The sequence below is a fragment of the Psittacula echo genome (assembly GCF_963264785.1).
Source record: "Psittacula echo genome assembly, chromosome: 18".
Classification (NCBI taxonomy): Eukaryota; Metazoa; Chordata; class Aves; order Psittaciformes; family Psittacidae; genus Psittacula; species Psittacula echo.
In genome coordinates this window covers 3,451,948-3,522,877 of record NC_137754.1, presented here as the reverse complement: position 1 = coordinate 3,522,877, position 70,930 = coordinate 3,451,948, and the positions used below count along the sequence as shown (strand labels likewise).

General features: G+C 43.1%; 1 protein-coding gene across 1 annotated transcript; it reads left to right on the top strand.

The window, feature by feature from the left end:
- Nucleotides 1-36,148: 36,148 nt before the first annotated feature.
- CLMP (CXADR like cell adhesion molecule) lies at nucleotides 36,149-70,347 on the top strand (the record flags this gene model as incomplete). The annotated part of the gene is given in 8 exon segments (XM_080631739.1): nucleotides 36,149-36,255; nucleotides 36,257-36,294; nucleotides 64,544-64,701; nucleotides 65,383-65,584; nucleotides 66,360-66,524; nucleotides 66,859-66,981; nucleotides 68,533-68,674; nucleotides 70,053-70,347. Coding segments are annotated over 8 exon segments (1,230 nt in total).
- Nucleotides 70,348-70,930: the final 583 nt, after the last annotated feature.

The window sequence follows — 70,930 nt, the reverse complement described above, 5'->3', positions numbered from 1 at the left end:
ATGAAGGGATGTCACCAGAGAGTGAAGGGCACTAGTAAGCAGATCATTTCAGCAATAATTACACTTGCCATTTAAATTATAGCCCAGAATAATTTCATTTAGAGCTTCACCTAATAACAGTAGAAAAACAACCGATAAGCAGCATTAAGCTCCTTCGATGGCAACATTTGCAGAAGACTCGCCATTAGGGGGAAGGGAAACTACAAAACCAGCCTAAAACCCTTACCTGTAGAACTCAAATCTCCTCTTAAAACCAAGCAGATTAAAGCAGCCAGTGCAGAATCTGATCGTAAGACGTGTGTAAGAACTCAGCTGCATTTAGAAATAAGCAGAACAGTAATCACTATGCCCCGTTTGGGTTAGGAGTGGCTTTCCAGGGCCGGAATTTGAGCCACGGCACTTAATGACATCAGCTTTAGCGAAAGGGACTTCACAACACGTGTTAAACATCTCAAAGGTTTCTTTTGTTGCCCGTAGAGTGTTGACATCCACAGCCACCCTAAACCTTTCTTCTCCAGAGTGTTTAAACTGAGAGTACTCAATAGTGCTTAACCAGAGATCTTGAGCCATCTCCCTTTTCCAATCCAAATTTAAGCTTTCTTTGGTATTGACATTTCAACAAGTCCAGTGGAAGGAGATAGCCAACTTGGGAACAGCACTGGGCCTATTTAAAGAAGAATTTTGACTTCAATAGCAATGCTTGCAGAAAGCAAACTAAAAGCACTTATTCTCCTCCTTTGGAAAGGCTCTCACATGCATTGTGTTCTGCACATCCGATGAAATACTGTCAGTAATGCCACCTGGCCGACTTCATTCAGTCTCAGTCTCTGCAATCCCCAGTCAGAGGAGACAATGAATAAAAAGATGTGGCCACAAAAGCACAGACTTGCATTAGCCCTGCAGGACCACATTAAAAAGCAAATCACTCCAGGCAAAAGTTCTTAGCTGGCATAAAGTGGAGCAGCTCCACTGATTTCAGAGCTGCAACAGATAGTACTGAGCAGTGGGGTGCTTGGCTTTATGTCCCCCAGCTGCAATCCGTATTATCTGTGCTCTGGCACCAAGCGTACTCCACTGGAAAAAGACACCAGTTTGGCATATAAAGCAGTAGTGAGATTAAAAAGGTCCTTTTTGCTTCCTCCTCCAGCTATACTTCCTGTTCCCAAAAAATTCCTCATGTCCATCTCACCCATATAGGAATAATAGCTACAGCTGAACAATGCCGCTGTTCGTACAGTATTATAGCCAAGGAGCTCATGTAGATGCTAGGGGCCCATGCCTTCAAATCTTAACTACATATGAAAGATAGGCCCTTCCTCAAAGACACATTAAGAGATAAAAGGCTTACCTACACAAATAGTAAACACACAGCTGGCCTGATCTGCTTACTCCAGCAATAGGATTGCAAGGGCTTAGAAAGGGAGCACAAACCTCCCTGAGCTCTCTAAGGGCTCGCTAGCACAGGGGCAGCACTTGGTACAGATGGAGATAGCGTATTTCCAGATCCGAGATGCCCATACAGCACTGCACAGACAGCACCAAAGCTGCCAAACCCCACAAGTACGAAGTGATCTCATAGCAGGGCAGAGGCTGAAGCATTTCCCAGTCCAAAGCAACAGACTGCCTTGCAGATATTCAAAGTTAGAAGCTCTAGAGACACTGCCCTATTTTGCTCTCTTCCTGCTTTGCTATATAACAGTTCAGATGCAGTCACCTTTGTACCCCAAGGTCTCATTAAAACCAAATGAGGAGCTTCTCAGGCTACTAAGATAGCCCAGAGCCTCTGTACACACTAGTCACATTTTACTTTCTCTCATTTGCAAAACAAGGGGAAATCTGGTCTAATACTAAGTAATCAGACTTTCCCCCCTCTATCTAGCCTAGATCCCCAAAGCTTCCCCTGGCAAAGGCAAGGAAGAGCAGATGGTCAGTTCAGATAAGCTTAAAGATAAATGTTACATATTGGTTTCCCCTTTCCTGTAAAAGAAAAGATAGAGACCAGAATGAAAACCTAAGAAAAAGATCTCAGATTTGGTAATGGATTCTGCATTTAAAAGAAAAACACAGGAAAGTGGCCAACTTTGCCACCAAGTGGAAAATGTGGCAGAAACAAGTAATTTGGCTACAAAAATTCCCTTGGCCTGAACAGGCTGTTTCCAGACTATTGATTTGATCTTGTCAACTACTCAAGACTTTGAAACCAAAGCGTGAAATACTGATTAATTGGCTATCCCAGAGGCAGGAAAAGCTAAATATTGGAAGGGAAAACCAAAACCGGTGGAAGAAAAGAAGAGCAGAGGAGAAATTGATAAATCAGGCTAGAATAACAAGTGTATATGTGTACATCTTGGCTGGATGACAGCTGCAGTGACTCACATGGTAGAGCATCACACAGCCAACAGCATTGTTTAAAGAGGTCTCCAGAGTGTGAAGCAAGGCACAACAGGATAAAAATGAACCAAGACTGTTCTTCAGTCATAACACTTCTGAACTCGAGGGTGAAAAGGTGGGCAAGGAGGGTCGGTTGAGGCACAAATAAGGATTAAGGCAGTGTTGTAAGCGTTGTATCCATATACAGTTTGTGATTTCCAGCCCGTTGATCAGAAACAGATCGTTCTGCAACCATTTCCCAGCACGAAGGGTGGAACTGATTATGGAAAGAAGCCATCTTTCCCATGCGTATTGTTAGGGCTGCACTAGTCATAACCATGGAAAACATCACAGCAAACAACCACATTGGCATAATGAGCAAGCTGCTGATTTTCCCCAGCCTGCTGACCATTTTTTCCAGGTATCCTGTTTCAAGAGGGTTTCCTAGCACAGGGAAGCCTAAGTAATAAGCACAGTCACTGACCTGGCATTGTCAGGCGAACAAGTCTTAAAACCTTCTCTACAGCAAGACTGATTGTAAACCCGCCTGGGTTGGCTTGAGGTTTTGAGCACACTACTGTCACCAAGCTATTCATTTTCATCTCTACTAATCCAACCCACCTCTTGTTTTTTAGTCATAAAGTGAGGCCCTTGAAGCATTTATGCTCTGAAGACTTACAGCAAGTCCAAATTCTGTTCCCACTTTACTGAAATACCAGTTTGTAATGGCCACAAAGTTCTATCAACAAAAGGAGAAACCCCACGTTGGTTTTGTTACTTCAAACGTGCCTGACATTACACAAGTCACTCGCTCTCTCTCCACCAGTTTCCTCATCTGTAGAAGAGGGAAAGCATAAAAAGCATTGAGGCCATAAAATATGGGTAACTTCTAATTACATTCAACAAAAGCTTTCAGAGCAAACTAGGACTGATTGTTTCTCTGCTTGCAGCATTTACTGCGTAGAGCATTCCTACTTTTAGGATCACAGATGCCCTGTGCATCTCATCATGCCAACTATAGCATCAGATCTTATCCTGCCTAATCTCTATCAGAATCATGCCAGTTTCCTTTCAAGTCACCCAGACACTGCTCTGAGCCCACAGTCTCTGAAGCACATCATCATGTGTAGCCCAAACAGGCTGTATCACAAAATGCTATCTGGATGCAACTTTTCCAGACTCACCCTGTACAATGTGTCATGCAAACTTTGGTATTCAAAGAGTTCATACAATTATATCCTTAACAGTATCATGCAGGTAAAAAAGTGGGTTGTGCTGTTTTATATTTACATGACAACATCAGACTTGATCGAGCTGCCTTCACAGCACTCTCCCTTGCACAAAGTTAGTTGTAATGTGGAGGTTTGTAGAAACTGCAATCCAAGGTCACAGTTGGGTGCTTTGCATATAGATAATTATGGGTATAGAAATAAGTGCTCCAAAGAGCTTCAGATGGAATAAGTATACTTCACACATCTCCCTTCCTTTCTAGAACTTATAAATACTCTACCAGCAAATACTGTGAGCTGAAAGATCATGAATCATTTGGGTTAAAAAAAGAATATTAACCCAACAGTGCTCTCTCGTGGGACTCAAGCCTCAGCCAACTAGGAAGTCATTAGCTAGACTCTGCAGTTTCACCTCAATCACAGCAGTGCATCAGAGCTGCTTCTTGATTCATCTTTCATTTCAACACAGATTATCTGCTAATGTTTGTCCTCTTTCCCTGGCACAGAGTTAAAAGCATAAGAAAGTAACACAGTTCCAAGAGTGAGTTTCTCCTGTGGTATCATCACATCACCTAATGCATATATTGGGACCTGCAAGCGTGCCAATTCTGTTCTCTCTGACATCCCCTACTACAGATTTTTACACAAGAGCTGCTTAAAATAAATACCTTTTTCATTAAGTAAGAATTGGAATAGAGGAAACATGTGGCTGTACTGCAGTCAGCAGGCCTGCCAGCAAGGCATGGTTACTGTAAATGACCTAGTTAGAAATGGAAATGTGAGAGAAAGCTGCAGAAATCTCACACTCAATCAGCACTACAGCCTACACTAGCACAGAGCCTTTCATTTCATTTCCTTGCCCAGCTGTGCTCTGCCCTACCAAAACCAAAGATCCCTCCAAATACCACAAACGGTTTCAGGTTCCGAGCCACCTGGTTAGTTTAGCATTAGATAAGCAAGACACAGGGGAAGATGCATCTTCCTTTCCTGTACATGCTCTGTTCCACGCGCTATACAATTAACTTGCAAACCAAGCCTGTCAGATCAGGTAAACTGTTCCTTTCTGGATGGGTTCCCTCCTTGCTTAAGGTGGCAAGAGGGCACCAAGGTTCTACAGCTTGCGGGTGTCTGCCCTTTCTACTGTGTCATGTGTCACAGTGATGAGTGTCACACTGCAGGCTGAGACAACAGCTTGTTCTTTTACATTAGCTTCTCTTAGAAGACGTAAGGACTGAAGATGGTCATAATTAACATTGCCGATCCCTCTTCCTTCCAATGGAGTACACATAGGAGATAAGTAACACTATTGATCCATTTGTCTCGCAAGGAAACAGCTGGCTGGGATTTGGGTGTACATTGTAGAAAAGCCCAACACACTACAGCACAAAACATGGCAGCTACAGGGCTAGAACACAGCATGATCATTCTCATCTGTTACTCTTGCCTCATCTGTGAGTACTGCAAGTTGTTCTACTGCTGGATCTGAAACACCTCCATCCCCACCGCCAAATTCTTCCTTGTCATCAGCAGGTACAGTCACAGGGCCAGAGCATGCCATTTTCCAACCCGTACAAAAGTCTTTCCATTTTAAGCTATTTTACATAGCCAATTGTCATCATCCTTCTAAAAGCCCAATTCCTTAATGTCCATCTTGCCAAACACCCAAAGGACAAGAGAAGGGTGAAATAGGGATGTAGAAAAATGGGGACACGGGAGAGAAGTGCTGGAAATGGAATAAAAGCTGATAACAGAAAAAAAATTGGATCAACAGGAACTAGGTAGGCTGCCAAACAGTACAGCTGAAGAGCATGACATGATTCTTATTTTACAGGCAGGAGACGCTACATAGGACACCACACACATTTTGTCAATCTTGTGGTAGCAGAATGCCACATTTTCGTTATACAGCATACATCTTCAGTGGCTCAAGAGACCCCACAGCTACATTAGCGTAGGACCCCACAGCTACATTAGTGTAGCACCCCACAGAAGAAGGGCAATATTCACACATCCACAGCACTGCTGTACAAGGCTGACAAGCAACAGGCAAACAATAGCAGTACAATTCTCTGACACGGAGCACCATCAGCAGGCACTGCCACAGGCAACAGGGCTACCATTTTCTTTCACATCAAGTAAATCCCATACCCTGATATAGGAACGACACAGCACGCAGTCAAAGCTAAGTAAAAGGGTCCACAACATGTGATGTCTTGGAGGCAATAATTGGTATAGCTACCACAAGGCAAGAGAAGAGATTGACTCTGGAAGAATCAAATCTAAGCAGTCCGGAGGAAAGCAGAGGAAAGGAATAACTATAGTACTAGTCTAAAAGCAATAACAACTCCAGTTATCAATTAAGATGTTCATCTGGTTCCCATTACAACTATACAGCATTTATCTATTTCTTCTGTATCTGTTACAGCATCCTCTAGGATGATGCTGGCATTCTCCTTGCCAGAAGCTAAGGGTCAGCACTGCTCAAACTCATTCAACAGTATTTAGATACTCAGATGCCACCAAAAAAAAATCAACACCACTGTATTCATAAAATGGCAGACCTTATATGACCTACTTATTGACACTCCTGAAGCCTACAGTGGAGCAGAGACAAAACTCGCTCAAGCCTCTGTGTCCTATTAGCTTCCAAACCAAACTGTCATTGCATCTTTAAAATACAGATCTCACAGTTCATCTGCCATCCAAGAATATCAGGCTTGATCCTGCCTCTCACGAATAGCTAGACTGCAGACAAAGCCAAGGCTTTCAAGATCACGGACATAGTTTCACACTGTTAATGTGTATATATGGAATGCCATGAAATTCACTATGTGTACACCCAGTAAGCTGCTGACCACAGGCTTGATCCAGCTGAGCTCCCATATTATTTGATTACCTCTTTTAAGGAGGTAACATTTCAAGCTACAAGACTGACAATGTCTTTAACTTTGCCCTGCATCTGCCTTCCCAGTAAACTTGCAAGAGCATGGAAGCACAAGGGATTTGCATTACTGATTTGCATTTCATTACCATCGAAACTTACACACAACTCTGTTCTGAGACCCGAGATCTCTCTATTTCCAGAGTAGATTACTAATAAACCTGTGTACTACCTTTGCATTACGTAGCTTAGGACAGACATGAAGTACATAGGACAAGTGAGCATCCATATGTAGCATCAGGGGAATACAAACAGGTCACAAACTCATGGGCTGCAGCATGCTAACGGGTGAAAGCGAGGTGGAATTTTGCTCTGCTATACACAAGAGTCATGCATATAGAAGCAGCATGATACACTAAAAGAAAAGGCTTATCACAGACATGCCAAACATGTTGTCAAATATACAGTGTTACAATACTGAACTTCCTTTTGATCAAAACACGCCATAAAAGCTCATGAAATTATGACTGCATTCCTTGTCAGGTGAGGCTACGCTTTGTTTCTTCTCTTCTACAGTTCATAAGTCACTCACATCATTCGAGAGCAACAGATGCTTTGGAAGTAGTACATGGCATTTCTACATAGAATTGAACAAGTTCCCAAATTCTCTGCTTAAATTCACCTCTGGTCTGAGCACATTCCAGTCCAGCTGCAAGCACGGTATTTTCCAGACAACAGGCTGCTACAAATTCTTGATCTTTTATGAATGGAACCTTCATTGAAAGTTTAGCCAAGCTTACAATAAGAGTACTTCCTGCCAGGTATGGCTCTTGCTTCATTTTCTACCTGGGGACAACGCTGTCCAAGATTCAACATTCTTTCAAGATGCAAGGTAATTGGAATGCATTTTCTGCCCTTGAGCAGCATGCACAGCCTTGCCATAAATATCCTTCAGTCTAGAAATCACTTACTAGCTATACATGGTACTGATCACCAAGGTCAAAATACACTCCTGCTCAAGTGAATAGGCAGAATCCTTTTTCCTTTGTGGAATTTAAATGAAAAAGACACTTTAAGCCAACATTAAGGCATGGTGCTTGATGGGGTGTGAGCCTTAGAGCCTGTACACAGCCAAAACATTGAGGGACCTCAACAGCACACCTTCTTGGCACACACAGAACCCTCCAGAGCATCATTAGGTGGTGCTATCCCCTAACACTCTTCTGTCCCTAGACAGAGTCTTTGATTTTTGACTTATTAATAGGGAATTGATAAGTTAACAGATTAATTTCATTCAAACATTCACAAAAGAAAACTGATGCCATGAAGTACGAAGAGACCAAGTTCTCTCTAGGATAGGCCAAAGATTTAAGTATTTGCTCACTTATTTCCCTGTTAGGGGAGGAAAAAGAAACAGGAGCTTCAAGCCTTAAACCTTTGGTTTACCTGAGCTCCAGTTTTATAGTTTGCAAACAGAATATAGCTTGCAAAAGGAAAGAAACAAGAACCATTCAGAGCTCAACTAGTCCAGATAAAGCAAGATCCAAGTCACTGTCATTCTTTAATATATGAAAATTCATCTTATTCTGTGGCAAACCTCTTCTTTAACATTTACCCAGCTGTTCCAGGCTTCTTATATGGGAAAGGTCAAAAGCAGACTGGGAACAGCACCTGATCTCTCCATATTGACATTAAATTTTCTTGTTCCCTATTTGCTTCAGTATGTTTTCATGAAATAGGCACGCAGGCACAATGGATCATACAGCACATGGTGCAACCTTTGCTTATTAGATAAATGAAAGACAAGCAGATCAGCTCTGGTCACAACTCACTGTATTCTTTCATCTCAGTTTACATTACTTGCAATTGCTATAAGCAGCAGGGCACTAAACGGCTGTGTAAAAGACTAAATGAAAAGGAGGAAATGCTTCCTAGGCCTTAAGTTAAGCTTTCACCGGCTTGTTTTCTTTCACAGTTTGGCAATGCTATCAGAATTCCAGTGGCTTATGAAGTTTGCAGTGTCTGCATTTACTCTGTACTCAACATACAGGGCTAATATTTTAAGTCTTCTTTGCCAACCATTCAGAGAACCACAGCCCGCTCAAAACCAAGATTAACAGTGTCATCTTTTATTTAAGGCCTAATGCCTGCTTGTGAGGAGGATCACTCTTAATAAGATTAGGTGGGCATACATGTTATGAGCCAAGAATAATCCATGGGTGGTCAAATCCTCACCTAGCTCAGCCCACACTCCAGCAACTCTATTCCTTTACTGTGCTATGTAATGCCTCCTGCCATATATTTATGTGTATTTGTATGAAGTACACAATGTATTCAGGAGCCTTAAGTTCATTCTAAAAGCACATAGACAGCTAGCTATGAAAAGCGGGGTCAGACTGATATCCATTTGTTGCAATAGCTTTTCTGACAACTCAGATGAGAAGGCTAGATTAACCTGCTGCATTTGGTAGCCTAACTCACGTTTAGCATACTATTTCCAGGGCAAGCACTTAGATGTGTAAGCTAGAAATATGTGTTGAAAGAGCTAAAAGCTCTGTAAAAAAGCCACAACTAAATTAGAGGCACAAAAAAGGCACAAAATTGAGATATAAGAACAGAATGAACAGCTTGCATTTAAAATTGAAGCAGTATCTGCACAAGTGGTTTGCAATATACAGGAGGTCCACAAAACACAATGTTATTATGCATATAGCTATTTGAATATACCATCCTTCCTGTGTGGAAAGACACATACTTTCTGTTCTCCCATGGTATGTACTATGTGAATACTGTGATTCTCAAAAGACCCCTCTCGAAGATATTTTCATCTTGTGAAATGAAGCAAGTGAAAAGTAACGGAAATTTCTTCTCCCTCCAAAAATACAAGCCCATCTTTCCCATCACAGCCTTTTCAACAGTCCATGTTAATAGCTTTACTATTGACTTGCAGTAACTTCAATGCTTCAAATAGAGAACACAGCTGATCAGACCATGCAAGTCCCCTCATAGCCACCTCCAGAGGGGACAGCATAACAGTATCGCCAGGATCTGTACTTTTTTATTCCATGCTAAGAGACCACTACCATCATATATCTGCCTGGCTGCCCACAGACCATCGCAACCCAGTGCCTACAGCACTGCCACTGTCTGCCAGCTGGAATGGGAACAAGAGTAAGGCTGTCTTACCTGGCTCTGCTTGGAGCGGCACTCATTCATCAGCCAGCCAGCACCTCACAGCAGCATGCCCAGGTCAGACGCCACCATGCGAAGAGGGGAAGATCCCATTCCTGAGAGGCGGGATGCAGGCTTGGGAGGCGGGGACCCTTCAATCAGAGCCAGACACCAGCTCCGGAGATGCAGGATCAGTCTGAGAGCCGACGAACGGAGCAGAGCTGCTTCGCTCCTCTCGTACTGTAGCACATCTCCCACTGCCAAGTGCACACACTGCCTGCACAGGAGCTGTGCGCCTGCTTAACCCTCTTCTGGCTGTAGGGTGGGAAGCAGGAGCTCTCTTAAGGGGTTTTCCTTCCCCTGTGCTTTCCAATCCATCCTCTCTTTGAGAAGCCCCTTTTCCACATCAGCTGGGATTTTCCAGTGTAATCTGAAAGAGAGGTTTAAAGGAATGACAAGAGGCTGATAAACCAACAACCCCCCACATACCCCCCCCCCCCAAAAAAAAAAAGGAGCTGCAGATGTGAAAGGTACAAACAAAATCCATAATCAGCAGAAGCAGGGTCTGCTATGGAAAGAGTGTGCCTAGGCTAACCAAATTCCACAGTTTCCAAACACACAGGAATGAAGGTGGAAAGACTCTTACAGTGCAGTGATCTGAATACTTCTTCCATTTACAGAAGGATTTAGAGAGGGGTGAGAGGTTTTGTACATCTGTCCCCACCACCTATAGGAAGACTACAATTCTTTGGGGGTTTAAGTATTTATTTGCTCCTAGAATGAGAGACTAAGCACGACGATTAAGTATACCTGACAAAAATGACATACAGAAGATACAGATATAGAGCTAGAGCAGATTAATGGGTAATCAGGTTTGTTCTAGCATTAAGCCACTTTTGAGTCGAGCATACCAACCCTCTCTGCCAAAACAAGCTGTGATCCTCTTTCCCTGATTGTTATTTAGCTTTTTTGCACATTGTCTTAATTTGGTGACCACAGACCAGATCTTCCCCTCCTTAAAAAACATGCCTTAGGGACTTGGACACCAAGTTTTCATTAACTGCTATCAAGGCAAAACCCATTGTGTAGCCTGAGACTTAGATAGCTAAGCCTACTTTTATGCACAGTTCAGTACAGTACTCAAGAGCTCCAGCTCTGACAGCAACACTAGATCCCATCCTGTTGTTGACAAGACTCAGGAGACAAACTGACTTGTAGTGCAAGGAGTCTTGCAGAGCAACCTTATCTAGCATAAAGGAGTTCTGCAGCAGCCAGACAAAGCTGTAGGCAGGGACTAAAGGCTTGTCTACATGCAGCATAGACAGCCAGGTTATCCTGGGTAGCGGATGCAATCTAAGCAGAGACAACAGAGCAGCAGGGTGCATTAGCCTGCTCAGCAGGGAGTGCTCGACTCATGTACACAGTAGCAGGTATAAACCAAGTAAAAGCCGACATCTCCCAATCCTTTCAAGCGGAAAGGACAGCCTCCCCCTAACACTCAGTGTGAAAGTGCCCCTTCACAGAGGGTACAACTTACACTTTGTTCTGATCTAGCACAGAATAGAAGCACTACCCATGCTAAGATGCACCAACACTGTGATTACTGCTCAAGTTGTTGCCTGTGAGCTGCTGCACTGTATATCTATGTTGCTACAAGGGTAGCGACATATTGTTGTTACAAATGTGGCTGTGCTGCTTTTTATTATTCTCTCCATGTTAAGCAAGAAAACTTGCTCAAATAACTTTTTCCTGTGATTTTGCCTTCTCCTCTTGGGAGCACAGCCAGCGTTCAAGCCCATCACAGCAGAAAGTACTAGTAGTTCACAATACAGTCCCATCCTTTTACTGAGGAAACTGTTTTACCTTACCTCCTTGCTACATACAATCAGAATCAGAGGCACTGCTGTCCAGCTAACTGGGTATATGCAAGGAAAACACTGTTCATGCTCTGCAGGCTAACAGCACTGGTCAATGCAAGAGACCATCCAGGCATACTGTGAACCGCACATTGTAATCTGTGCCTTGAGTTAGTCTACCCATCCTTGAAGAACAGCTTCTGTGCTCAGAAGCCAACGTTTATCAGGGGTACAGCCAGTATTGAAATACAGCCCTTACTGAAATGAGTTTGTATGTTAAGATTACCTTCATGTCTCATTTTGAGTGCTCATCTATAAAAAGCAAGACTGACCCTTCCCTGAAGCCTACTCCTTCATGCATCACCTGATGGCTCAGAAAAGCATTGCTGGAGACAGAGCTGTCAATGCACAGCTTAAAATATCCTTAGGATGACAAAGCCACAGGGATTTCCATAAGATAGTGACTTTTAAAAGTGAAAACATACAGGAAGAGTGCCAAAACCCATGTTTCCTGTGCTTACACTAATTATGCCCTTGGGCATCTAAATCTGTTCCCTTGGGAAAAGAAGAAACATTTGTACTCCTGCAACCAACTCTACCATTTTACCTCCCACAGGCTCTAATCTGCCTTCTGCAAGCAGGGAGTCAGCACAAAGCCAACCCAGTGCTTTCGAGAATGGAATTTGACCTCCAAGACTTATGTGGACATTGATAAGCTGCACAAGAAAAGCAGTTTTACAAACAGGAAAGAAAACATTTCCAATTGCCTACCTAGACATGGGATTGAGTCCTATTGCACAACAGGCTCCTATTTATTCCCCTAAATATGAGGTTTTCTGCTAAGATTCAACTCAAGGGGAAAGCCAGCATTTCATTTTTACCCAGTGTTCAGTTTCTGACATGAAATTATGAGTCAAGTGATGCTTTATTACTATACAAATATACCATTGCTTTTTCCTCTGAGCAGGTCCAGACAGCACCTCTCTCTGTCCTGGAGAAATAAACCACAGAACTAGACTTCGCGCTTACACAGCCTTTCCTACTTCTAACAGGCTGCAACAGTATCTCTTCAAGGCAGAAATACACCGTTGCGTAGAAAGAAAGAAGAGACTGGCAGAGATGAATTTAGGACCAAAACCCTATCCACATTAGCAAACTCTTTCAGTGATCCTATTGCTTTGCTTCTCAGACATCATTAGTTTAGGGCCACATGTTCCTTTCTGTCTCAAACCAAGTAGCAAAAGCAGCTGGAAGCTCAGCACTGCAAGTCCAGCTCCTAAATCACTCCCGACTCCAATTGGCTCCATCCAGCTAGGAACTGCTGTGTCTAGCTTTTACTTTTTCAGCTGCCAGTTAGAAAGAAGAGCCAAAAAAAGACCTCATTCTTCATGTGCAAGTCCTTAGGGGAGACCTGAAGGAAAGTGAAATCTGGCCCTTCCATTCCAATAGAAACCAGAGCAGTGGAATTTATCCCCCTCCCATCACCCATAAATTTGAATGCAAACTAGTTACCAGTGAACTGGAGTAGGGAAAAAGGAAAGCAGCCTACTTAGAGACAGGAAATTCAAGAAGAAATTGAGTAGCTTCTGGTGCTGTATAAAGCAGCTGGAGCATGGGATCTGAGTGATTTCGTATGATTTAAGAGGTCACTAGCCATCTATTCAGGCCCCTTGGGCATTCTGCAGGATTGTTCCCCACTGGAGATTGATAGAATGGGTAATCCAGTGTTCAGGAGAGCCTAATGTGAAACGACACAACCAAAGACAGATTCGCCTTCTCTCTTGGGAAACAACAGTGTGCTCAGATACCACCCTAAGGAAGCGCTTCAGCAAAATCTTACTGTTTGCTAGCCCACTATAAGTATAAACTATCGAAACACCCTTACCAGAAAAAAGGTCGGCCACCAATCATAAGAATTTAAGTTTTCCAGCTAATAAATACTATACAAAACTTAAAAGGAGTTTGTTCAGGAAGTGGCTTCTTTTTCTGGGATACAGTGCTTCTATTAAAGCAGCAGGACCTGATCTCTGACCTTCCATATAACCAAATCTAGTTTCAAATGAAGGCATCAAGTGAATCGGAAAACAAAAGCTATCTTAGTACCTGTGAGTGCTGAAGCAGAGAAATTAATGCATATGTAGAATGCTGAGAACTTGAAAACACAAATATTCCGTTACTGTGAACCACTTTCATGAAGAGTTTTTGGTCTACAGGCTATTTAGACTAGAACTAGACATTCCTCAAGTTATGGAGGTCAGGCCAGCTTGGAAAGATACTTGTAACAGATGCATCTTTTCTTCAGTTGAATACTCTTGGCAGCAATGCTCAGCTGTAGGTGCTGAGTTTCTTCAGTGAACCATTGCATCCTACTCTTAACTGGTGTTTACTTCAGACTACCCACTTAAAACAACAAAAGAGCACAGCTAAGTAATTGGATGCAAAGAAGGTAGAGTCTCAAAAGCACTACAGCCCTAACAACACGGGTGAGCAAACAGACCTGACAGCAAAGAACGTGATAGCTTTGTGCTTCCTTCTCAGGAAAAAAGCCATTATCTAAGCCTTCCATGCTGTAAAATGAGTCTGTATCTTATATTTGGCAGCATTCTACCAGAACTACACATCAGCAAAACTTCAACATCAGTTCCTCTTCAATGACACTTTGATAAGGAGAACAAAGATATTAAGGCAATCAAGTCCTTGACAGAATGTCTGGCATCTTCCTTTCCAAAACTGATGTCAAACTTATCCACTTTCAGCCTCTGCTACTATCCATGAACAGTGAAAAGCCTGAAATGGCATTTAAAAGTTTCATTTAGGTATGGCAATTCCACAGATTTAGGTATGCCTATGAGTAGTCTTAGCTCCCTGGAGTTAAAGGTAAACACCTTTTATCAACATTAACATGCCTCAAAAGGATTTTCCTAGTAACATCAGTACTATAAGATCTTTAAGTGAATAGATGCATTCCATCATACATTGCTAAGGAAACTTTTCTCTCTCCCATTTCTTGAGATGCTAGCTATGTTAGACTTAGCACACTGCATGATATAGCCAGAACTGTGCAACACCTACAGCAATGAAGAGATTTCAACTACATCTCAGGGGAAGACCCTATCTCCCAGAACCAGATAGTTAATCTACCTGGACCTATCCAAGCAGATGACAAAAGCCTATTCTCTAACATTACCACTCTCACATACATATCACAACATCAGCAGGTTTAGAACTACTATTTGAACTGTAAAAAGGCAAAGATGTACCAAATTCTCCACAAATAGAAGCCTTATGCAAGTTCAGATATAAACTTGGTGCTCCAAGTTTGTTCCTCTCACAGCTCATTGCGCATTGTGGACACCATACACATACCAGCTGCTAAACTTCTGGCAGTGTTAGGAGTTGTGCCCTCTTGTGCTGGAATCCAAGTCATTTGCCAGAGTAACAGCCACAGTTAGCAACTTCTGCTTTAAAGGCCAGAAGCCAGGCACAGAAAAGAGTCGGGACATCTTCACTGTACTCCTTTTCCTCTCATCCAAGTGGTCATTGCCATCAAAGCCAAGACAAGCATGAAGCTGATAGATTACATTAGAGACAGAGAGGCAGCAGTAAACAAATACCAGAGATCTAAAGGTTCATGAGGAATGCTGTGGCCTCAGGGCTTCTTTCAAGGACAGGGTGTTTAATAATAAATGCAAGATTAATACAGCTCTCAAGCACCGGGGCAGGCCCTTGGGGAAGAAGATGGGGCTTGAGCCTGTTTTATTAGAGTCATTTAGCATATTCACAATGTTTGTTCCATAAACACTCCACACAGACAGATGCATTGTCCAAATTTAGCTCCTCAATTTCCCCTTCTTTGGAGCATTTCCACACACAAAAAAAAAAACATTCTTCAGGAAGATCTTTACAGCAGCGAAGAGAACAACAAAGCGAGTGAAAAATCATCAGTATATCAAGGGCGTAATTCCTGCTGAACAGTAAAACAGTTCCTCTTCAATATAAGCTAATGAAAAAGCTTCCAACATGATACCAGGAGAAAAACCTGCATTGAGCATATGGGGAGAGCACTGAGCCATCAAAGCTCAAACCTTCCTAGTCCTTCTGGCACATAGCTACAACAGAAATCCCCAGACTGACACTGGGACTGCAAAACGCTATTGACTGAACTATCAGGTACCTGGAGCTTCAGCAGGACCACAGTCAAGGCTGGTTTTTACACCTATGCAAACCAAGGCAGTTTCTTTAACCCTACACGGAAAGTTTCCATAGGAAACCCTCTGACTGCTCACATGAGGAGTGTTCTGCAGAAGCTCTCCAGCAGGTGCATTGATTACCATTGCTAATGCCTTTGCTCAGATGCTGACAGTATTTTTCAACAGCTAGGTTTCTTTCATCTGAATTCCCCATTGCACCACATGAATATTTACCAGATGAAGAACCTTCTCTGTTTTGTCTTTGCTGCCACATTGCATCCTGAAATACTAAACTAACTTCAAGTGAGCACCAACCTAGCCCTACCCAATACATAAGTCAAGAAAGAAGGTTGTTTTATACCATTTCCCCTCCAGTTCCACAAATGCCTTTCTAAAGCCCCCAGAGAAGACTGGTAGCCTTGCAAGATTATGAAACACAAGTATTCCTATAGGCCAGTTCCTTATTTAAGTCTGAGCTGTTATTGCCACTGAAAGGATCCCGAGAGGAATTATATTTAAGGAAAGGTTACTGTAAGCTAGATATAAGTTAGATGTTAGTGACAAAGCTCCCCAGGTGGCACAGAGTCAGAAATAGAGCTGAATTTCCTAATACCTTTCTTTAACTGCTTGATCACATTATGAGCTTTTAACTTCTTGTAATTCATCTAAGCACTGGTAAAGCTATGTCCAGATAGGGACTTAAATGGAGATAACATGCCACAATATCTTTTTCTTTCCCTTTGCAAGAAGGCTAGGGAAATATTCCTGCTTTAAGAAAATGACAGAAATTCTGTCTTTGTGACTGTCACTGGTGCACAATAAGATCGTAGAACCATGGACTTATCCAGACTTGTGTTCCTGCTGCAGTCTTTCCCTGCTAGGCTTTATTACACAATTGCATCCAGTGCATTCCCAGAAGCTAAGTTGCCCACTTTATATAAGGCAGTGGCAGATGCATTCCTCAGTCTGAATGGAGGAAGAACTGCTATCACATCATGTGAAGTGAGTATATGCATTATCCCTTGACAGCTTTCTGTCATAAGGTTCAGTCCTTCCAGCCCCCTTTAGTAAATCCATGCGTGATCTGAGTTTATTTATGTAGACTGGAAAAGGCATCAGCTTTGATACACAAGCCACAACACTGCACTGTACAGCACTGGAAGGCAAGAGAGGCACTGCATTCAAAACGTGAAGACCTGTCCTTAGCATACCAAGATCTTAACGCAAAAGCTGTAACTGAGCTGGAGACCTCCACCAGGACACAGAGGTAGCAAACAGGAGGTAGTTTGTGTTATTCCCCAGAGACACACAGAATTTCCCACCCTGAACCGCCACACTGCATTCAGAAGCTGCCACCCACAGGCGGCTGTCACGGTGCTTAAGTTTCAAGATGCTTCTACAAAGTATTTGAGGGTTGCAAAGTCAATATAAATCCAAGCTTACCATCACTTCATCTGCAAATCCTCCTTTGTTTTCAGACCACCTGGCTGTGTCAAGCCTCACTCACTGCGTCTTCCACTTTGGTCAATAAAAGCTTATGTGTAAGGGATGTTTCTTCACTCATACCTCACTCTACATCTAAAGAGAGCTCAAATTCATCTCAGTTGTGTTCAAGTTCATTGTTTTCCAGCCTGAAGAGTGGTTCCTCATATGTCCTGGGCTGCAGGAATTTGTGTGTCTTTTCCTGCTAACTTTACAAACCACCTAATTTCACAGCAAGCCTTTGAATCCCTTATTTCCATCACAGATACACTCTGCCTTCCATGCGCAATGAACGTGTTCAAAGTACAGCTTGACTCACTAACCACTTGAAAGGCACACTGAGTGCTACTGACAACACCGATTACTTTAAATCATCTGCTCTCTAGGGATGCCAGCAGGACACCACTGGCAACTGGGAAGTCAGATTTCAGGACTGAATACCAGAAGCTAGCAGAAAAAGGAACATTGAGGAACAGAAGCAGTATAGCACTTAAACACAAGAGCGTGATACTATAAATATAAACTCACATCATTGAGCGGGCACAACTTAACTTCTTAACTCATAATACAGAGATTATCTTCATAAACGAATACCAGAGCTCAGCTGAGGATGTCAAAGCCTTTACAAGTTTTGGCTTTACTTGACAAAGCTCTATCTTTCACACTACTCCTTTATCTGTACTGAAGAAGAGACCATCACTGCAAGCACAGTCTCTTCACTAAGGAGTTATTCCAGCACACCAAGGTTTTCAAGTGGGCTGATCACCCTTCCCACAGGGAGAGATTTCAAAGCTCTACTGGGAAGCATCATTGTAAAGGAGCAGAAACTTTCCCTTTGGGGAAGAAATTAATCGTTGTCCTCAGAAAGAGGAACTCCAGCATTCCTCAGCCTTCTGCATCTTTCAGCCTGGAGAAGCTGCTCAGATGTCAACCACAAAGCTCCAGTGAACAGGATGTGGTAGGGCCTTGCCCCTTTGCAGCACGCCAGCAATTGCTCAAGTTATTTTAAGCTTTCTGTAAGTGACTTTATTTGCATGCAGAGTATACTCGGTAGGGCAGGAACTGTTTTTTGTTCAGTGTTTATACAGCAAAACAGATTCCTTGTCCATGCTTAAGTCTCCTACATGTTAAGTGATGATAGAAATAGTCAAATGGACCATCAGACAGGGCTTCTGTTCATCTCCTCCAGCGATACAAACCCTTTTGCTGTCTACCTCTTCTATGAAGCTGAAAATCTGGCAGTTATGGCACTGAGGAAAGTAGAGAAGCAACCTCAAACAACACTGTCATACAAACCCCCTGCCAATGCTTAAGTGTCACACTTCCAAACACCCTGTGCTATCGGTGTACTCTCTACTCCATACCTCATTTTAGACATCGGCTCTAAGTTCTTGACTGTCCTTCTGTCATATGGGAGAATCCACAGTCCTTATATGCCCTCTTACACCTTATTATGTAGTCCAAAGCACAAAAACTATACCTCTTGAATCCTACTTATGTTCGGCAATTCAAAAGATGTATTTGCATACATTTACTTGCATGAAATTCCTTTCCCCAGTAAAATGTCCTTTCCCCACAAGCAACACAACACATCAACCAGCAATTAGCATTGCCTAATAAGCACCTTCCAGCTTGAATTTGCTTTCCTCTTATGGTAAAGAGCAGCCTTCCCAGCCAGCCTTATACAAAGGACTTTCACCCAAGCAGCGTAGGACTGCATGAAATCTCATTAATTGCACAAGTTCTGGCTCCTTATTTTGCCTTTAGGGGATTCTGTTAGGATCCAGAAACACATAAAAGCATACACAGGTATTTGCTGTGACATCTGTGAGCAGCTGAAGCAGCCATCTGTTTTCTATACAACCTGGTTTCCTCTGTTCTTGTTAGTGTCCACCAAGACATGCCTGTGTAGGAAATAGCCATTCTGGGAGCAGACAGAGCTGCAGACCATCCTGGTTTGCCAGCGTGCAGAACCCAGTTATTTGCTTGAGGGTGCAAGCCCTGACATTTGGCAGCAAAATGATGTTTGCTCTCTGGAGCATTTATAATGCAATGAGGAGCATGTTTTACATTTATACCACTCCTAACAAGTCTTCTAAGCAGCAGTGGAAAGCAGCCACCAGTGCAGGTCACTGAAACACTGCAGAACTGTAAGAATGATCAGGCAATATTTGCCTTTGATGGAATAACCGAGATGACGAGATGCTATCTGCTTTGAAATGAAGCCAAAAAGAACTTGAGACAGAAGTACCACATGCTATAATAACAATAAGCATATGCCATCAGGACCTCACTTTTTCACACCACAAATGCATCTCATGCAGTACATTGTCCACCAAAGTACTGTGGCAGAAATCCAGCATAAATAATCTCTCCTCAGAATTTATGGGGTTGATTTAAAGCTCTTTATTCAAATGTTAACCTAGGCCAACCCTGCTTAACTTCCACTGCTAGATAAAAATCATGACCTAGAAAAAATTTACTGTGGAATGCTGCAAAAGAGCATGTTTGCAATTGGAGCACAAGGAAAGAAAGATAAAAGCACCAGGGAAGGGAACTAAGTTTCTTTGGAGGCCTGAGGAGAAACATATTTTAAGCTTTAATGTGGTATGACATGAGGAGACTTAATAAACAGTTGTTAGATCATGATCCAACTTACTGCATCTTCTTCCCTAAATTCCTAGAGAGGAAGAACCAGGCTTTGGTCAGAGCTGCTTCAGTTTTTTCAAGCTAAGCGCAATGGGTTCACCAGGGCAGGTTCTTCTATCTCCGCTTGTCCCAAGAACCAATTCCTTTATCTTCTGCATCAGCTCATGCAAAGAAATAAGCTTCAGCTATTGCTCTTTCCCCCTTACCCCACTAACCCTCGCCTCAGAACCCTTTCCGGCCCTCTTGCTTACCAGGGTGTGTTTAGCAGATACAACAGTAAGGCAAGATGGAAAGGCTCAACAAGGGCTCCATCTACCGGGGCACGCCTCAGGGATACAATACAGGGATGAATAGCTAGGATACACTGCATCCCCAATACAGGGATGAAGGCATCCCCAATACAGGGATGAAGGCATCCCCAATACAGGGATGAAGGCATCCCCAATACAGGGATGAAGGCATCCCCAATACAGGGATGAAGGCATCCCCAATACAGGGATGAAGAGCTAGGAGGCAGTTGTGGTGCCTCCCAAAGTTACAGCATTGATGCGTACATTCAGTATGTTCATACAGCTAAAATCCCAGAGGCAGACACCTGGGTCAGACAAACTACATCCCCTTAGCATCTGTAGTTTCTGTGCTAAGTATGGTTTCTGATGGGCCCAAATCCTTGTCAGGCACTGCTTATTCTGCATATCGAGATAATCACAGCTAACACGTAAAAACTGTTGGCAGTCTCCCCCAGGAATGCTTGCTATGAAATGGAAACAGAAGGGATGTTTCTGGTTTGCAGGCAACCCATGAGCTCATTTCACACACACTTGTTCCTTGTGACAGAGAAATCTCGTATTTCGATGGCAGCATGAACTAATAAGCAGGCATTTCTATTTTTACCTCCAAGCCTCTACATTGAAGAGGATTCTTTGTGAGATTCTACAAGCGTTTAGTTAAAAATGCAATGGTTTAACATCTGTTTTCTCAGGTTCTTCTCCAGTGAAACAACGGAAAAACCACAGAATTCTACAGAAAATATCAAAATAGTGGTGCACAGACACAAATTTTTCAAGCCACAAGCTCTTTCGGTTATCTTTTACAGCAAGAACATTGGTAGCACAGGAAAATATAGAGGTTACTACTGACATTCTGCAGGAGTACCACATAGATCCAGCTTGTGAACTGCAGAAACATATCACATATCCAGCATGAAAGATGTTTGTTCTTCCTTAGTGAGGCATAGATGGATTTCTAACAAACCAAAGATATGGAATAGAGGTGGGAAGATGCAGTGTCGACTATACTATTGCCATAGTATTGAAGATGATCAGTGCTAAGGGGCTGCAGGTAAGCAAGTTACTTGGTTACTGAAGTGTCAGCTAAGCAGTTGGAAACACACAGCCCACTCCACTTGTTTACGTGGAACAAATCCATGTAACTGCCCTGTACTCTGCTATTAGCAGCACTGTTTTCCTCTGTCCATCACTGTCACAAGGTATCACAGCATGTACTAACAACTATTCTTGTTGATGCTGCAGGCCAAAGAGTCCAAAGTGTTCTCTCTACCACCCTTGCATCTGAAAACACAACAGATACTTTCATTAGGAGGAAGAAAAGTGTATCCACTCCTTTCACAAATGGAGTTATAATGGGGTTTTTTAGGATTTGAGGACAGCACAGAAAATTTGCATTATATTTCTTTGATATGTATTCGATAGAGGTGTCCCGATGTTCCAATTTACTGCTTGCTGCTTTTACAACTACAAATTAAGATCAACCAAGCATCTTTCTCTTACTACAGCAGCAAGAAGCTGGAAGTAACCAGAGAGCAACCAAGTTGCTACCCTCCTACCGGTCAAGCCCACTGGGTGGCATCGTTACTAAAAGAATAAGAACTTAGAAATTCATTCTTTCAGAATCCATTAACCAAGAGTGAAACACAAACCCCCAAGCTTTTTACCCAAGTTGGAAACCTCATTTTCATGAAACACAGTGGCTTTTAAATGCCAGGTTTTCCCTTTATCAACACTGATAAAGAAATGAAGACAGAAGTATCTGTTTTGCATCTGTAGAGCATCTGCTATCAACTTGCACAGCTCTGAGTGAGCCCCTTCAATATACAGTAATTCAAACAACATTGAACCACCCCCTCTAAGGGACAGGATGAGACATGGAGGCTTACTTCAGTGTGATGTTTAGCCTGGATTCTAGTTTTAATAAACCTGGGTCTGTTAGGCTGTGGTGATGCATTTCCCCTTCCCAGGCCATGCTATGATCTCAGTAATTCTTATTAGGCTTTGTGCAATGAGTTGGGCAGTTAAGCACCCCTTGACCGTACCAAGAACTCTTGCATGGCTAAGGTGGGAGCGGCACTGATGGTACCAGGAACTCCTGTTGCCTGGCCAAGCTGGGAGGTGAAAGCAGCAATCATCAGTCATCCCCAGACATCCCTCAGAACATTCCTCACCTTGGATGTAGCCCCAGTAGAAGGTTACCACCGTTACTGGAATGTTGAGAATTCCAGCAATTCGCCACACATGGCCGATGCTTTCAGCTTGTTCTGCATCTCTTCCAGTCCTAATTTTCATAACAATAACACCACCAAAAGCACTCTGTTTCATTGGGTTTGACACATGCCTCAATATTTAACTACTAGAATAGACCACTGCCTTCCATCCGTGTCCCTTGTTCCATTCTAAGTTACAACACTGAGATTTTTTCCTATTCCACCTTCAGACGATAAATATACCCCAATTTCCTGTTAAAGTGCTGTGGCCAGCAATTGCTGAGAAGTGTTGTATTTCCACTTAGCTCAATGATATATGTATACTTCTCCTTAGCAAAAAACCTAATAGCTTTTTTCCTTTCTCATAGTAGTAGTGTAACATATGCTAATAAGACAATGTTAATACTCACACAACATATACTGAAAGCAAAACTTTTAGCCACTACAAACCACTAGGTAAGGATCAAAATGAAATTTCGTTCTCAATGTAGGCTACAGAATGAAGCAGCACATCCGGTTATAGTGGAAGATCTACAGGTAGACATATCCCACGTTACCTTGTCTTAACTCCAGAACAGTCTGGCCATAATGATACCACCTTTGAATCAATTCACATCTTCAAAACCTTCAGGTGATACAAAGCTGTTAAAATCAGTCCTTGTCTTAACTCACTTGCCTAAGCACAGGATACAACTGACACATTGATTTCATTATCAATACTACACTAAAGGCACAACCCAGCAGAAAAGCATGGATCCCTTATCAAAATAAGAATAAGGAAATGTCTTATTTCCAACTCCATTGGATATTGATAGCCAGGCTGAATAATTTCTAGTGTTTCCCACAGAGCATGAAAGCTGCAAGAATCATGGGTTTCTGCTGCTAAAGATCATTCTGCCCCTCTCTAAGATCTTGGTAATCAGTGTGACAGAGGAGAATCTGAAACAAGGTGACATTTTCTACTTCACTGTGCAAAACACAAAGTAGGAGTAGGTTGCATTCCCAAACTACCAGCAATCAGAAGCATCTTAACAACTGAAGGAAAAGAACTTATAGACAAATAGCACACACAGTGTTGTGTGTGTGCACACGCATGAATGGCAGAGGTCCTCTGAAAGAAGGTAGGTGTGCCTTCCTGCCAGAGAAATGACAAGTAACAGGCCCCAAATTTATCCAGATTTACCCTATCTGAGTCAAGTTTGTCTGCTTCAAACACTAAAACCAGAAAACACATGAAAGTCTTCCCTCACCTCATGTCCTCCCCACTGAAGGCAAGGCAGGCTATTAAAACCTTCAGCTCTTTGTTCTTGTTCCTCCTCCCATCGTTTTCCAGTTTGGGACTGCCGATATACCCATTATGAATTGTCTGCTTTGGAAACGCTAATGGCGCAAGCAACATGAAATCACAGTTCTCCTTTCACACATGGCAAGCTAGGCATTGAGAGATGAACCAAATAGCTCCACATTACCCACAGCTTCTGTAATAGAGTCAGGCAGTGAACACTGATTGTAGAGTTCCAGGACTACTGCCCTTCTCCCAAGAATTACCTGTCCTTTCTGGTCGGGCACCCGGAGGTACCCTCATAGCAATAACAAGCTAATGCTGAGACACAGATACACCTGGATAACAGCAGCTTGTGATTCTGCCTTCATACCCAACTGAGCAAATACAGGGCAGTAGAACCAAATGGGAGAAGTCCTTTCCCTCTGGCTTAAATTAGAAGATCAATATGTAAAAACTGGGAATTCTAAGACAAGGAACAGAACCCACCAATGTTCTCGGGTGATTCTGGTCAGTATGGAATTTATGCCACATTAAAGGGTGGCTTTCCCTGCAGTTCTCAAATTCATGGTCTAACCAACAATGAAGTTTTGGATGAAAAAGCAATTTCAGCTCTTTTACCTTCCTCTGTAACAACCCAGCTCCTTTAGAAAATGAAGGCAGAGGTGTTAAACCACTGCATCTTCATTGTTCTTGCAATTTGTTCCTCACTCTGACCCTATAGCTTATCAAATTAACACCCAGTAACCAAGATTCCAACAGAGAAAACCAGTAATGTCAATAGGCATCTGCCCCATTAAAGGCACTAATCCTGACAAAGCACATCTGTGAATTATTCAATAAGCAACATTTCTTTCAGTTTTGTAGTTAGACACTACAAAAAACACAGGATCTGTAACATTTTCTGTAACAACTTGCATATCTGCCTGGAACATACTTTTCCTTTTAACAGGTTTCTAGTTATAGTCGCTAAAGCGGGGAACTTGTGCATTCAGACATCAAAGAACACTTCCCAAAAGGTCTCATTCAGAGCATGAAGGCCCAAAACACTCAGCAAGCATCATGGAATCCAATTGCTGAGGTGCACATCCAGCCTTAAGTTCCCATTGCAACACTGATATAACACTTTTGAGCAGCACAAGTTAAATCTCCTGTCTTCAGTCTCTATTACATAAATGTTTCAACTCCTTTTCTTCCCTTGAGACATCCAATCATGCCACTGTAGTGAGGTCATGTCAGATCTGCTGCCAAATTATTCTGAGGATTGGCTAAATTGGGGGCTGCAGAGCTGTCAATCTAGACCTTTGAATGAAGATCCGCTTTCAGAGTATCAGTCAACAGAGCAAGCGACAAATCACTTACCCTTGGTAGTGCAGAGAGTCTACATCTTATAGTTAGTCTCTTTGATTCTCCAAGAGGATGAATACTTGCTGCTCCACATCAGTTTTCCCTCCTACCACTGTCCCCCACAGTCTAAGGAGGAAAAAGATTTCCACATCACAGTAACAGGACATGTGGGAATTAATAAGGGCTTCCTGCAAAGAGGATGAAAGGAAGAATCCAAACAGACTGCTCTTTGACACCGAGCTGATTCCATATACACTGTGGGAAATAGCATCAATTTCAGACACTAACTACTCAGCATTCCTACTTGAACTCATTGAAGCTGCAGTTTATGTGAGGCAAGGTAAGGGCCAACTCACAGCCAACACTTCAGTGTTAGCAATGACTTCACTTAGAAGTGACTGAACAAAACACAACAGAGAAAGGAAGAGTGACCTGCATAAACAGAGAAGATATTATCATACGCATTACTGTCTGCAGAGGAGAAAGTCTTACCTAAAGTAAGATTTTCTCCCATTGCTTTTCAGAAACTCAGCAACACCAGAGGATTAACAACTCCAGTTACTGATCAAGTGAATTGATCAAAATCCTGCTAAACAAAAGCTGGTAGTGCAGGAAAAGCAAGGAGCCAAAACAGTCAACTATGTGGGATAGAAAAGTTAGTGCCCAAAACAAACGGCAACATCCTTTTGTCTGAAAGGCCAAAGTCACTCCTATTTGAACTCCTTTAAATGTCAGGCAAGGGTTAGAACGTGGGCTGCTCCATTTGTTAGCAACCCGGAAATACCCCTGTTCAGGTAACTATAGCAGTATCAGTGATCAGGTGTCCCCTTTTCCCAGGAAATGGACTCCTCTGTGAAGTGATTTTTCTTCTCACTATGAACAATGGGATACAGCAGAAGAGGAAAGCTACATCTGCATGCTTTCCAATGCCAGAACTCACTTCCTCCCAAGCGACAGACCACCCAGGACTCCCCTGCTTAGAGATAACAGGGCACAAGTTCCTACAATTTATGTTCCAAAGAGCTTTTTCCTTTATCATCTCCTAGATATGCTATTTTGTCTTCAATCCCAGACACACAATGTACTTATGAAAGATATTTACATTTTGAAAGCATCTCCATTAACTAAGAGGGTTTTTTCCTTGCTTTTTAAGGTCAGTCATAAATAATTCAGCGCTACATACTGAAAGAACATGCAAAGCTCAACTTTTTACATACACTAGAACTAAAGGACCAATTCTCTATTAATAGGGAGTCAGAGATGTGGTAATCTGTGTGCTATTACACACAGCCTCTAAAGTTATTTAAGCATAGGAATAATGCAGAAGTACAAAAACACATGAGGTGCTTTAAGGAATTCAGTAGCAGTAACCACAGATATACTTTATCCTGTAACACAAGATGTTGATAGGCCATCTTGTCTAAATGCATAGTTATAAGCATAACTAAGCACAGAGTGACTCACATTAAAGCCTTGGACTGTTTATGCTTTCTGAAACTTTGCAGAAGCAATGACATGGTATGTTAGATGAAACACTCAGCCATATATTGTATGAAACAGTACTGAGTCATGAATAAACCAGCGGAAAACAGTAGCTTTTTTCTTCCAATTTCCCCATCTCCATCAAGTTAAAATAGTTTATTTTCTCAATCATCAAACATTGGGAGGCATTTTCAGCCTCTGGCTCAAGGAATCTCCAAATCACTCCTTGTAAAACATCAGAATGATGCAAAAGAGAAGGTCATACTGTGCTTGCCTGCTTCTTATACTCATCCACTAAGCTTTTATTACCAAGCAGCATCACAGGGACAATAGTGCCATTTCTGGACTTCTTGGCTCTGATCAACCAAAGTTGTTCTATTATTTAGATTTTTATCTTCCAGTAGGCAGGGAGAATATTCTTGTGTATGACTACAATCATAACTAAGACAGGGCTCATAAGTAAGCTTGCAGTAGTGGAGTAGGATATGATACAATGATGAAAGTGCTGCTGCATCAGAAATATCACCCTCACTAGGACACACCATCACAATCTGAGCTGCATCACCTTGCAAACATAGTAGCCTAAGCTTTTGAATAACTATCACACAGAGTAACTGGTTAAAGCATAATATCTTCATCGCATGCCTCAAGTCCTAAGACTGCATCTTATCCAAGTCATATTCCACAGGGCTGATTAGTTCCATGAAGTTTATTGCCATGACAAAAGACACAAGTGTTGCACAAGACAGATTCGTCATGTTTCAGTTAGGAGCAGGAAATGAGTCACCTAAATCTGGGATCCACTTTCTTGCAGCATCTGTTCCTCATCTGGTGGTAGACTACTAAATCTCATGATACTGAGAACTGGCTTACACACAGGATACACATATTTGAATCTAATACACAAAAGAAGGCGCACCTGGTAAGCCAGGAGGGGTGAGCCAAAGGACCTGCCTGGGGAGCCTATCTCTCCATTTGCACTTGAATGACAAAAGGAAAACCCTATTTGAGCTCCATGTTTCTGGCACAGACACAGCATTCTGAATGACTAAACCAGCATGCAACTGAACATCTTCTGCTGACTAGCGGTGTACAGATGAGATTGCTCCCTCACACTGCTTCTCCAAGCTGAAGAATCCCCACTCCTACCTTTAACCTCTCCGTCCTTCCCCCTCCCTTCTCCCTTTTAAAAACACTCTTTATTTTAAGTTAGTTGCAGGAATTTCATTTGGAACTTTTCCAGGTTGGAGCCTTCGAGTCCCCATCAGCAAAAGCCTGGGAGTTAAGAGAAAGAAATATGCAAAAGTCTGACACCTGCCACTTTCCATTGAGCTTTGGGTGGAAAATGTCCCTGGCCTCTTCCATTTTTAATGTCAGACTCAGCCTGGCGGAAAAGATTACCTCCAGGTAAAGTCATTCAGAACAGGAGTTCATCTGCCAAGCCCCTCCTTTTTCCCCACTGATGTACCACAATAGCCTGAGCATCACTTTTTCAGGGGCAACCTTCTGTAGGGGAAAGGCATGCACTCAGCACAGACAGGGTTGCTGCCTCTCAGATTGTATTTGTGAGGCTACAGCTCTAATGATGTCCTGATGAGATTCTCCCTCTGCAGTAATGGAGCAGACTGCAGTTCTTTCACAACAACAGCAGCTCATTTCAGGCCTGGAAAACATGTCAGAAGTTGACAATGTGAGACCCTCCATCTCCTCAGATATTTAGTAGCCCTCAAATACCCTCATTAATCTTCAAGCGGAGAATCTCAGATGGAATAGTTTTGTTCCAAAACCCACAGGATTAGGCATTTAATATCTTCCCAGCCTGGGCTAGATCTATACTAAGCAAACAGCCTCCTCCTGCGCTATATATCAGCACTTACAAAACATTTGTGTGCTGTGAACAGGAAAGGTATCAGGTATATTCAATATCTGTATGTAGATTGGTCAGCTTCAGGTTTAAACACATTCAGATTAGAAGCGAGTCACGCTGAAACACTTGGATTCCCTGCCCCAATTCCCTCTCAGAGATGAAGTGTCATTTTGAGCTGAATATAACCTGAATGTTCTAAAATAGATGGAAATAAAAGCAAAAGGAGATGCCATTCTTTACTCACTAATGTCACAAGATACCGATGTTCTTTATTAATTGATAGAGTGCTCTCACTCCAGCCTCACAATCTCAGCATCTTCATGAATATTTCTATGCAGACAGGAAGAAGATCCTTCTGCTTCTCTCCTTACTCCTGAGACCACCATGATTGGTTTCCTTAGAGATTCCACGCTATTGTAATTTGGCTATCAGAAACCTGAGCGAGCCCACCTTGTCTGGCTGCTCTCCTCGTCATCAATAGAAATCCAATTTCGGGTAGCCAGAAATACCTTTGAGAAAGATCACTCATTTAATACCGCGATTAATTCACAGCACAGTACATGTGTGGTAAGCCTTATCCAAATACTTAAATCCATGCCATCTCCCAGGAATAGTCAGAGTAGGTGGAAGAAAGCGAAGAATAGAACAGTAAATCTGAAGGGAAATTTATCAGACCCGCATTCATTAAGAAGCAAAGAGAGAATAAGACTCCTCCAGAAACAGAAAATTCCAACATGAACTTGGCTGTAATACCTCAGAGGAGATTAAAGGAGAAAGAGATAAAGCAGAATACATGTTCTTGTTAAATACCAGGAGACAAGAGCTTTACTTCAGCAACCTAAGGCAGTGGGCAAGAGAGACAAGAACATGGGACCATGAGGAAAGACTCGAGGGATGTTCCGCAATAGCCTACAGCATTCAGTGCCTTTATTTCACTTCTTGAGCAATTCTGAAGAATAGGGTGGACTTTACCTAGTCACAACTTGATAACAAAAGCAGAGCTGTAAAAGGAACTTTAAAGCACATTGAGCACATACATTCCTATGGCCTGTGTCCCTTGTTCAAGATTTCCTATCACTTCTCAAGAGAGTCCTTTGGGTCTTTTGGTTTAAATGGCTTTGGTTGGTACAACTGGGACTGTCAGAAAAGGTTCAGCAACTGAGCAATAAACCTTCCTGAGCGTCTTTTAGCCACACCGAGTCAGTGTCACAGCCTCAGTGACCATGCTGGCATTTTAATAGGAGCTGAAAGAACAGGTCTTGGAACCTTCACTTATTACAGCTCACATTAAATTAGTAATATACATTAAATGATGGCATTACTTAAACATAACCTCACAGGACATTTGCCTCGAGCAAACTGCAACAGAAAAGCCAAGAGATTAGGTAGCTCAGATACGCATGAGTGTACAACAGCATGTTTGCACATGTAAGTGCGCCCAGGGAAGTCCACCAGCTCCAACAATTTCTTAAAGCATATGGACACACAGGACAAATGCAAACCCATTAAGAGTCTATAGTGAAAAGCCAGTATTTTGTCATTGATAGTCATTTTTGAACAGGCTGCAGGCCTACCATTTTCAGTCATTCAGCACATTACTTCCCTTACAAATCAGAACAATCCGTTTTCCTGGGTCACGCACCCAAAAGTCTCAGGGATTCCATGAAATCTTAAGAGAAATGCCTAAGGTTACCCACACAGAGGCTTGCCCTGCTTTATTAGTGCAACTGTACACCAAATCACAGTTTCCAGTAATTAATAGTTACATATAGTGTTAAGCAGCTTGATGCAATACAGTCTACAGCAGTGACTTGCAAAAGTTCAACTACGCTAGCAACTGGTGCAATAAAGCTGTTATCAAGTAAAGCAATCTTGTCCATAGGATTGCATACAGAATTTAGTGACATACAGAGAAAGTACTTGTAATGTAGCCTCAGATGCAACAAAACCAAGTCCTCTAAAACAAGTGCAGGAGAACATCCTATATAAAGGCAAATACAACTTGTCCTATCTCAGGGTAGGTAAAAGAAACAGAACAGAATCCACAACTACAGGTGCTCAAGTGCCACATAATCATCTCCACAGCAGTCCATCATGCCACTCCAGTTAATACTGTATACTGGCTATCCTTTAATAAGTAGGCTCTTTAGTTATTTCACGTATTCCAAGTGAACTCTGCTTTGGTGAAGATTAAAACAAAACTCCAGGGACAGATGGATTCTGCCTGGCCCCTGCTTGCAACAGGCTGGCTGCCATTCAAAACCACACGTCCCCCATGTCATTTTCATTACACAGTATTTTTTAACCTAGAAAAACGATGTTTAAGAATAAGGCCACAAGTCTCCACTAATCATTTTAACTCCAGCCTTCCCCCTCCTCCTATGCTAGGTCATCATAACAGTGCATGGAGTTGGTACACCCACTAAGCAATGGGGTGAGGTTTACAAAACCATTTCCTATGGCTCTATAAACAGCTGCTGCACAACAAATATGTTTGTCTGCTTCCAAGATAAACTGGGGAGCAGTCAACAGATCAGTTTTATGCATGCCATGGTGCCTAATGACAACGTTAATAGATGAGAGAGAAATATCCAAGATACAAGCAGCTGTTTCTTTGCATTCACTGGTTTGATAAAAAACTCATGAAGCATTCCTTCATTTTCTTTTTTTTTAAGATACTTCTTTTCTAGGTCATCACTTCTAAATAATCTCTTCGAATACTGAAAGGAAAACCTGGTTTGCTGACCAAGATGTGCTACTTTCTACTAACGAAGCCAAAGAACTTGTCTACAAGTAGCTAGCCACACTGTGTCATACAAACTGCATCCTGTGATGGAAGTGGACAAGAACCTAAGCTTCACTCTAGTTGTTTAATAGAGGAACAGCTTAAAAAGGCAAAAGCACTGGGACAGAATTTACCTGAAAGCAGCTGAGAAGCACATTATGGCTTGATATTCTAAAGCATATAAGTTTTTATTAACTACATGATAGGAACAGAAAAGTAATTTTAAGAGTTAAATCTAGTAAGCACAGTGTATTTGTCTTCCCTCTTTAAAAGCTTCAACAGGGCAAAAGCTTCTCCAACAGAAAGCCACACCAACACAAAGAGCACTCTAAGGACTAAAGTATTAATGCCTAGAAGTCACAAACACTCACAAGAAAAACACCACAGTTACCCAAGCTGAGATTTAAGCAGAATAACTCCTAAACAATATCATTCACACCTTCTTCAGCATTTTCCTGTTATCTTGTATTATACTGATAGCAAAATTAACTTAACATGCTGAAACCATTCCCCAACACGTAGAAAATGTACTTACTCCCAACCAAACTTACACAACAGCATTAACACCAACCCCCCCCCCCCCCCAAGTTTTCACATACCTTACAGCAAAAGCAGCAGGCAACTTTTCCCCTCCATTTTGTTAGCCACTACTTTTGCACACATACTTCTTCCTATAGTTGGCTTATCCAACTTTTCCTGTAATGCTTTCCAGCACTATTGTATAGACATTAAAGTACCGAAAAAACCCCATGAAATAAAAACCTTGAAGCTTACAAACATCCACTTTCAATCAGCATAACCCTCCATCTGAAAAACACACATCTACCTCTACTGCTTTCAAACATGCGCTCTGACCCTCTCTGCTTAATCTCATATGATCCACACCTGCATTCTGACCCACCCTCCCTATGTGAAGATTCATATACTTCACACCTGTGATTCACAGGTGAGCTTTACTTCCAATCTCACAGCTGGGAAATTAAATCTTAGTGTTCCATTCGCTAATGGAACAATAAAACCCAGCATTGGGGGTGTGTTCTTTTCTTTCCTTGTGCTGTTAGGAAGCCCCTGAGCTCTGAAGGTGAAGGAAAGTTAGTGTTTGCTTGTGATGTGTCTACATTTAGCTTTATCAGCTGTAATGTTTTAGTTGAGGGGATGCTTTCTCACTTAGGAAAGTTCCATTAGGGGATTTGTTTGGAAACAGAAGTATTGTTTTCCAGAAATACTTAGAGCTTTTGATGTTAATGAAAATGAAACCTTGTATGTTCTGACCTGGTTTGCCTTTTAGTATGAAATTAATAGCGCTGTGTTAAGTATTTCATGTTGTGTTAAGTTCTTGGCTATTGTGGAAACAACATAGAGTTAGTAAAGATTAAAAATGCTGTTTCTGTGTGTAAAGAGCAATTTCCTTTTTGTCTCTTGAAGTATAAATGCATGATTACATGTTTGTATCGAAAATAAGGCTACTCAAAAAGCAGTCAGGGTGTTTTCCTGCAAAGCCAATAAAAATCAGTGTTGGAGTAATAAGTTGTATGGACTGAGGTACTTTGAATTAGCTAGAGCTTTAAGGAGCTCTTTGGTGGTTTGTGTTTATTCCCAGCTACTGACACTGTGAGTGCATTGGCTTGTTGAAGTGAGATTTTTCACTAATACTAAATGACTAATAGTGCTTTTATTATCAATTATTGAAGTAATTTGAGAGATGAGAGCTTCTTAAACAACATCTTGTTTATAACTCGATATCTGAGTCCTGATGTAGTGTGAAGTAGCTTTTCTGTCAGTGGCTTATTGTGAAGAGAAATGAGTGTGAAGGGTTTTATTTTGTACCCTGTTATTCCTTGGTGTCTGCTTTGAGTTTTCTTTTTCAGAGGCTGGCTTCTTTGTGTGGTTTGCCCTTCCTTTGCCTGAGGTTTTCTCATTGCAAAGCCAAAAGCTGAACAAGCATGGTTTTGCTCAAGGGACTCAAAGTGCTCACCTAGCTCTCTTGCTTGAATGACCCCTGTTCTTCTGCTGACTGTATCAATAAGCTGCTTAAATAATTTAAGCTGCATAAGACAAGTTTGTGATGGAAGTCTCAGAGAACAGACTACTTAAAGAATCAACACAGGAAGGTACCTGAGTAGCTGTAGTCTGTGTAACTGCTGTCCTAATAGTTCTGGAAGAGAATACAGCTTGTGGATGCATTTTGGGTGATGGGGCTGTCGGAGCTGTTGTTGCTGGGCTTGTGCAACATCATTTAGTGTTGATGAGATACTGGGGGGCAGCAAGGAGTGGTTTTCCTGGAGGAGGAAGAGCAAGGTGAAAGAAATAACCTGACACAAAAAATAGAGCTTAGAGAAAAGATCCCCCATATGCTTTTTATAGTTAAGATATAGGAAAAGTTACCGTAGGCTCTTGGGACAAGCAGGTTTAAGACAGCCTCTTTTCCTAGAAAGGTTTACTCCTGCAGATGTGAAAGGGGCTGAAATGGAGGCAGCAGCAGGGAGGACCACAAAAATACCTGGAAAACCAGTGTGCTGCAGATAGGGCCTATTCCCCCAAACCCAGGCCAGCAAAGGTCTTGAGAGGATGTGCTGGTGCGAGTGGCATGGTTGTCCTTATATGTACTTACACACCAGCCTTCCCAGCTCCTCGCTGGAACAGTTACGCAAACAAGTGAGATGTGCTTGCCATAATAGGTATGAACACCAGAGGGAGAATCCCCACTGAACCCCAAAGCACAACTTGCTCTTGAGGAGCTTCCTGAAGGGGCTGAATGTAATGAGAAAGCAGGCTGTGGAATGGCTTATCCCAGATGATGAAGAGGGGATTTCGCATGCATGACCTCCTCTTTCATCCTCCACATCCCCCTCCTCCTCTGTGCACATCCCAGCTCTGTGGATCTCAGTGGAGGCAGGGCAGTGAGTGCAGGGTGACAGCATTTCTCTGTGTCTTGGTTTCTGATGCATTGATTCTATTAAAGCAAAGCAGTGTGCTGGCTATTTACAGCATAGCTTGGGACATCTTCTGTCAGACTTGTAATGCAGAGAGACAAGCTCAGTGCTGCTTGGCTTCTGGACAGCGGGGGAAGGGATTAAATGCACTTTTCTCCATTGATTTATGCTCTGCACTAAAAATCAATGGTGTTTTCTCAGATCCGCTCAACTATTGGAAACCAGCAGCCTTTTGGTCAAACGTGTAGGGAAAAGTTCTGAAGGAATTGGCTCTTATGGGTGGATGGGACAGATAGAGATGCTCTATGGGAAGCACTATATTCATTTGGCAGTGCTTTTTTATCATAAGCCTATATTAGTTGAATATGCTGTTTAATGCATTTTCTCCTTTACAAAGAGCAGGAGCCAAATGCTGCTTTTGCTTCCTTTGGAGGCTGGAAGGGGCAAATGAAACTGGATGCAGAAGGGTAGTTTTTATCATGTCTCTCAAGGGATTTACCTGAATCTAGGGTTTGGCTTTTTCCAGGGTTAGCAGTATTTCTTCCAGTAAAGGCTTGAAAAGCTTGCACTGTAATTAAGAGCTAAGGTACAGAATTCCTATAGAGCTTCTAAGCATAGAGCTATTCACTGTGGACTTCATAAAGATTGCTCTATTGGCACTTCTGAAGAGGGAGAAGCATACTACCCCTGCTCTTACAAGGGTGCTATATAAAAACTGTGTATGGATGGTGTTATGAGACAGCTGAAGACTGAAGTCTGAGACCTCAGACCACAGCCTGGTAGCCTTGCGTATGGCCTGCTCTTTCTTTTAGGTCTTAGAAATACTTTCATAAGTGTTCTTAAGGGAAGGGATTTTGTTCTGTCTTCTAAAGCTTTGCTTTGTCCCAGGTTCCACAATATGGGTAAAATTCATTTGCAATCTGCTGTGTTTTAGGTAGCCAGTGTTACTCTTCTATTAACATCCAAGCAGCCTAGCTCGAAGTTCTTTGCTTATCTGAAAAGCCCATGTATCCTAGGGCATATGGATATACTGGTGTAAGCATGAACTGTATATGTGTAAAGTGTAATAGATCAGAATGGTTGTGTAAATGCACACATGTAAAATATCACAGTTTCCATGGCCTGGCAAGATTTATATGTGTTTTAATATGGAATAAAAGAGTTCTGGCTGGTCAAAGTCATCATCTGTGAACTTTACTTGCTACCACATTTGAATCTTCTTATAGAAACAGGTTTGTCTTCACTGCTGTTGTGGCAGAAGTGGAATGGAGCATCTCAGCTTCTAAAACTTGCTAACTGCACTAGGGTGAAGCTCAAGATGAGCTGTAAAGCTGTATTGGGCTGCTTTAAAAGGGCTTTTGGAGGTGAGTTACAAATTGCATCCCATAGCAGTCATTAAATGTAGACAACACATTGCTGCTTCATTTGGCTTTTTCTCTCATCATGGAATGCAGAGTTAAATCAGTTTTTCAGAGTCTTTTCTCTCCTAAATACTTAAAGAAAACCGTGACGCAAATAGAAGAAGTATTCCAGTAAGACAAAAAGCTTTAATTCTGCAATTTACTAGCCACAAAAGAGAATGAAGTTAATATATACATGTGTGTTTATCACTCTAAGGAGCATGTGTGCCTTTTTCCATGAGTCTGTCTCTAGCCCTTGAGTGACTAATCTGACTTTTCCATGCTGGATTTTTACTGCCTCCAAACTTAACTGTTTTGACACTAGAGAAATCCTCGTTTCTCCTTTAAAGGTAAATATATATATATATGTACACATTATTGCTAGAAATCAAGAGAAGCTCTACCTCACCCATGTCTGGTCTTCACTATTAATCCCAGCTGATGGTAGGGAGGGGCTCTTCTGGGAGGCAGCCATGTGGTGAACATTGAGCACAGTGTTTTCCCCTGCTTCTCTCCTTTTCAGACAAGCAAAATTGTTCTATGCTGCCGTAGATGTGAACTCCCTCCTGCGCTGCCTCTGCCTTCTCTTTACCAGAAACTCAAAGGCCTGAATTATCAGCTGCAGAGATTTAAAAGCTCTCACTGAATCTGTGTGGAATATGGACAAGGAGATGAATAGCAGAAGGGAAGAAAGAGTGAAGTTGGTTATTTTTCTGGCACATGGATGCAGTTACACTCGGTGCATTCCAGAGGCGTTCCTTTGAATCCTGTGCAGGTCTGCTTGCTGTTCCTGGGAGAAAGGAAGAAAAAGGGAAGAAAAGTCCCTCTAGCTTGGAGACGGAATGTCTGCACTTCCAATTCTCTTTTTAGGTAGGCTGGCGTTTTGGTTTTGCTTAGTGTTTTTAATCAAACTTCCATGCACCCTCTCTTTGTGCCCGAAATACATTTCTCATGTGTTAGAGAAAGGGGCTTGTAAAGAGAAAACTTTTATGGGTAACTCCGATTTCAGTGGTGTTCGGGTTCCGATGTTTTCCTTGTTGCTTTATTAGCAGGTCGATTGCCAGGAATCTCTTAATATTTCATTTGTGGTGGTTAAGCAGACTTAGTCTGGAATGTGTTTCTTGTCTAAAGAGTGCAGTGCCTTTAAGCAATGAACTTGCGAGGGGCTTGAACCTCTCTGGCAAAACAAGGTGAACAAAATGTCCTTGTTTTGTGCATGGTGTCAAATGTGTTTAACTCCGTGTTTTGATTTGCTTGGGCATTTAACATGCAGATTTTGAAAGAAAAAGGGGTTATTGTTTCCAATTGATGCCTAAGATTAGAAACAGATGTGTTGTAGTGCAAGAGGGAGGGCTGGGGGGGAAGGCTTGGGAGTAGGGAGATAAAGGGGGAAAGCAAGAAATGGGAACAATGAGGGCTGCTGAAAGAAGGGGATGAAAAGAGGTAGAGGCTGACTGTTGAACAGGAGAGTGGAGAATAGCAAAGGAGACATTAAAGGAGAGTAAAGGGTTGAAGAGAGCTGTTTGTTAAAGCTATAGCCTATGGAGAAAAGAGTTTGCAGCCCTGAGGTCTTTGAGGGGGTTTGCCTACAAGACTGACTCAGAAGCAGCCTGAGTTTCTGCATCTCCAGAGGCACTGTAATGTGATGAGTGAGCTGCTGTCTCCATTCTGCTCACCACATCATGCTGACAGCTTTGAAATCTGTTGTGGTTGGGTAAAGGCTGTGATTCCTGGCTCTTCCTGTGCCCCAGGAACACTGGTACAGGTGTGAAAAAGTGGGTTGGTTTTTGATTCCCTGGGAAGAGTTGAGCCCCACAGGATGGTGGACTGATGTGGTGGCTGGACACAGAGTTTCATGACTTCTTCCTTAAATGTCAGAGGTGTGGAACATGGACTAACCAGATTTCTAGGTATCTGAAAGACAGGCAGCACTTAGAGATGCTGAATAAATTGTAGAAAGGGGTTTTGCTCTAGGAATGCTGTTAGCAAAGGTTTTATCTGTAGGGATGTGGCAGGGGGCTTGGATGTGCTGCAGAATCCTGCAGTGAGTGCAGGCAGCAGTTTCCCCCCCCTGCACATCTCCTTTGGCTATTTGTGCCTCTATGGTGGAGACTGCTTCAGGCTCCAGGATGAGATGGGAAGGTTAAGAACAGCTAGGCTTCTGCTAGAGGGGTCAGCCCTGCAGAAATGGCCAGGAACGCAGCTCTGTGGAAGGGTGCCTTCCTCCACTGCAGTTCTTGTTTCCATCAGTCTTTGATTCACCAACCCTACTCATCTGCTGAATATTCCCATATGTTGAAGGCTCGGAGCAAAAGGAATAAGCTGTTGCCAGAGACAAGGTGGTTTTGGCAGCAGTATAATGACAACTTACCTTTGCATGACTAGGACTGCTTTCATCTGTAAAACACAATGGGCATTATCATTGTTATGCCTTCGGCATCTAGGCAACTTGTTCTGCTGTGTCCAGCTTCATTCACCAATATTGGAAGCATGTTCCAGGGAAAAGTAAGGAAGTATTGTGATTCCCTATTGAAAACAAGGAGGCTGCGGAGTCTTGTTTGCTAGCTAGAGAAAGTCTAATTGCTTTTCTGCAGTGAAAAGTTATAGAAGTGCCGACAATGGCTTATTTTTCTTGCTGATAGCATGAAAGACTAGTGTGGAAAACAGAGGTTTTAGCAAAGACAAGCAAACTTGAAAGGAAAGTTGCCTGGTTTGGGTTTTCATTATTAAACATACTAATGGCATTTCTAATATATACAGTCCTTGTCTTTTAGTGTTTACTGCTCTGGGGCAAGTGAGCAGCTGTGTGAGGAGACAGGAAACAGGAGCCAATTAGTTTTAAACCAAGACAAGATAAAAGACCTTGCAAAATGTGGGCAAAAGGATGACCATGCTTACTTCCCTGGTAAAGGCTAGGTAAATGAAGCAGGAAGGGGTGAGGAGCGGAAGGTGATGCATGTGAATGTGTGTGCCTACATGTAAGTGTTTGACATCTGATTCTCATCTCTGTCCACAGCTGGTCAAAACGGTTTCAAACTCTGTGTAACACGCTGCACTCTTGAAAAACAAAATGAGTGTTTCCAACAGAAACAGCTGGTTCTTTGGTGTAAAAACTCGATGTTGCATTTCTCAGGCAGTAAAAAAGCCCCAACAAACTAATGAATGCTTTCATTTGAATGGTTTACTGAATTAAAGTTTTCAGGTGCTGGGATTCTCCTTTGCTGCCTTTTTCCCCTCTCCAAGTTCTTTTTGAATGTTTTGAATGAGCCTTCCATTAAAGTAGAAAACTGATTTTTTTTCTTGTCATCAAACATGTTCGCCTGTGTAATGCTGGCTTTGACACTACTATATGCTTTTTCTGCACTTACCTGCTAGTGTATGTGCTCTGCCCTTCAGAAACCAGTGGCATCAAGATTAAAAGCAATGATGTGAGAGGCCAAATCAGCCATCCAGCTTTCTGGTGTCCTGCTATTAGCAGTGAACCTTTACATTAGTGCGGGGGCTGCTCAGCACAATGCTCATTGAGCCTGACTTATTGTCTGACAAAGATGTAATCGCTGTGTGTGATACTGGGGTGATGCTGCTGGAGTGGGTGCAGCTGTAACAGCACAAGTACCTCTGTATTGATGTAGCTGAGCTCTGCCCTTTAAACTCTGAGGTCAATGACTCTCTTACAGCACTGTCCCAGGGGTATGCAGTTGCTGCATTGAACACCAAGACTCCAATTGTCTCATTGCGCTGGGGAAAAGGTTATGGTGCAGATCCTTCCCGAGCCCGCTGGCATGAGCAATCGGGTCTGACAGCATGCATTTGCCTAGGTATCCACCAGCCTTCTAGCTTGAAAATCCATGATGATATGGAAGCGGCTCCACAGCATTCAGCAGTGGTAGGTCAGCCTGGGGCTATGCTCTAGTACACTGACTCTGGCCTTCTCTCCTGCTCTAAGAGCACAGGCAACCTGCACTGTGCCTTATCTCATCTCCTTGAGATCCTTCTCCTTAAACCCTTGCAATGCTACACTCCAAAGCCAGCCACTGCAGTGTTTTGCTTTAAAAGAGCGCTTCTCTTGGTGAGGTTACTGGGAAGCTTTACACTTCAGTGGCATGCATTTGCCTGGAACTGGTAAAAGGCAAGGAGACTGTTCTAAGCAACTGAAAAACTAAGCTGATGGATTTCATATTCCTGCTGATTTTCCCAGATTTCTTAGCAATAACTAACAGCGTATAGAACACTTCCTATTTCCTAGCTTTCTCATGCTTCCTTCTCTGTTGCCTTTGCTTGTTTGCTTCATGGTGTACTTACAAAGCTTGGGGAAAGGGTTTTTGACCTATGTGTTAACAGAACTTAAAAAGCCTTAGTTCAGGAGTGGAGTACAAAAAGATCTGTAGCTGTGGAAAGGGGGTTTATGGGTGGTTTTTGGGAGGAATTCACCTTTTTGTGCCTTTGGATTCTGAAAGAGTTCAGGTAACTGAGTGTATTTAGCTCAAAAGGCTGTTCTCCCAAGGCCAATTGGCAACTCATGGAAACTCCAGAAGCAGATAACAAAGTAAGCTGCATGCAAGGTTGAGCCTCTTTCAGTTTAGTTCTAGGGCAGGGCAAAGAGCTCTTGAATAGAACACTACTCAAGGAATACTGAAGGCAAAGGAGCAAAGCATTGTATCCATTTGGCACTCCAGGAGGGAATTAAAAGGAACTAGGCATAATTGAGTTGCTATATGGCAGGGTATCAGGGGTAACACTCCTTGTGAGACACTAAAATTCCTCTAAAACCAGGGATGGTTTGCATCAAATATTGCTGTCAAGAGGCTTGGTGAGAAATTGCCTCTTTTCCTCTACCAGTGCTTTGTTTTAAATGCAATAGTTTGGATTTTTAGCATTAAAAAAACCCCACGTTTATTTTGGGAGTTATTTTTATCCTTTGTTTTTTCCATTTTACCATGAGAACAAAAAGGAGAAAAAAGGTAACGTTCCAGAGTGAGAAAAAGCAGGATGCCAAGGGGCTGCAATTCTGATGATGAATTCATTTTATGGGAAATAAAGCTGGAGGGGAAGGCAACTCTTGTGCATTTCCCATGGAAAACAACTGGTGTTTTGCCTTTGTGGCCACCCTGGACCTCGTCTCCAGTGTGTAGAATTAGCGGTCTGTTCCTGTGGGGTACTCTGGCCCACTTCAGAACGATGTTTTGTGTAAGAGCAGCACAAGCTTCCCAGAAATGTCATTGCACAACTGGCCTGGAGATATCCTGATCTTTATCCTCAGGATCACAACAAACGCCCCTGTTTTCCTCAAGGCAAATACAGGGTTTTATAGGGAACTTAGCAGGTTTGCAGCCTGGGATTTGAGCCTTCAGGAACTGCCTGGAAAGAAATGTAAACAGTCACTCAGACAAAGCCTTGTGTGTAAATGTGCCTTCTATGCCCTATTAAAACCAATGCAGTTGTTGGCTGTGTATCTGTAATGCAGAGAAAGCTCTGCTCGTGTGCACACAGTGCTGTGCGCTCCTTGCATACACTAATGTGGCTTCTTTGGGTGGAGTGGGAACTTGGTGGTGCCCTGTCCAAAAGATGACTGGGTCTTTCTTTCCCTCCTCTTTCCCCAAAGCTGTTTCTCCATCTGTTTTTAGAAGCGGTTGGTTTACAGAAGCAGCCCAACAAAAAGCCAAGGGTGAAGTCAGGTCACGGAGGTCTGTGAATAGATACTCAGATGACAGGATAGTGGAGGATGCAGGAAGCACAACAATGGAAAAATGTGTGAAGTGATGGAAAGTCAACAAGTGAGGGTGAATTTCTATCTTTATCTCTTAGACTCTACTTTCCCTTCCGTCTGCTTTAGTGTTGCTGAGTGAAGTAACAGCCCACCTCTGCCAGAACCCAAGGGGTTCAAACCTTGCCTCAAACATGCTTTTCCCTGGGTAGAACACAGAGGAGGTGTACACAATAGTGACTAGGAAAAGCTATGGGGCAATGTGAGGAGGATGGGTACTACCTTGCTTCAGCAAAGCACCATTGCTAGGCTTTTCTCAATGGCACCTTGGTTTCTCCATGTGACTCTTTAGGTAGCTTTACAAGTTGCTAAGGGGACTGAACAATTAAGATGTATTAGTGGTGGTGAATGTGATAGAAGGTCATGAAACAACTGCTGTCCTCCTCTATATCTTCCCTAGGAAAGCATTTGGCAGTTTCAAAAGGCAAATGTTGTAAATCAGCATTTCTCTTAATGGTCCAGACCCAGATTGGTGATGTCCTACAAGAATCAATATGCATTCCAGTATCTTTTCAGCCTGCCTCTTATGTAGCTGACATCCCTTTCTGTGGCTGGAAAATGAGTATGAAGCCTTAGTGTATGTGACTTGCTCCCAACCTATAAGGTACAAAGGTTGAAGTTCAGCTTAGTGCCTGCAGTTTAATTGCCTTTGGTAGGAAAGGTCAGTGAAATTTGTGGTGCTTATAACATGCACTGGCAGAAGAAAGGCTGCTCTCCTGGAAACAGCCTTTTGAAATGGAGCGTGCACAGTTAGAGGCAACTGATGACCATAACTAGGCTGCATTTGGTCTACCATATCATTGGGCTGCTGCTGTTAAAGCATGCATTGTGGTGTCACACTTACGTAAAGCTTTGGGTAACTCTGTCCATTGTTAGAGAAAAGTGGCTTCCATTCCCCTTCCTTCTTTGTGTCTCAGCAGAAATACTGGAATTAGGTGGTTTTCCAGTATTTGGAATATGAGATGCATGCTGGCTGAGTCTCATAGCTACCGCTTAGGCTATTCCTTTGTTTCTTGAAGGCTTGATGAAATTTTAAAGGCCATAGAGATGTTTAATAGATATGAACCTTTTTCTGTATGGGAAGACTGACACAGAGTGCCAGGCAATGGCAGAATGGTTTCGTGTGTGCGGGGGGAAGTCTTCCACATAACACATCAAGCTTTGAATATTGAACTCGGAGTCAGCCACTTCTTTTGCTTAAAAGAAATCAAATTGCAGGGTTTTCAACCTTGAAGGCAAATCACTTTATGACTTCATTGTTTAAATATAGGTTTTGTTTTGCGGGGGGATCGTTAGACTTGAAGCAAAAGCCTTGTAGCCCAGGGACTGTCACTTCTGATTACTTCCAGTGACACTTCCAATTATTTCCAATCACAATTCCAGGGACAAGAGGAAAAAGGAGCCACGTTCTCTAGCATCAGGGCTTGGGGTTTTTTTTCCTCTGAACAAAGGGCCATTTATCAAACCTCTGCAAGAAAAGGTACGGAGCCAGACTGGGAGCTCTGCTGTGGTAGTGTAATTCCAGAGCAAATCTGAAGTGAAACTAGAGGCTGGTGTCTGGGAATCCTGCTGTGGATCCTGCCTTGTTGAGTAATATTAAGGAAATTGCTTCATTTTCCCCAGGCATTAACTGGCACTAGCACTCATTTCAGGGCACAACACGCAGCTCCAGTGAATGTCTGCTAAATGCTCTGTGGGTCTTGTAAGACACGAGCATGCAAAAGTGCTGCTCATGGACAGCAAACAGCTCAGTGTGCTCACAATGGAAATGAGTCTGCTGAGGGAGCTTGACTGACTTCTAGGTACGTGAAGTGAAGGATTTGGTGCAGCGTAGTGAGCCTTATAGCTATTGTGTCCTTCAATAAAATGAACCAACATCCCAGCCAATGGAAGCTGGAGCACTACCTCATTTTCAGATGTCTCTGGTAGCATTACTTTGAACTGCTCAAGTGTAAAAGTAAGTCTAAAAATGGTGTCACAGCTTTCAATCACAGTTAGGGATTTAATTTCCTTAGTCATACCACACTAGGCTGTGAGTGAAGTTGGACCTGCTGAGTGTAGGGGTTATTATTAGCAACCGATTGCTTTATTTCCTTTATAGTTAAAGGCACCAGCTAAGATCAGGGCTCTACAAACACCAGGGAGACTGTTTTACATTGTACTAATAGATTATGAGTAACAGACCTGGTCTGATGTTAGGAGCCAGATATTTAAGAGCCTGAGTCAACTTACAATGGGAGTTGGATGCAGCTTCATGTGGTAACTGCTTTTAAAGGGGGAATGAGATGCATCAGTGGCCTGGTAGAATGAAGTACTGGTGTTTACTTCTTACTGCCATAAAGGCCCTGTTGTTGTTCCTCAACTGGTGGTGGTGTCCCTCACTTCTGTGTTTATTCTGGTCTGCCTAGGGTAGGATGCCACTGAGAGCTGCCTGTGCCAGCCTCATCTGTTTTCCTGTAAGGAAAGACTAGTGTGAAGTGCTGCTGTAATATGCAAACACTGGGCGTTATTTGCCTTTAGAGCATAAAGCAGACCATGCACATTTTGTCAGCAAAGTTCAGAAATTCATTTCCAGATGAGCAATTTGGCATTATTCTTGTTCCAAGACCTTCAAAGCATTCCTGTTCATCAGCTCTGATCTTACTGCGACATTTTGATGCCTGGAGTAGGGCAATTCCATTATAGGCTTCCATCAGTGTGACTGAGGTGGCACTTGCAGGGAGCTTGGTGCTAATCCTCTACAGATCTCAGCATTTCACATAAGGAACTGTTTTCCGAATCCATCCAGTCTGCGGGGATGTTTCCAAGCTTTGTCTTGCTCTGATGTGGTCTGTGCTGTGGGCAAAACCCCTCTTCATTTCCATTGTTCCAAGCTCTTGCTTGGAGACAATGGGAATTTTAACCAGATAAAGCATAGCTTTTGCATTGACAAATGCTGTGATTCTTTCAAGTTGCTTTTCCAAGGGGGAATTTGATGCAATTGGTGAGTGTTCAGGATGTCTAGATTCCATTCTTGGTTTGGCTACTGACTCAGTGGTGTAGTAATTCAGGCTCCATTTTAAGTGCCTGTTAGTTTTGAGTGTCTCCATTTCAAGTGCTACAAAGGGTCAGTACTTGTAAAAATGCAAGCATACAGACACGAGCTTGGTCACACCACCTAAGTGCTGTCAGATGTCAAGTTTTGGGGTGCAATTGAAAATGCCCTGTGCCTCAACAGCTCTTCTGCAGAATAAGTGTAAGAGCACTCAAATACAGCAACCTTTCCCTCACAGCTGTAAAGTGCATTGAAATCACTGTAGGAATGCAGCTGCAAAAGTCCAAAGTGATAGACTAAGACATATCAGGCGCTAGTTTAATGGGTGAAGAGTCTTCCCGTCAGTGCCACTCAATGTGGCAAATGGATCCCAGTTTACCTGGCTTTGTCAGAGCTCCTTCCATTTAGCCCAAAGCTACCATGGAGCAAACAGAAGAGAGCTGTTAATCCAGACCCAATATGACCTGGTACAAGGAAAGATCAAAACTGAGCTGCTGTGCTCTGGAGCTAATGATCCTGCATTGCACAATATTTCTCGTTCTAATAACTACTTGAGCTTCCATCTTTTTCCTATTTAGTGATGCCTTGGGCATGTTGCTTCCATTGTGGGACAGCAATGAATACATAGCCAGCAGTAAAAGGACTGAATGCAGTGGGGGCTGCAGTGTTTCTTTTTCTCTAGTTGTCATCAAGCATCTTCCCCTGCCCCATATCCTTTTCTGTGAAAGCACCAGGAGAGAAGATGAAAGCCACAACCAGAATGTGAATGGAACAAACTGGGTGTTATTGCTCCGGATGGAACTATTTGGGATGATATTTTCTGGGTTGTATGTGCTCTGAGGCAGGGAGTACTCCTTTGCCTGTTCACACCGTTGCCTACAACACTGCAGACTTGAAAGCTGGTACAGCAATCCAAAATGTCTTAAACCCAGCTTTCTTCCTGCTTGCTGCCTAAACAAGCCAGGCACCAGGTTACTATTTGTGTAACTCCAGACTATAAATTCATGCAGAGTAATTGGCACTGCTTTTCTATCCTTGCTGCTGATTAAAATGCTTCTTAATTTTTTATGATGAGCTTGTATAAGCAGAATGGAGGGAAAAGCCATTAAAGAAGTAAATGAATTCTGGTTTTCTAAAGCATCTGTGTGGAGTAGACAGGAACTGAGCTCACTCAATGCTCCCCTCTAAAATGATGTCTTTTAGCACCCTTTCAGTCTGGATCTGCCTCACAGCATGATCTAACTGCCCTGGATTTAGATTTGTGACTTTCTTAACTTTGGCTTGAGTGTATGCAAGCCTCTTCATCCCTTCATGCCTCAGTGTCCCAGCCCCAGTTAGTACAGTTGTGATGCTGGGCCACAAATGGTTTAGTTCACGAAGGTAAGACTGTATGAAGAGTATCTGATGGGATGGACGCTGTAAAGGGCTCTGATTTTTCTCTCTCTGCATAAGGTCCATTATGAGCCAGATTTACACTGGGTCTGAGTTACAGGAGGAAAAGGCAGTAGTAGCTCTATATTCCTGCTTTTGAGGGAACAGCCCTGCTCATGGCTTTAAATCATTCTGGGGGTTTATTTTTCTGTGTCAGCACTGTCAGAGCCTATAATCCTCAACTAAAAGAGGCCATCCCGCCCTACCAAGAGGACTTAAAGTGAGGAATCCCCCTCAGCAAGGATGTGGCAAGCAGACTGACAATGTAAAAGAAAGGAAAAAAATATCCTGAGCCAATATGGATAAAATTAGGGCCTGGTAATGATGCAGAATTCAAGCCATGAAGAATTCCCTGAGCACAGGGAGCTGGTGGAGCCACACAATGGGCAGAGCTTAGTGCCAACCATGCATACTAACAACAGAAACCAAGCAGGTAATGGTTATGCATGCTTTGTAAACACCCATCACCAGTTATGCTCATACTGTGCAGACAGGGAAGACTTTATATAGCAGATTAATGTTATTCTACATATGTTTTACATAGCAGTCACTATTCATGTATTATCTACATCCCCTCCCATCCATAATATAGGAACACTCAGGGCAGATGCCAGGGAAAACGCTCAAGGTAGCTGTGAGATTAAAGGTACTGGACTGTCAGATTTGCATCAGTCCTGAGCTGTGCTATCAATGTTGAGGCAGGTTACAGGCAGAGGAGCTTTGTTCATTATCTGGCTTTTGGGTCTCCAGGAAGACAGAGCAAGATGCCTCCCTTGTGCTTCAGGTGGAGGTAAATGCTTCCTGTACAAAGTACAGTGTGGCTAATGCATGGAAAATGGCATATAAAACTTGGTAGTATCTTTCTAGCAAGAGGGTCAGAATAGTGTTTAAGAAGAGACGGGAAGACAGGAATCTCTGCTTTTGCTTCCAGCTCCAGTGGTGGCTCTATCAGAATGAGAACCTTTCAGTGATAAGGTTCAGATCTGTTGTTCATTAACTTGTCTCATCTCCCGTGTAATCCCAGTAGGTGGTTTTACAAGTCCTTTTGGAGCCTTGGTGTCCCCATCCATAAAAAGGCAAATGTCTCGTTATATAATGTGGTTTATGGTCCTCAGACAAAACAATGAGGAGTATTGGTAAAAAGCTTGATTTTTATCAGCCTGCCCTTTCCAAAGAGCTTATAGCTGCTGTCTGCTTGCATTTGTATTTCATGCCACTGGGATGTAACTGTGTTCTGACAGAGCTGGCTCTTTCAGCATTTAGGGGGGAAGAGTTGGGAATCTTCAAGAGCCATGCGACTCCTTACTTCAGTTCTTTATAAATTTTGTAGGAAATACACTCAGCCATACTTCCTAAAAGAGGAAATGCTCGAGTCCTGTCTCCTGTGTTTAGACTAAACAGAATCCAGATAATTTAATCTAAAAGGGAAATGCTCTTTTGAGGATAAACAGCCTGAATAAAACATTTCTGCACAAACCCATGGCAATGTCCCCCCCTTACACTACAACCCCCCTGCCAAACAGTTTCTATCCTGAGTGATGCCAGGAGCAGCTTGGCTGATCAAGGGAATTGGCCTCACTGTAAATCTTACTCGGGATACCCTGTTATGACTGCTCCCATCATGCTGCTACCAATAATCATCCCAAGTAATCATTGAGGATCAAGTGGGCACATTTTACATGGCTTACTCTGCGTAAATGCTAACTAAGAGCCATCGCCTGGCAGATAGACCCTTTGGGTTTGTTTGTAGATATTAATGAGGGCCAGATGCTGAGACTTGTGTGGTCTGGGGCTGTTGAACTGCTGTTATCTACAGTATGAAGCCATTTGATTTCTTTTCTTTACAAGGCAAACAAACTATTTTCAGCATTATGAAGCTGTGGCAACTTCACCATTTGCTGGGCTGAAGAAACACAGGAGGTGGAAGCTTGAAACAAGGGTGTGTATATATCCTGTCACTCCAGATACAGCAACCAAAGAGCAAATAGGCATGTTAACTGTCAGTGCAAGATTTGCACATTGAAGCTGTGTCCAGGACAGAATGCCAGCACCTAATAAGCATGTGTTACAGAGTAAGAGGTGCAATAAGGGTTAGGATACCCACTTAGCCTGTTATCTTGTTTCTAGCTATTAATAGGAGTTGGTTTGAGGGAAAGAATACAGGAACAGGGTAAAAAAGGAATTTTTCCTGATATTTATAGTCAGTAAATGGCTAATGTATTCACTTAGCCATACTTCTTCCTGTGGCCCGTGGGCTTGCCACAGTTACTCATACCCTTTATTCAGTTGTGAGCTGTCACAACTGCATCTGACAGATGCCTAGGAAACCCTACAATAACCCCAATAAGTATTTCACTTTTCTTACATAGATTTAGCCAGTGAGTCAGACTCCTGCCTGAGAGCAAACATGGAAATAAGGAGTTAGGAACTACTGGATGAGGCTAACGGTTAATCTACAGAGTTTCACTCAAAATGGTCCAGTATCAGATGGAGGTGGAAGAAAATCCACAACTGACAGTGCATGGAATCCCATACTTGTATGGGAAAGTTGCTGCTGAATATAAGGCAGATAAGGAAAATTATGCATTTATACACTTGAAGAAATAAATCTAGTGTGACTCGTGCTTAAGCCTTATAAATATCTAATAGCTTCCTGAATGGATACTGAGCCCTTGGAATCTCTTTTCTAGTAGCCGGATGCTCCATTTCTTAATGTGAAGATGGGCTGAATCACTTCTTACATTGATGGAGGAGTTGAAACAAAAATAGGCTGTGGGGAACCTGCCGAGGAATTTGAGCTTTGGCTTTGTGTGGTTTCAGGTAGCCCCAGGTGTGTTCATGAAGAGCTGGACTTTCAGCTCTCCCTGCAGTCTTGCAGCCACGCTTTTCCCCTGGCTGGTTCAGGACAGAAGACATGTAAATAACTGGTGCTTGCAGAAGCTTGTGCCTGGCGAGCTGGCTTAGTTTGGGCCAGGGTAAAGGTCTTTGCAGTAAACCCTTGGTCCAAGGCTGCTTTTTAGCTTGTTGAAACAATGCAGCTGAGTGGGGTTTAGTTCAAGGAAGGAATGTGAACTGTTTAAGAATGAGAGATGATGCTGGGCTATGCTTGCTGTCAGATATACACAAAGCTCTGTCATAATGTGCTGTCTGGCATCTCTTGGCACCTCTCATGTTTTACCTGCTTACCTTTTATAGTAAATGTTTTGATGAGCACCAGTATGTTCAAGCAAACAGAGACACAGGGATGACATGACAGACAGTTTGCCCAGATCAAGAGGCAGGGTGCTGTGATTGATTCCCTAAAACAAGGAGAGAATAAAACTAGTCAAGGTCTGTAAATCCCACTCAGTTCTAAATGAGCCCTGGATTCTAACATCAACTGACAGCTAGGGCTGGTTGATGCTAAACCTCCCCCTTCCTGGATGAAACCCAAAATCAGGACAGCCCCTGTTGTCTTTTAGATAACTATTCTCAGAGGGCTCTGTAATCTAGAATGCAGGGGGGGTTAAGAGCTGATAGCTGGAAGTTGAACCTTGACAAATGCAGGATAGAAGCTGAGATTCAAGGAATTATTGGGAAGTTTAATGTACCACTGAACTAGTCTGTCAGTGGGAGGAGATGCTAATAGAACTGCAGGCTGTTCAACTGTACAAACATCATGATGATCTGTGGTCTCTGTACCGCACACTTGAATGATCAAACCTCATATATTCTGGCTTTGAAAATCTATTAGTAAATGTTGCATTTCATTCTTACAATTGTATTTTGGATTGAGATTTAGTTTGGTTTCTTTGGGGTTATGCTTTGGATGTTCCATTGTCTTGTTATGGGCTTAAAATATGCTTTCTGCAGTAGTTCCACAGAGCTGTGTAGTGCATTACCATTAAGTGAGGTGGTAAGCGCAAATGTGGGCGGACAAGTGTATATCAATGAGTGGACCAAGTCAGTTCTTAGACTCTTTTTTAGATCACGGAGGTGTCTGACTTCCTCTCCCATTTTTTTTCTAATGTTTTCTTATCCATCTGAGTTTCATATTGGGATAGAGGCTGACTTGTCCTCAGCCTTCTAATTCATTCTAAAGATAAGTACAAAGCTGCTTTTGTTGTTTTGAGAGACCCCATGGGGTTTGAGGCTTTGTCACTCTCTCCAGCTAACATAAGTTCATATCTATTTTTCCTGCTTATACCCGCAAGTTGTTCTCAGCCTGCATCAAGTCTTTAAAACCAACTGACTTTATGGATACACAGCTGCCATTTGAAGCTTGCATCGAGAGGAAGGTGCTTTAATTGCTTTCCAGAGTAAAAGACAACAAATGATTGTGTAGATAAGAGGATGTTCATTCCTTGTATGTTCTGTGCTGTTTCTTTTCCCATCTCTGCTGCTTCCCAGTCTCTGCCACAGAACATACGAAACCAAAGGAATCTGAATCTAAAGGCTTCTAAATTTGCACCATCTGAATGGGTTTGAAATGGTGAGGAGTCAACACCCCCACTGCTTTGCTAAAAACCTTTGTATGCTCAGTTTTGCTCCAGCCACTTGATAACCTAAAGATTCTAGGTCTCAGGTCCTACGAGTTCTCTCAACAGTCTCAACTTGCCTGTTGCCTCTTCTTTTAGACACTCAGATATCACCACTGTATTTGTTATTCTCTATGCAGCATCTAAACAAGACCTATTCTTGTCTCAGTGCTTAACCTAATGTAAAGAATATCAAGCGACATGTCTAACAGACACCTTCAATCAGCTAAATTATAGTCAGAACAATAGGAGTAGAAGCAGATTTTTACTAAGTAGTAATCTGGCTCTAACCATAAATGCCTCAGACGCTCTAGTTCTCAACTGCCTCAGTGTCTGGAACAGATTCACCACATCAAGAGCCTTACAATAGCAGGGAGGCACCAGGCTGCTGCTTGCGTTTGTCGCGTTTATTTCTGATAGTTTATTTATTTGCTCTTAAAAGTTCTTTGGGGGGAATCTCTTATCGGCTCCAAAACGTGGCCGTGCTGCTGAATGAGAGGCTGTGACATTAAAAGTAATTGACATTAAGATGTTGTGACATTAAAATTAATCATGTTTGATGGATGCTGGAGACGGAATCCGCAAGGCTCCCGGGTGCACGTTTTAGCGAGTTCTGACATTCATTCTCCCCCTTCGGTTCCTGCAGTGTTATGTAACTGCCTTCCGCACCCGCTGGTCCCAAAACCATGTGCAGGGAGGGAATGTGCTGCAGGAAGAAGGGGTTTTCTTGGAGTCCACTGCTTCATAGCTTTGGGTGTGATGACTTCTTTATCCTTCACCCAGTGAACTAATCAGATTCGCTAAATCAATGCGGTACTGGTGACGCTGGCTTCCTAATCAGAAGGTTGGAGATGAAAGAGGCCACTGGGATGTTTGCAGCAGAGCTCATGGAGTTGTGGAGCACTTATTCCATCTGCTATAGAAATTCAGGCAAGAGGCTTGCAAGGAAACCTGGTTCTTGTAGTGTAAATAGGGATTTTCTTGGTTTTGTTGCCATTTGTTGCAATAATGGGCAAATAATTCTTGTTTCGTCGCAACTGCGTGGTTCAGACCTGGTCAGTTGCCAGTTCTGCTGGTGTGGCCCCAGCACTAAACGAAGAAGGAACTGACAGTGTTTTCCTTCAGGACCTGGAGTTCCTCAAAGAGCTGGAGGAGATGTGCTATAACCTGATACCTATATTTTACAGCCAAGTCCTTTAGCAGCAGCCAGGAATGAGATGAGTGTCAGGAACGGATGGCTGGTCTCTATTTGCATGCTCACTCTGTGAAGAATCAGGTGAAATCACAGCAGCCTTCTCTTCCTTTTAGTGTCCAAAACCTATCTAGAAACGTTCCTTCCAGGCAGCAAGCGAGATGCAGCTTGGTTGAAAGGATGAAATCTTGGTTCCAGGATAACATTTTCCAACTTCCTTTTTTAGCAATGTGAAGCTGGAGGGGCCTCAAAAATGAGCCCATGTATTGGGCGAGAAGCCAGTTACCTCCTTGCAGCTCGAGCTCTGTGCTGGCTCCGCTTTCTGTCCTATTTGGAAACTAGAAGTAATAAGCTGATGTGAGCTGATCTCGTTTTTCCTTTCCCACTGTGGTCTGTATGTATAGGGTGTCAGCCTTTGAAAGCCAGCACAGTGAGAGTATAGCCTTTTTTTCATGGCCTCTTAGTACTGAGTGATAACTTGCATGAGATTCAATGTAACTTCACTTTTAAAAGCAAAAAACCCCATGTCGTAAGGCAATTTAGCTGGAGTTAAAGCTTGGCATGATGGTTAGGGGCACTAAGAACTGCTTTCTGCAAACAGCTTGTCAAGAGATGTTCCCAGTGTGTAGTTTGATTTGGATTGACCCTGTGAACTGTAGATCTTATCCCTAGCTCTGCTCATTCCTTGTGACTCCAGTCAGTCTTGTGTCCCTAACTATCCATGGGCAAATGGAGCTTTCAGTATTGGCTTTTTCCTTAGCAAACTGGAAACAATGATACTTAGGTGCTTCACTAAGTGGCTATGAGAAGAAAACTGAGATCTTGGTATAGGAGGGTCAATGAATCCTGTCATGATCTTGTCCTTTTCACTGTACAATGTGCACAAGTCATACCGTGGGGCACCAAGGACAGGAAGGTGATGTTAAGGACGTTTTTGCTAATGCAATATGAAACTAGTTAATAGACTGCCACTGGATGAAGTCCATATAGGAGACAGACTTGATTGAATATACTATTTCCTTTTCTTTGCACTCTTCTATTTTTCTTTGGTGATATCCAAGTCCCTGGGGAGTAATAGATAAGCTTGAGTATCCACAGTGTTTGGATATGCAAGATAAAGTACCAACAAGTTACAGTTGAGATGCTTTGATGGCAGGTTTGCAGAGCTGCATGCCCTCAGTGAAGGGTATGAAGGTGAAGAGCAGCTTGGGGAGGCAAAGGAAGACCAGAGGTGCTCTGTTTAGACAGTGGGGTTTACGTAGTCTTCCTTCTGACTGAAAATGCCTTCTTAAAGCGGGGGGAAGAAGCTGTGTCAGCTCCTATTAAAGAAAATGGGTTTTCCTAAAGAAGCCAAACCCACGAGGACTGAAGGGAAGAGCCAAATATTTGGCAGCTTTTTGTGGTGTTTCTGGCTTAAGAACATGGGGAATTTTTGGATACAAAATTAACCCATCGGAACACTGAATTACAGTAATAGAAAAAGTGGATTTCAGCTTGCAGGAAAGCATGTTTTGTGGCTTTTGAAGGGATGGTACCTCCCTGCAAACCTGGGTCTATATGCATCTCCAGGATCATGAATAGGGTATGGGCACTAAGGAAGCCAGCTAGGATGTCTGAGCCCCCAAGGTTTGGCTTCAGTTCCCCAAATCTGAGCATTGCTGGATAATGTACTCTGCAAATATTGGCTTTGCCTTATTTTTGTCCCTTTTTGTGCCACTTTATGTGGTCAGGTAATGGTTTAGTTATTGTCTGGCTCCTAGAAATAAATGTCAGTGTTGTCTGAGTAAATATGGGGGAAAACCCCAATGTTAGACAGATCTTTCCTTGTAAGTTCAGGCAATCAAACCCCAATATCAGGTGATGTATCTGACCAGTTACAACAGCTTGGTTTTCCTCCATTATGTGGACAGAAATAAAAGCTGGTACTGGAGACAGCTGTGACCTGCTCACAGATACTGTCAGCAAGAAAAGAGGTTGAATCCATCAAATAAATGCTGCGCTTGGTTCTCCCCCCAGACCACACATGCTGGGCTTTAATGTAAATGTGGCTGCCAGATGGCTGCCAGACAGTACAATGGGCTTAATCACTGAAGACCCCACCACCCTGATCCAGCAGCTGTGTACACAGTTCGTGTTATGGTGGCTGAAACCAAACTGGTGTTCAGGAGCTCCTCTGTACCCAAAGTAGCGGAAGAGGAGCACTTCTTTCTGCACAGCCTAAAGCCGCAGTGAAGCAGGAAGGCTTTAGGGAGTGGGACTTGAGTCTCATGGGTCCTTCCTGCTCTAAGACTTCAAGCTTGTCACGGAATGGCACAAAGCAGAAGGGATTTCTGGAGGTTTGTGGCTCAAAAGCAGTGTCAGCTTGCATCAGGCTGCTCTGGCTTTTAGGCAGTCCAGTTCTGAATAGCTCTAAGGATGCTGATTCAACAGTCTATGAGCCTCTGTTCCAGTGGATGACTGTTCTCATAGTGGGTTTTTTCCCTACTATCTGACCATTATTTCCCCCTTTTTAGGGCTTGTCCATTGTCTCATCCACTCGTGTATATCTGAGAAATCTGGCTTCTCTACAATCTTCTTGTTCCCTATGTAAGTTTTACATATGCACCCCTGAGGCATGCAGGTTTCCTTACATAAATTGGAAAGGACAGAAATGAGGTGCAGAGAAGCTGCAGCTTGTCCAGGAAACCTTAGCTCTGCATCAGGGCTTGAGGTCCTTTTCTGCTTGAGCTTTCCTATTGGGAATCTTAGATGAATTCCCTGGCAACTCCTCACTGCCCAAGTTTCCCAAATAATTCAGTAGAAATCTTTCTTCCATCACTTGTCAGACTGTACAGACCCATGCAATGCCTGTATCCCTGTGCTAGCTCTGGAGTCCTTGTATCCTGTTCCTTATATCCTTTCCCCTTTGCATTAAAAATACATGAGGTTCTGCAGGACAAAAAGGTGAGTGTGTGCCAGTAATGTGCCTTTGGAGCATAGGCGGCTAAGGCAGTTCTGATAACTGAGGTATCGGGAGTTTGTGGTTGGTGCTACAGACGTTGCTTGTTGTCCTCAACAGCAGTTTAAGAAATGGCTCTGAAAGATGATGCACACACATTGTGATCGCAACAAAGTCCAAAATACAGCTTCTCACAAGATAGGAATAAGTTGGTTGGACCTCTTGGATAAACTGAAAATGAGGGTAGAAGTCCTGAGTCCTGGAGCTGGTCATGTGTGCTCCCCATTCCTCCTAGGCTTACTTCTATGTACTTCACCTGACCTTTACAGTATGTTTCTTGAGAAGATGCCTGACCTTTTCACATCTCATTAGCAGATTGGTTCAACTGTTGCCTGAATCCCATCTTTACCCTGCTCCAAACCACTCTTCCAGTTCAGCATCTTGGAAACACTGTGCTTGCTCACCAGAGCTCGGTGATGTACTGCAGCTCTCAGACAGGGCTCCTTGCTGTCGGAATGCTGATACCCAGTGCCTGTATTTACAAAGGGCTTGGCCTTTCGTCTTACTCCGGGCATCCTCACTTTAGGAAAGGGACAAGTGCCAGAGGAGAACTAGATTGCTCTTTTGAGCAAAGGTCACAGGCGTATTTGGCAGGCATGATGCTTGCACGTTCCCGTTCAGGGTTTCTCCCTGCCAATGGCCCTAGGCTTTTGCAGACTTTGCTGCTTTGCAGAGCCCTTGATATTTCCAAACATGCAAAATATATGTAACAAGCATTGCAGCCCTGTGGTAAACAGGGAAGGAGCTGCCTCCCTGCTGATCTCATTCCTATTGCAGAGACAGTCTGATGTGACCATTAGAAATGAAGTGGTTCAGTGTGGTTCAGCCCTGATAAGTTCTGAGCTGTTTAACTCTGCTATAGTAGCCCTCCGTGTTGTCCTCCCAGCAATCTGCAGGTTTTATTTAGCTCAAGTAATACTGAAGCTTTATTTTAGTCTTTCCACCTGTATGTTTGAAAGCCAGTTAAAATTGGGTTTGAAAGCCAGTGTTTTGACTGTGCTTCTATTTCTGAGGGAAGTGAAATGGATCTGGTTCCTGTTTTAGTCCTTATGCCTCTTCCAAGCACCTTAGATGGTAACTTAATTGCTGCTTCCAGCCTTTAAAACTAGGGTTTGGATATATCTACACTAAGATAGAAAAAGAAACAAACCAGATTTATAAGTAGACAGTTGAAAAACTAATAAACATGTCTTTCTATGGGTTTTTAAATGTTCTAGAACATTCACAGAAGCAAATATTTGAGTAATTCCTCATTTTCTGATGTTGTTTCTTGGGTTGCTACACTCACTTTAAGCTATGTTGGTTAACTTTATTGTATAGCCATGTCCTTTTTAGGCCATTGTTGAGTGGAATGGATCCAGAAGTTGGAATTGCTCACACACTGCAATCCTGTGGGTAGTGGAATCCTCCTCGGACTTTACCATCTCTGGCTATTATCAGTGCACAAGAATGCCTTAGGTTCAGCTGTGCTGAAGAAACAGAAATGCAGGAATCTGTAATGCCTTATATTGTGTTAAACAACGCTTCCTTGTTTCCTGTGTGTGACTTTGCAGTCCCTTGCTTAACTTCAGGCTCGCTTGCAGCAGCTGTGCAGTGTTGCTGTCAGTTGGAATAGCTGTTGTGCTCCACTTTGGGAAGCTGTCCCTCTGCAGGGAGAGTGCTTTCCAAAGCCTGCTTGTCTCAGAGTCAATACAAGTTCTCACAAGTATAGTATTCAGTCTGGTTTTCAGCTTGTAAATGTTACTGAGAAGCTCAGGATCGTTTTGAGCACCAAATGGAAGATCAGACCTTCTTCAGTGCAATGTGAACTAAAATGTGGTGTCTAGAGATTCAGTGGATTGCCAGTGTGATGCCAGCTTCCTAAAATGCAGCTGGGTGTCTCTTCCAGCATTTCCAGTGGGGTTTGCATTCCTCAGTAATCCCCACTTGCTCAGTTTGTAGCTCTGATTCAGAAAGTGGGATTACAGAGCTCTGCCTCTACTCATCCGAGACCTTAGTGTACATGTCCAGATGCCATACCTCCTAGTAACAGCAGGGAAGCAAACAAAAGATGATGGATCTTTTCTCAGTTTTCCTGCAGCTTGTACACTGTTGTGCCAAACTCGAGGAAAGATGCAGGGAGGGACTTGAATCATATTGATAAGAACCTCCTCCTCCTCCTTTTCATTCCTTCTGGCTCACACTGAAGCCACTCCAAGGGCAAGGGTTAAGAGAATGAGGTTTCTTCAATTTTTTTAACCTCTGATGGGGTCAGTAAATATAAAGTAATTGATTGTAACTACTATAGCATTGGTGAGAAACAGGCTGCAGGCAGCATCTCTAACCACAGCTCCTCCCGAGTTAAGCTGCTGCTGTTCCTGGTCTTGTGCTCACACCAAGGGATGCACCTTGTATTCATCCCAGAAGTGTTGCAGAGTTTAATGTCTTCACAAAGTCTTTCACAAGACTTAAAGGGGTGATAGGGAGGAGCTGCTGCTGCTGTTCTTTTTCTGCCCTAGGGTAAGCTCTAGCTGAGGCTTTGAGATTGAGTGAATATGAGAAGTGACAGAGTGCTAATACATTAGACATTCATTTTGTACCATATTAGCAGTGCTTGTAGTGGATAAGTGAGATGTCATACCGTGTTATGTGCAATTACGAGTACACAATTGAACATCTCATCGAGGTAACATGGATGTGCTGAACAGGGACTGAAGTCTGTACCTTTATATCAAATTGGGCTGAAAATTAAAGGAAGATGGAGAAAGGCATGAAGTTTATTTGTATCTTCTGAGTTTCCCGGTACCTCCTTTGGCAAGCTTAAACCAAGCTGAATTTCTATAGCAAAAAGTAGCAGAAAAGCCTAATCAGTTCAGTGGTTTCTGGTTATCCTTTGACACTAAGGGGGAAAAACAGGGAGTCCTCAATACAAGAATGGCTTTATTAGGCATATTTATCAGCTAAAGTCTCTTGTCTCCCCAATTTTCAGTGTTACCTCAGCTGATGCAATCTATTCCTTGGGTTTTGAAATTGGTGAGGAAAGATCTAATGGAAAACACTGTTTTGATAACAGTTTTGTTGCTGTCTCTTCTGGTTTGTGTTCTGGATTCTGCTTGGTGTCTGCCTTGGGCACATAACTTCATTTCTGCGTGCTTTCATTTCTGTGTCCGTGAACTGACAGCAACAATAGGCTCACTGGAAGGCTGAGGCCAAAGCATGCTCCTCAGACACAAGATGCCCTGGAAATTATTACTGAAACCATCTTCCCATGCTTTCAAGCCTCACCTGAAACCAGGCAAAGGAGTGAAATTGCTGATGTTTAGGGGTGGAATGTCTTGTTCTCTTGCTTTTCTCAGTTCAAAGCTGTGTAAGGTACACGAAGCAGCCCAGAGATGCTTGCAGAGAAAGGGAGCATCTGACAGCCATAGGTGCTTCAGCCCCCAAGGAATCTGATATGTACTGACAAGGTCTCTGTGCAGGTCTAATCCACACAGCTTGAAATCACCAGCTCATTACTGAGAGGCTTAGTTGAGCTGTTGCTGTAAACAGAAGGCACCTGGACCATTTTACTGATACAAATGCCTGCATCAAAGGCTAAGGAATTTCACACATCCCTCTGCACAAACACTCTGTGAACCATTAAATAGGAAGATGCAGTTCTGATGCCTTGTCTTCTGTTCTCTGGTCTCCAGGGATGTAAACCCAGAATCTCCTACTTGCACCTGAACTGAAAATGCACTGAGAAAAAGGAGAGCCACAGTACACAGGCAAACTTCCCAATGGTGTTTTCAGTGGCACAATTTGGCTGCTTGATTCTAGGAATGTACAAGTAAAACCCTTAGATTGCACGTGGCTGCTGGTTACTGCAGGACCAGTCTTTCACCTATCTCTAATAGAGAAATGCTGAGTTTTCCTCAGGGAATACTGCATCATTGCTGCTGGGGCTACTTGTGAGACCCAGATTTGCACTGGATGGACCAGGGCATGTGTGCCTATGGGCAGTGTGAAGACATGTGTGTTTGAATGCACAATCATGTGCACTGCTGCTGTGCTGGTAACAGCTATCCCAGACATCACTTCCCTGCTTCATCCAAGCCTGCCTGGGGAAGGATTGGTGCCCATGCTTCTGCAGCTGTTGGTGTTTTTGTTCGTAGAAGCCTGTGTATCACCAGCCAAATTCTAGCCCTCTCCTGCACTCTTGCTTACTTGCTGCAAATCTAAACCTCGGATGCTTTGCTTTGTGAAATGTGTTTTCTGCTCTCCTTGGGCCTTCCTAACTCATCTACAGTTGCAATTCCAAATGCCTCACGTCACCACTTGGAAACTCAGAAGCATGCAGGACTCTTCCCCTTTGCTTTCTGTTTCAAGAGCCTCCTCAAACCTCAGCCCCACGCACATGTGGCTCCCATTAGAGAACCTCTGCAATGCTATGTGCAAACGGATGGGGATAGGCTGCCCTCTTGATTTGAACACAGCCAGCCTGTTCCTGTGGGAGTTGACTGCTAGCTCACATGTTTCTTATTTGAGATGCTTTTGCTTCACAACCACATTCCTCAAATCAAAGGGAGGCAGAGGGGAGCGGGCTGCAGGCAGCATGCGCTGGGGGCCAGGTCTTGGTCACTTGGAGCACTCAAGCTCTCGGGAGTAGGTGACATTTGGCCTTTCTGTCTCTGCCAGCCAAGGAACACAGAAAGCAGATGTCCCAGAGCGCAGTCTTGGCTGAGTTAATTATCCTTAGGAGACTTGAGCCACCCCCATCCCTCCTCCCTTGTGCAAAGAATGCAGAAGAGCTGTCTGTAAGGAGACACCATTTCATGTTTGTTTTGGCTTAAAATGCTGTCAGCATAGGGCTAGTTGGGGCTGTTTGGGCTAGTGTGGTCTGGGGGTGGCGACCTCTTGGGTTCTCCTTACAGCTCTGGAATAAACCAACATAGCTATCCGCTGTCTTTGTTTATCCACAGCGGAGACTGGGGAACAGAGTGAAAGGGGAGATAAAAGCCTTAATGTGCATGTGTCTGTCATCATTACTGAACAGTAATGATGGAAGGAATGTTTGGTTTCTTAATAGCTTAACTTTGAGGCCTGCTGAGGTTTAAATATTTAACTGCAGAACTAGTGCCTTTAGTGTCTTTAGTTGACTTGAGTTTCCAAGTCATTAAAGCATCCCAAAGTTTCACTCAATGTAATTCTCTGGCTATAAAAGTAGTTGTCAACCTCCTATTTCGGCATGGGGAATTGTATATTTCCTTATTAAAAATGCTCAGATTTTGTTTATTATCACTGCAGTGACCACTGGATAGTGTGCGTGGGGCAGGCTTTTGGTTTTCCATCAGGAAGCTCAGTAAACTTCCCTCAAGGCTGGAGCACAATCAAATTCCAACAGATGTGAAACGTCTTAAATTCCTGGCATGAAGGAGTGGTTCAAAGTTGCGACACCACAGACTGTCCTGGGCTGCTTGTTTCTTAACTCTCCAACAGATTATTCTTGTCTATATCTAATATAGACACACTGTTTTCAAGTACTTGAGGGGAATGAATGTTTTTTAGCACAAGATGAAGCAAGTCAAATGTGCAGTTAAAGGAACACTCCAGGCCTGAATAATTCTCTGAGTATTTACTCTCTTTGGGCTCATTTAAACTGTTTAAGCCCTTCTCAGAAGGACCCCATTTTCACATAGTGGAATCACACCGATGTGGAAGTAATGTGTTAAAAGTATCCCAAGAAGGACTCGAAATGAGACCACAACGATGGTTACACTTGAGAACTTGTCTGCAGGGGACTGTTCTCCTTTCAGACAAGATGTGATGTGCCTCGACAACAGTGGCCATTCACTGTTCCCATCACACTTGCACCCAGGGAACACTTTGATGTTAATGAACAAAAGCAGATAGAGCACCTATCACAGGTGACATGGAAATCGTCCGGACAGTGCCATGAACTGTGTGTGGATATCATTGAAATTCCTGCCTTTGCTGTTGTATGGAAGAAGGTTTTCCTCGGCAGCTGATTTCTTTCCTGAGTTGTTTCCTTTCGGTGCTAGTACAGGATGTCTCGAGCTGCAGGAAAATTACGGGTTGCATTTGTGTAATGTCTCTTCATTGGCCATCAGCGCTTGGAATAGCCTGTTGCAAACGTCATCTTTGCTTAAAAAGCCAAAATAAGCTACAAAAAGTGTAGCTAAAGATTAAACTTCACAGATGTTCTAGAAACTGAAGTGTCTCAAGACCCGTTTTGGATAGTCACATCTTTAAATGAAGTTAGTATAGTCTGGGCCAAGCATCACTATGGATTTCTTGTATCTTTTGATTCTCTGAATCTTTTCTAGGCTGCTCCTCCTAATTCCAGCAGTTAATAGCACCACTTACTACTTTTTAAACAGTACAATCTATATTCAAACCTTGTTCTGGACCTAATGAAAGATTTAAATCTGTCAGCTCTTTAGCTTTTAGCACATGAATTCGCCTACAAATAAAGATGTCAGCAAAACATTTATTTTCTCTTTGATTCTGCTTGTATGTCTATGTACATTTAATGCTGGTATATATGTACATTTGTGCATATACGTATACTTATTGGATGGGCATGACAATGAACTGGGCTTTCCAATCTGGATGTGAAGGCATGGGTGATCATGTTAAGGATTCAGACATGCATTCATACTACTTTGAATGGATCATAATACATGGTAAGGCCAAATCCACAGTCCTAATCTGCTCAGCACTTGCTGCATTGCACAGGTGATGGCTCCTTCCCTCTACATCCATTTCAAAAGGCTGACTCTTACAATATACACCTAAAATCAGGAGGCTTTTAATGTTGAAATGGTTCTAGGAAATACTTTGACACCTTTGCATGAGAAAGATAAAGGATATTCCACATTCTTTCGTTTAAAATCTGTTATGGCCTGTTATTGAGAGGGGCAAAAAAATCCCTTTGTGTGCCCTGGCTCAATCTGTGCCCTTCCTCTAGTATAGCTGTGCTCATGCTGTTCGGGTACTGCCTGTTTCGGTGTGCTAGCTGTGGTATTGTTTGAGATGCTTGTTGCTCTGTTTCTTGGATACTTAAAACATCAGTGAGGGACGGAAAACAATAATCTTTGTCCCTTCTCTGCAGGGTGTTGGGTGAGTTATTGTCCTCTGAACAATAGAGAGAACACTTAAACATGTTACAATGGTCTCTTCGCCCCAAAAACAGAACATGGCATTGCCTGTGGTGTGTCAGCAAGCCTGCTGCTGTGCACATTTATTCCTCTCAGGCCCACGGCCAGTGCTTTCAAAATGCTGCAGTTGCAATAAGCTTAGTGTGCCTGCCCCGCAGGGAAAACAAAGCAGGCTCCTGAAGCCATGAAGCAGTTCCCTGCTTGCTCTTTGCATCACCAATTGCTGTACGCAGGATGTGGAAGGGAAAGAGGTGTTTTGGGGTAAGAACTGTGGAGCCTGCATACATGTGGCATTACTGAGCCAGGCTCTTGGATCCCACTTGTGGGAAAACCATCTATTGTTTGCTGGAGCCAGTCCTTAGGCATTAGTCTGGGTAGGATCTGCCCTCGTGTGGAAAGAGATGGAGCCGGTTGTGCATCAGGAGCAAGCTTTGCCAGACCTGCTCAACACATGGAGGTGGTTGCTGCTGTCAGGGGCTGTCCATAAGCAGACAAACTCCTTTAGTACTCACAGAAATGAAACTTAAACTGAAGCGGATAATAAACGGTAAAAACACTGTGAGAAAAATCTTATTTCTCATCTACACAAACACAAGAGAATTTCAAAGGGCTTTTATTCTTCAGTGAATAATAGAGCATTTAAATTAACCCAGAGGGGATTTGGATATGTTTTCTAATTCTTTCTCTTTCCTGAGGCATATATTGTAAATTCCAGCACATCCCTAAAGCGAAAATAAATAGGAAGTCTTGTTTAGAACCCTGCAGACCTTAGACTTCTTTCTGATTTTGTGGCCTTTATTAAAGATCTAATAAGGGCTAAAGGGACATGTATGGGCTTTTATAGTCAGACATGCCTTGGGAAAGTATGCAATGCGTGTGACAATCTGGTTATTGGTTCAAAGGGGAATCAGCTCCTAATCATCTCTGATTGCACCTACCTTTGAAAAACCAATCCCTGGATGTCTCCCTCATCTTACTTCCATTTAGAAGGTTATTCTATAGGCAGAGGGCTCTTTCTCAAACCCAGAGCATGTTTGCTGGGGGTAACAAGAACAGGACCAAGGTGAGAGCTCTCCTAAAAACAGCCTGTCCATAAACCCAGTCTATCCAAGCCAGACAGGAATAAAAATGATGCTTGTTATACTCCCACAAAGTGATTTCTAACCATGATCCAAGCTTTTAATGTAAAATTACACTTTAAAATGTAGAACATCACAAAACCTCCGTGCTCTGCGGGCACAGGGCTTTGAAAGCACTGCAAATGTGATGGGAATGCTCACTTCTGAGGTGCTTAAATTAAACTTATTGATCAGCCATGTAGTGAGTGTCAGTGTGTTAATGAAGCAGCCTGCAGCAAAGTGGGCTGTAGAAGAAAGCAGGCGCTCATCCTAGGCAGAATGTATAATTGTATTTGGCAGATGGAGCTTTGAGACTAGTGCATCCAGGGCTAAACTGCATTAGTTTTCCCTTTAAAGAAAGCAGCTGATGTGGCTGCAAAGCTTTCACTCTCACCAACTTGTGCAGAGATCCCTGGAGTAGAGGACAACTAAATCCTCTGCAGGACTCCACCTAAGTGTTTTATATACGTGCGCACACATAGTAGTGATAACTTCCATAGAAGTGCTTGGCAAGTATTGATTACGTATGAGAAGCTTAGGAGCTGAAGGGTGGTCATGTTAACTCAGATCTGATTGGGAGCAGGAGCAGACTATAACCAAGTTAGTCCTGAAGAAGCAGAAAAAGCTGAGGAACCATCATGTTAAATGTGATTCTTCATCCCCTCATGAACCTTCAGTGTTTAAATACAAGTATAGGAGCAAATCAGCCTATGTAAGCAGAGCTGCTTACGCTCTTGCCGGTAACCTTGCTATGTAATCACAGCATTGTGTGTTCAGTCACACATGTGACTCCCTAATGCTGCCAGCTCTCCCAGTGTTCAGCAGGTTCATAGTCCAAGAGCAAGATAGTTCATCTCACTTCATTCCACGGAGGGGGAAGTGGGTTTCGGCTTCCTTTTTGCACAGCGAAACTTAAAGAACAACCCAACTGCGCTCTGAAGATTCACACACAGCAGACACGTGGCGTTTGTGCCCAGAAATCCCTCTGGAAACTTGGTTGGAAAATGTATTTGGTGTTATAGGGATCCCTGTCCTAAATGCCTTTAATTTCCCATACCTCTCCTCCTTTGGGTCAGTTTTAAGTGAGTGTGAGTGTGTTCTCAGATTGGAGATGGGCAAAGCAAAGAATCAGTCCCTGATTTCGGTCAGTTTTAGCAGGGATGCAGTACAGAAAGAAGCTGAGTTTCACAATGACTAACGCAGTGCTGGTTAACCATCATGTGCCCTGCCTTCTGGTTCAGGTTTTAGGGAGCCAACGTGCTTTTTGGGTGTTCGTGGCGAGCATTTCAAAGGCTCTGCTTCCCTCTAGTGTTTCAGATTGGCAATTTCTCCCTTTTTTTCTCTCAATTTTAAATCCTGACAAACCATTTTTAACAAGTTCCGGGCTTTTTTTATGTTGCTATTCAAAGACACTTCACTGGCCTACTTGTATCGTGCTTTTCTTAATCTTACCACTCTTGTTCCCAGCCTGAGCTCTTATTTCCAGTGCTGAAATGCATGCAATGAGCATCATCCTAGGTAAGGGAAAGGGGCTCCAAGCCTTATCAGATTGGCATAGGAATAAAACCATGGGCTCTGAAGGTCTTCTGGGTGGAAATACTGCTTATGAATTAAGGTAAGAAAAGGTGAAGGCAAAACCAAGGAAGTTATGTGAAATTTTGAGTGCATAGAGGAGGTGGGTGCGACTTTAGCATTGACAGCTCTGGAGTGTGAAGCCATCTGTTCTTCAGGCTTAAATATTAGTGTGAAACTGCCTGCCTGTGTATCTATAGATGTCCCCTTTAATCAGCTGCAATCTGTCCAGGAAGCTAAGCTGTTGGGTTTTCTATGAAGCAAATGAGGAAGGATCCAGCAAAACCTACTCTAGCAACCCTTGTCAGCGCAGAGCTGCACGGTTAATCCCGGCCTCCAACCACTGTCTTTCAGCTTCCTGCTCTGTTTGGCTGTCCAAAGCTCAGACTGAATTCAAGAGAGTGGCTGAAGAGAACGTGACTTTGCCCTGTCACCACCGCCTGGGGCTCCTGGAGCAAGGCAGCCTGGATATTGAGTGGCTGCTGCACATCTCCGAAACAGTACAGAAAGCGGTAGGTTCAGCATCCGCTGGGAAAACCGTCTTGTTTCTGCATTGACATCAATAGCAGCCATTGATTTAAAGTGATTTCTGTGGTGATCTTTGCAGGTTGCTTTGATGAAGTAGTGTTAGAAAATACAGCAGGTTTGAGAGAGATTTATAGCATATAAAAGTTGTTTGATATTCACATATGTTGCGTTGTGTCACAACCGAGTTTGTTTTAACACTGCTTTATAATCACTTATCATTGGATAAACTTCATGATCGCCCTTCAGGTTTTCATATATGACCTTGGAATTTAAGGCCCAGGTTTTGAAACCTTACTTTCAGGAAAAAACATAGAGTTTAATGTCTGCAGTAACCTAAAATTAGCTAGCCAGAACCAGCCAAGACTAAAGCCTGTTTTCATATGTTGTGACATGAGCTGACATCTATTTTGACATCGTAGAAATGCTCCAGTATAAATCTCTAGCATAAATGCAGTTTATATATCAATCTCAGACTTGAAATGCAGCTTTGCTTTTCCAGCCTGCCATGGGCTTCCTACGTGACCCTTAGCAATGGTTCTTCACTGTGCAGAACCTTAGTCTGCAGCTCCTGGACATGCACTGATTTCTTGTCCATGTGAATGTAAGATTACAACTGGTTGTATATGTGACACACAGACACACCAGTGACTGTCTCTGTTCCTCAGGTGATCACTTACTCTGGGGGCCGTGTTTATGATGACCTGAATGAGGAACAGAAAGGGCGCGTTTCCTTCACATCCAACTTCCTTGCTGGAGATGCATCCTTACAAATCATATCCCTGCAGTCCAGCGATGCGGGGAAGTACATATGTAAGGTTAAGAATGCTGGGCAGTACGAATGGGCTCGCATCACCCTGAAGGTTGTAGGTAAGCACATTTCATTGTTCTTCCAAGGAAGAAAAATCACTAGCCTCATTTCCTGGGGAGAGATTTATTTCAGCAGGGTATAAATACACAAAGATGTGTCATGATCAGGTTCCACGGTCCAGCTCCATACCTGCCTTTGCATTTTTTGGCACAGGACAGGACACGGAAAGAGCCTAAAGAACTGTTTTGAGGCAAGCGTAACTGCCTTCAAAATCATACGAACTGTTCTTACCGCATTATCTCCGTGATCTCATCTGCCGACCATCTACGATCAAGCTGATATTCTAGCTTAGCTGGTGATACAGATCTCCTGCTGAAGACTAGGTTCATGTCCCAGGACCCCAAACTGATCCAAGTCCATGGAGGTGACAAATAAGCTGCTGGGGTTAACATTTCCTGTGGAAGAAGTGCTGTGGCCTGCCAAATGCTGTGGGGAGAAGGAAGAAATGGAGAAGTAGGGGGAGGGAAAGGATATTCTCTAAATAGTACCTAGAATAGAAGCACAATGATACAGCTCCACTGAGGCAAGTATCCAGGAGGCAAACTGCCCCGGGGTATTACAAGGTGTCATTTCTACGTCTGAACCAGCCAGCTTTACTTCTTAGACTATGAAGTTGCACACAGTCGCAGCTAAAGTCCCCTAACAAACAGCAGGGATGTAATTCCTTAATGCATTCCAGAGAAGCTGCTTAAGTGACGTACCTTGCCAAAGAAAGGCTTTCCGCTAAGGAAACAGCCTGACGCATTTGCATGACCTGTCTTCTGTCTCTTCTAGAAAAGCCTTCCAAGCCCAAGTGCTGGCTAGAAGGGGAGCTGTTGGAAGGCAAGGAGCTGTCCTTGCAGTGCCGTTCTGCCTCTGGCACTGCACCCATCTCCTACCGATGGCAGCGCATAAATGAGGAAGACAGAGCTGAGCATCTCCCGCCTACATCGAGAGTCAGTAAGTCAGATCACTTCCTCTTAGGGCTCTCAATACACTCAAAGCCAGATAACCACCCACATGTACATGCTCACGTACAGCCACATGCCTGCTTTTTAAATGGGGATCCTTTGGTGGCAGAGAGAGCAATGATATAACAGTGATCTCGCTACTGCAGCTGGACAAGGCAGTGCAGGTAGGAGTTTAACGTTTTGCTGAAGGCTGACAAATGATCTGTTGTGAGGCATCATTGATTGTTCTTAAACTGATTTGACCTGGAAGCTCAATCTGTGCTTCTGTTAAGCTTTCCTAGTCTTTTTCTTTATTAATCCCAGTGTCGTTTTTCCTGTTTCAGACATTTCTAATCCTGGGCAAGTCCTACTGAAGAATCTTACACAGATGAGCACAGGGTTATACCAATGCATTGCCACCAATGAGGCTGGACAAGAAACCTGTGTTGTTCAGGTGACAGTGCAGCGTAAGTGTTGGCACATAACTAGTATTTGCACCACTGTATGAGCAATGCTGCTTCACATCTGTCCCATCTCACCAGGTGAACTTGCCACACCTTTGCCCTTTCATACTTCAATCACATGAAGCTGTTCTCATTCATTGCATTTTTGGTTTGCAGACAGTCCTCTGTATAACCTAAAGTGGTAAATACATCATTGGGGCTCACATGGTTTGGTCTGTTAGAAATTGAGGGTTTCAGCATGACCAATGAAATATGAGGGGAAAAACAGTGAATGAGAGGTTCCAGAGTCCCTAGATTTTAAGGTACTTCTGGCTGGAGTGATTGCATGAGATTACTCTCCAGTATAAAACCTCTGTGTGAATATTCCATTGTTCCAACTTCAAACGACATAACTATTGCACTTGGGACAGTAAAGTGTCTAAAGGCAGCTGGAAAAGCTGACATGAAGTAATGTGCAGAATGAAAAGCAACTTTGGACGTAATTTGGTTTCAATCCAGACTTAATAAACTCTGTCCTGAACAACAGAGATTAAAATCAGTGTTTTACCTGGTTAACCCCGTCAAGGGTGTGTCCATGTCTAGGTAAGGAATGGAGTTCAGCACCACATTGAGGGCACATCCAAACAATAGCTTAGCAGGTTTTTATGTGCAGCCCTCAGGGGAGATCAGCAGGAGCTGGAATTGCTGTAATAAAAGCCTGCAAGCAGACAAGGAGATTCCATAGCTTTGGAATCTTGCTGCCCGGCCAGGCCTGAAATAACTAGAATATGGTCATGCAGCAAGGAGAAAACCCATTTCCCTCAGGCATCTGAAGTAAAAGCATCCAGGCAGCTTTTATGCCAATTGAACTGAATTGGCTTAAAACCTCGCTTTGGTTGGCTAAACCCTCCATAGGGACAAGCCTTAAGGAAACAACTTTAAACCAACCTAACCTAACCGCTCTTATCAAAAGAAGTTGTCATAAAGCATCAACTAAGGGCCCATATACGCTAGGAAGTGATCTCTCCTTAACTCTGCGATTATGAATGAAAAACACCTTGCACAGTGTGGTTCTCCTTTCCTCCTTCCTCTCTACACCCTCAGTTCACTTTTTCCCCCAACTCAATAATTCATAATGGATTGTAATAACTTCAGGGTGAGTTGGAGGAAAAGCAAGATCTCCATGGGGAAACATTTGCAGTTCAAACACTCTTTCTCTCGGGAACTGCTTGGTGCTTTGTTTCACATGCGAGTCGTCCTGTCTGTGGTTCTGTGCTCTCATGAGGGAATTATTCCTTGGAGAACTCTTTTTCTCTCCTTCAATTCTCACCCATAGCTAAAGGCAAAGCACTTGTGATCCCACCCTTCCAGAGGTGAATACCTTTAACAGTGTTAGCTCAGCTTTAGAAACAATGCCTGAAGATGAACTGGTCCAACCTCAGTGTGGAGACACACCTAAATAAATAGACTAATACATTCTGCTCTGATTTATACCCAGCTGTATTATGGACTAGAACCTGACCATATGACCCTAGTGAGAGTTTACCAGCTAACACACTTGTTTCTGGACCACAGATGCACAAAACATCGGCATGATCGCAGGAGCAGTTTGTGGTGTGGTGGTGGGACTTTCCCTCCTCCTCCTCGTGGTGAGGCTGACAATAAGGAGGAAAGAAAAGAAGAGATATGAGGAAGAAGAAGCACCAAATGAAATCAGGTAACGCCTTTGATTTAATCCCCCATCTCCCACCCTCCCTTCTTTCGGCTTCACACATCTTTTCACTACAGTTTTAAGTAACCTGGGTGTTAAGTGCTTTAAAAGGCTGTTCCAAAAAGCTTTTAAAGCCTCCCTAAAACATTAGTGACACATTTCTTGACTGTGAGAAACTTTGTGAAGAAATTCCAGAAAATTAGATAGATGAAAACCTCTTTTTTCCCTCTCCCCAGGACATATTAGCATAAAACTCAACAAAATATTCTGTCTCCTACTTGCCATTTCATCAGTTTGAACGCATTTGCATAATCCTCCCCAGTACTTAAACTCAACCCACTTGAATGTGGTTTTGAGAGGTGGTTCGTTTGTTTGCTTGGTTTTGCCTTTTCAATGGCAATTCCTGTAGGGAATGCTATGAGCAGGCAGGTCCTTCTTGAGTCTTCTGAACAACTGTGCTTCTGGATTTAGCTCCTCTGTGTGCAGAGCTGAGAAGCCTCACCCAGAGTGGGTGTACCAAGAATGCTGACGCATGTTCTTTGAACTCATCTGGTACATGCGTGTGAGGTCTGCTGCTTCACTCCCCTGAGCAGAGACTGGTCACCAGCCAATTGAGCCTGAACTCCTCAGGAAGGCAAGCCCTGGGTAAAGATACTTCCAGTTTTAGCTGTTCATGCCCTGGAAGAACCCCTCTGCCTTGTTCCATCCTTCTATTTGTAAAAGAGTGCACACTGTCATACAACATCTATGTACCGTTAGGCATCTTTGTAATCACTGAGTCGCTGATTACTCAGCCGGATGTCAGACTGCTAGTAAGGAAGTAGTGTCTGCTGGTTTCTTCCCTTCCCTTCTTCCTGTTCTCTTTGCTTTCAAATCTCTGGGCTTCAGCCTTTTGTATCACCTTTTTGTGCACGGCTGTAACCTTCTCTGTCTCTCTGGACCCAGTTCTTGCACTTCTCTTACTACCCACGTTTCTTTTTGTTTAACTAGAAGAACCGGTCTCATTCCCACCTTGGTCATTTGTCATTATGAGTAAGGATTACGGAGCAGACAGCTCCATCTGAACTGTCTGCACTGACACCCGGCATTCAACCACATTCAACCACATTCAACCACAGACCTCAAAGCTGCACACAAAGAGCCAGTCGTGTACAGCATCTATTCTAAACCCATATGACCAATAGCTCTACAGAGCAATAAGGAATTCAGTCTGAAAAGTTGCATAGCACAGAACTCTGAAAGCCCTGTACCATGCTCAAAGTGCTGGACAAGTATGTCCTGGTGATGAGAAGCTTCAGTAAGCAAGTTATTGCAACAATTCAGTCTGGTTGATTGTCTTCAGTGTTCCCATGGTATCTGAGCCCTGTTGTCTGTTTGATTGCAGAGAAGATGCAGAGGCACCCAAGGCCCATCTGGTCAAGCCCAGTTCCTCTTCCTCTGGTTCCAGGAGCTCGCGCTCAGGCTCCTCCTCAACCAGGTCGACAGCCAACAGTGCCTCCCGCAGCCAACGGACTTTGTCGACGGAAGCTACTCCCCATCTAACTCCTCCCCAGTACAGCCAGAGGGAGGCGGAAGGGAAAGAACCTGAGCCCAAGAAAGTCGACTACACCAACCTGATGAAGATGGGAGCCACGCTGGTCATGGTGCCAGCCCAAAGCCGAGCGTTCCAGACAGTGTGACTGCCCACCAGCTGTCTGGAGACTCCTGCTGTCCAGAAACACTTCACGTACCACCAGCCACATAGGAATTGTTAGGTTAGCTAGTTATCTTCCTGGTCAGCTTAACTTTAATCACTTGTGATCATTCACACCACAGGGAGCCCTCCCACTCTACTCTTTCTTACATCTTCCAGCACTGAGGTTCTGGGACAGGATTATTTTCTGAAGAAAGATATATTTGAAGGGAAAAGGAGCCTTATTTATAAGTTATCTCTGTTGGAAATACGCCACTGAGCATTTACAAGGTACAACAGCAAAGCGCTGTACAAATGAAGTGAAGCCAAACCTCAGGACTTTATAAAAGGGAGCAACAGAGACATAAAGATGCAAAATATTCCAGCGAGGTTTTTGTGGGAAAGTCTCTCGTGGAGAACTTTCTCAAGGATGCGTTGTCTCACCTGAAGATTTTGGGGCACGCTCTCCACCTCAAAGCAGACTGACAGGCACTTCATGTCTTCTGCATTCAGTCTTCTACTGAAACACTTCTGGAGCCTGTAACTGAAGTGGAAATGAAAGCATCACTCAAAACAATCAAGAGATGCAG